At 44.9% G+C, this 72089-nt stretch overlaps 1 pseudogene; it reads left to right on the top strand.

Annotated features, from left to right (window-relative positions):
- The first annotated feature begins 51705 nt into the window (after positions 1–51705).
- Positions 51706–55901, top strand: LOC122739659 (annotated as a pseudogene).
- The last annotated feature ends 16188 nt before the right edge of the window (positions 55902–72089 follow it).

The following is a 72089-nucleotide window of genomic DNA, read 5'->3' as shown; positions in this document are numbered from 1 at the left end:
CTCCCATCATCTACCAGTTTGATGAGTCCATCAAAAATAAATGAGGTCAGTCTCCCATGACTCCTCGAGGACAGGGGCCATTATATATGTCTTTGTATCTCCAGCATCCAAAGTCCTCTATATGTCATCATAGGCCCTGAATAAGTATTATTGATCAATTGATGGATGGATGGATGGATGGATGGATGGATTGATGGATGGATGGATGGATGGATGGATGGATGGATGGATGGATGGCCTGTGCTTGAGCCAGCCCAGCTGCCTTTGTATAATTAACTGCTGTTTCCATTTCTACATGTTCACCAACCAAATTTGCAGTGATCTCTTCTGGAATTTTTTAAGGAATCCAAGTCAAGGGCCACAGTATGGCATGGTGGCCTTGGAGCCAGGAGCACCTGAGACCTCTGACCCATAATGATGATGATGATAAACAGCATTTATCTGGAGCCTTAAAGTTCACAACAACCCTAGTAAATAGATGCCATTCCCATTTTACAGGTGAGTATACTGAGACAGAAGTTAGTGACCTGTTGAGCATTACACAGTAAGGTGCCTGAGGCAGATTTTGAAGTCCTGGCGTGGAGTCTCATGCTCTATCCACTGTGCTACCGCTCACATGCTGGCTGTGTGTACCTGAGCAAGCCACCTGACTCCTCAGGGCTCTAAACCAGAGGCCTCAAAGCCACTGCTCAGGACCAGGTGCATGTAGCACTCAACCCTCCTGAGGTCCCCCTGCACCTGATTGAATGCCATTTCTATCTGACTTTAATGAATTAATATACTAATAAAATAGAAGACATAACGGTGTGGTTTTCTCAGCCTAGCTACGGCCCATGGGGCTTCCAACTCAGGGCTCAGTGCCCCCCATTTCTATTTGGGTTGGACAACCTTGCTCTATAAAAGTTCTTAGACCAGGAGTTGAAGAGAAAGTGGCCCACTCAATTGGGAGAAAGAATTTCTTCACCTGGGAGTTTTCTATAGCAGTGAAATCACTGGCCCGGCCCAGATCCTATCAGAGGAAAGCTCCCTGGCCAATAGTTGGCAGACTCCACTGAGTGCCACCATTCTTTCCCCATATGGTGGCACCACCATTCCTATTTGTCTAAGGAGACACTGTTGGCCATTGTCAGAGGCAGATCTGGAGCCTAAGCTCTCGACTCCTGATTCTGTATTGGTTTACAAAATGAATCTGAAACACTAAATCCTAATTAAACACATCCCTGGTTCCATCCCATTAAAGTGGCCTTGGACAATAATACATGCAAATACATGATTCAGGTCTTATTCTATATGCAAATGTGGGATCATGAGCCTTCTCCAGTTGCGATTAATAGTCTCGTAAACCAGGAGATTTATAAGGCTTCAGGACAAAGTGAGCTCATGTTTTTTAAATGAGGGATTAGAGCCTGTGGCCCAGATTCTGAAGACTAACACAGAGATAGGGCGGGTGCCAGGAACTGGCCCCTCCGGTCTGGCTCCTGTGGGCCTGGACGCTTTGGCTGGGAGCAGATAAATATGAGAGCAATAGTCTTCCCTGGAGAGGAACAGACTGGTCCCTTCCCCAAGACCTCTGTGCCTTTGAAATGGGGCAGAGAGCTTCCATGCCAGAGACTAATTATGATTGCTGGTTTTGTCCTACTCAGGGGCCCAGAGACAGAGGAATCTGTCAGGAGGTCAGGTGGGAAAGTCACTCTGCATTCCAGGGCTTCACATTCCTCCTCTCCAATGGAAGGGATTGACATGACATGGAAGGGAATCCTTCTGCATGGCGGGCCCATTGCCTAGAGTGCTCAGTGGAGGCTGCCGCAGGTGTAAGAGATCATTCTTAGGGACTACAGAGCCCAGAGGGAAAGCTGGGAGGGCTTTGGAGGCAGATTCTCATCCAGTCCTCTCAGGTCATAGATGAGGCCCAGAGAAGTGAAATGAATTGTCCAAGGCCACACAGTCAATCCTTTAGGATGACATAAACAGGTTTCTATATGTTTGAAAGGGTCCCAGATGAAGCAGAAGTGAGATTCTTCCATCTTCTCTTCCCAGGGTCTGCTTTCTCAGTAGGCTTAGATTCTGGGTTGATTGTCCCTTTCTTTAATTTTTTTTTTTATTAGTGAGGCAATTGGGGTTAAGTGACTTGCCCAGGGTCACAGAGCTAGTAAGTGTTAAGTGTCGGAGGCCGGATTTGAACTCAGGTACTCCTGATTCCAGGGTTGGTGCTTTATCCACTGCGCCACCTAGCCGCCCCAATTGTCCCTTTCTTTAAAACAATAACAACACATGGGCTGCTAACGGGTCTTGTACTTTCTTGGTATGGACTGAGTGCTATGTTGGTCTGGTACAATGCAAAGTGACTTGAGTTCAAATCCAAGGTCTTCTTCCTATCTTTACAATCTTAAACAATCACAGAGTTTCCCTGGGCCTCAGTTTCTCTCTCTGTAGAATAGAAGTGGGATGAATTCCGAGGCTCTCTCCAGCTTTAAATCTGTGACCCTATGGGGTGATAATTGGCATGTCAACAATGTTGATGTTCTTTCCCCAAGGACGATGGGCAAGAGTGGATTTCTCCTCACTGGGGTCTTCATACACTGCCTGGATAACCCACCATTGGGTACATGGTGGAAGGGACTCTAGCTTCACAGTGGGGTGGACTTGGTTCCCCTAGGTCCTTTCTACGTTGGAGATTGTGCAGCATCTAGGGGTTCGTGAGGCTGTACCATCACTCAGAGCCATCCCTGCGAGGTCGGACTTGGAACAACTCCTGGGAGGTTAGCAAGTGCTTTCCTTATTACAACCCATGCAAGTAGCATTATGGTCCCATTTTACCAAAGCAATCCCTGAGGCTTCAAGCTGGCCAAGAAGTAACTCTGAAGGACCCACTGTTTATAAATAAATGCCCAAGCTAAAGCCTGATGTCAAGGCCAAGTCTTGGCCTGTCACAATGTCCACAGTGTCACACCAGGCTAAGCCCTTCGCCTTGTACCCAAGAAAGCCAAAGTCCAAAGAGGAGAAAGGCTTAGCTCAGGCTTTTGTAGGGTTAGTAACAACTTCTGGGCTAGGGCTGCCTGGGCCTGGGCCCAAGGCATTAAGGGAGGGCTGATTTATGGGTGACGGCGGCAGAATTCACAACCATCTTTTAATGCTCCATTAACCTCATTCGAAAGCTCCAGCCTCATTTACTATGCACCCTAATATCCCTCCTGTGCCTGGAAGAGCTGGGTTTCTATGAAAACTGAATTTACAGGAGTCCCCTTCCATCCTCTTGGCTGCTTTGAGATGTGGCCAAAGAGGCAACTGGAAGTAGAAAGGCATGATATTGGACCTTAAGACACCAGTCTCTTCCTAGGCTGCTGACAGAGCACGCGTTCCTTCAGGTCGGCTTTTCTCGAAAGACACAATATATCGTATTGGAGAGATCTATGGGCTTGAATCTTGCTTCCCCCACTGGTGAGCTAAGTGACTTTGAATCAATCTAAAGCCTCCAGGCATACTGTTTCCTCATCTGTAAAATGAAGGGGCTGGAGTAGGTGAGGCTACCCAGCTTTGAGATCCTATGACACTCAAGGGCAGAGGGCAGATATACAGAGGGTCCAATGTGAGAATTCCCTGGGTCTAGCACATGAGAGTTTCAAGGAACTCAAGTTAGCATCTTGTTCAATGAAAAGTCTTTGGTAATATCATGGTCAATCGTTGATTCCTAGTTACCTTCCAACAATGGGACTTGGGGACGGAAGAGATAGTAACTCACCCCTCCCCAACTCAGCTCCAGGGAGGACAGGGGTGGTTCTCAAAGAGCCCTTTGATTGGCTTTTTCCAATGGACAAAGTGGGGCACTGACCTTGAGATGCCGTGGGATTTCTAATGTAAAATGGGTGGCACTGCTTCCAAATTGTGCCATCTTCCTCGATTTGTTCAAGTATTAGATGAGGATGATAACAATTCTTATCTTCCAGAGTTGTCCTGAGGATCAAATGAGAAAATATTTGTAAAGCACTTGGCACATGGTAGGTGTTTAACACATTCTGGTTTCCTTTATTCTGGGGTTGGGGGCAGAGGGACAATTTCTTTTCCTCTTTCCATCCCTCTCTCTCTAGTGAGATGACTTCTGAGTTTTCTGAACCTCAAAGAGTTTCTGACTAAAGATAGGAGATTGATCATGTTCATCAATAAAATCATGCCACTTGACTTGTGCCCTGGATACCTGATGAGAATTCTTTTCACCTGCTTCTGTGAAACATAGGTGGGAGGGGAAGTCCTGTGTATCCCCATTTAGTCACCTGGTGTGACAAGAAGGACATTTGGTAGTTGAGGGTCTTGGCCGCACTCTGTAGGACTTGTATCAGATCAAGAATCAAGGTTTTGTTCCCCTCCCACCCCCACCCCATCAGCCAGAGGAGACTTTGGGAAGTCTGAAGGACTTCTCACCTCCATCCTAGCAATGGCTTTGGGCATGGCGTTTACTGGTGATAGCAGCATTTGCAGACAGCCAAGGACTGACTAAGGGTGATGAAGGAAGGCAGATTAGAGGCTTCTAAGGAGCTCCTACCGTCCTTCAAGGGAACTTCAGGCATAGCTCACCAAAGGAAGAAAACAGGCTCTAAGTTGGAGCTCACTTCTCCCTCAACTCTGGCAGGAGAATGTGACAGAGACTTGGGGGGGGGGTATATTTTGTACCAGTTTTTACTAAAAGATAATGACATCTGGCAGACACATTGCTGTCGACCAGCAAACATGGGGGAAGCAAACCAGAGGGATACGTCCTCACCCTCCGGGGCTGCCACTAGACTCCTGAGGGGACATATAGCAACCATGTCCCTTGGGTCAGGGTGAGTCGGGATTGGGAGAGTAGCTTCCGAGCCTCAGAATGACACTAGTCATCATTGTGGGTGCAAGAATTATGATTCCTTCTCACTACACATTCTGTGGCCTTTGACTTAGCCCTTCCCCTTCTGGATCTTAATTTCCTCCTTTATAAAATCCGGAATTTGTGCAAGATAAGCTCTCAGGTCCCACCCAGGTCCTTCAGCATGTGACAGGGAGGCAGCTAGGCAGAACAGGGTAAGAGGATTGGAATGGGAGTCAAGAAGACCTGAGTTCAAATCCTGAAGACACTTTCTCTTCAAATATGATCGGAGTGTTGACTAGAGCCCTAAAAAGTTGAGGCATGTCCAGGAACCCCCAGCCAGTGTGTGATCAGGTAGCACAGTGGCTAGAACACTGTATTTGACACTGTTCAACAATGTGACACTGGGCAAGTCCCTTAACCCCTATCAGCCTCAGCTGCTTCTTCTGGAAAATGGGATCATAAAAGCTCCTGCCTCACAGGGTTGTTGTGAGGATCCAGTGACATGACATATATACGGAGCTTTGCAAACCTTAAAGCCCTCTATAAATGTGAGCTAGGATTGTTTTAAGCACCCCCCCCCACCCCTGCCCAGCTCTGGCATTCTTTGTTCCATGTTCTAAAGTCCATTCCTCCCTGATTGGACACTTGATGTCCTATGGTCTCAGGCCCATCTCAGCTCCGAAAGTCATTGTTTTATGTCTGAGTCACCTCGGAGCTGTGGAGTCTGTTCTGATACTCATGTATAACAAAGACAAGAGCGGGAGCTAAGGAGTGATGGGAGGGCAACGCCACACTGCAGCTCCTCTCAGACACACTTTCGTTCTTGCCTCCCCCCTTCCCTTCCATTTCCATGAGAGGCCCGAAGGATCTTGAGAGTTTGAGGAAAAAATGGGAATCTTCTTTTTCTTTGGTTTTTGACTTTGTTTTTCTTCTCTTTGTATCTCCAACACTTAGCACACTGCCTGGCATGTAGTGGGGGCTTAGCAAATGCTTGTTCACTGACTAAGGACACACCTCCTCTTATGGGGAAGAAGTAGCCACTAAGCTAAAGACTGGAGGAAACTCAGGGACCAGCTGAAGCATGTTCACAATTGAACAGCACCTAGAAGTGAGCGTGGAATTTGTGGGGGAATCACTTGGCAGAGACTTTCATAGGAGCAGTGGCCATGTTGCCAGAAGGTATCCACAGTCCTTCAGTGCTAAAGGGCTAAACTGCCCTTTTCCTGGGCACACATGTGCCCTGGTGTGCCCCTGGTTCCCCCCCAGAAAGACTCCTTACACTGCTGCTGCCTGTGTCTTTGTGTGTGTGTGGGGGGGTGCCCTAGGTTAAAGGGGGAAATGTTCCGCCCCTACTTTCATTCTATGCCCTTTCATCAGACTCTTTTGCTTTTAATTTTGGTTGAGTAGTAAAAAACAAAACATTTGGGGGCACCTGAAGAGAGACAGAGACAGAGATATGGAGATCTGGCTAGGTACAGATCTAGATCGATAGGTTTTAGTGGACGCAGACATTCAGAGTGTTTTGATCTCGGGTGGCTCTTCTTGGAGCCCCACCTGTGAAATGGGGTGCTCCAAGCCCTGCTCAGCTCTGCTATTCCACGGCCTCAGGTCTCTGGACTTCTCAGCTCTAGCATTCTGTGTTCTAAGGTTGTCACACCTAGGTCCTCTGTGAAGGAAGGGGCTGACCTATGTGATCTCTAAAGAACCTGCCACCTCCCATTTTCTTAGGGGGTTCTTGAATGTAAAGCCAGGCCATTTCTGCCGATGACACGGCGGCCACAGGCTTGTGTCTGGCTTTATCATGAGAAAGACAAGAGTCCCCGCCTGCAGACTGCTCATTAAAGAGAAACACGTTTCTGGGACAACCTCAGAATACATGTGAAGGCGGAAACTGCTCGGCTGTCTGGCCTCAGACTGTTTGAGGCTGACCCTCTCCTATCTCCACTGCAAGGCCTGAGCCCCAGAGTCCCAAGCAGGCTGCGGAAGCCTTCCTCGTGGCCCAACCTCATCCCACCGAGCCTCCTGGGGGAGAGCAGCCCCCGGCCTCCTTGTCATCCTCATTGCCCTCTCCCCTTCCCTTTTCAGCTCTGAATCATCCGGGCCTGTCTGTCTGTAAAGCTGGGGTTTAAATAATTCATAGTGATTTCTTTCCCATCACGCCTGAAGTCCAATTATGCTAATCACCAGCGGGTCTCCCACTCTGCCGTGCACAGACTTCCGTGGTCTCCCCCACATTCCCAGCCTCTCCAGGGAAGCCTAAGGCCTGCATGTGGGCCTGCCTGTGTCCCCAGTTATCGGCTCCCCTGACTTGTCTCTCTTACCCCAGAAATTCTTCTGGACAGTTCTGGGCCCTTTTCCCTTCAGATTTAGTGTGATTTTCACTCAGAGACACCCCCCCCACCCCCAAGCATGTAAATCCCATCAGGACACCTTGGCCAGCCAACCTGGGAGTCTCCTAAGATTTTAGTGGCCATTTTCTCTTCATCTCTTGGTGTAATGGGAGGAGCCCTGGACCCGGGGCTGTGGATCTGGTCCAAGTGCTGGCTCAGTTACTTAGAGATGGGGGATCATGGCTGAGTCCTTCCCCATCTCTGGGTCTCAGCTCTTCATCTGCAAAAGGGGTGGAGGGAGCAATGGAGTCAATGCCTGACATTTCTTTTGGCTATAAAACTTCTATTCCTGTGGCTGATCCAATCGCTGCTGGGAACCTTGGTTCCTTCCTTTCTTAAGTGGAAACCTTAACACTTCTTACATTGAGTTCACAGAGCTGTTCATTCTATCCAACAAACATCCCTGCATCTCTGGGTCAAGCTATTCTATGGGACAAAATTTCTCCCATTTCTTCCTTCCTTCCTTCCTCCCTCCCTCCTTTCCTTCCTTGCTTCTCTCCTTCCTTCCTTCCTTCTTTCCTCCTTTCCTTCCTCCCTTCCTCCCTCCTTTCCTTCTTTGCTTCTTCCTTCCTTCTTTCCTCCCATCCTTCCTCCTTTTCTCCTTCATTCCTTCTTCCCTCCCTCCCTCCTCCATTCCTTCCTTCCTTGCTTCCCTCCTTCCTCCCTTCTTCTTTCCTTCCTTCCTTTCCTTCCTTCCTTCCTTCCTTCCCTTCTCCCTCCCTGTCTTGCTTTCTTCCTCCCATCTGAAACAATGGTTTTATTAGCATTACAAATTTTCAGTGTGCAAATGCCCTCCACCAATGCAGAGAAGCAAGTCCTTGGCAATGAGCAGTCTTCCTTCTCTTCCACCTGTCACCTTAGACAGTTGTCTGGGTCACTGAGGAATTTCTTAACTTGCCCATTCTTGCACAGTCAGGATGTGACAGTTGAGATCCTCCCAATCTTTCTGACTCTGAGGCTGGTCTCCAACCCTCTCCCACTCCCAAGCACTGGAGATAGAGATGGAAACAGCACAGGCCCCTCCCTCAGTGGGCTTCTGCTTGTAATAGACATGAGGAAGGAGCCACCAGATCTGCACCCCTCCCCCCATGGAATGTGGCATACATGCTTTGGTTCTGTGGGGAGGGGCACATTCTCTAGTACCTGGGGATAGGACAGGCATGAAAAAAAATTCCTTGATTGGTCCTTGGGTATCCATATGACTGAGGACTGTGCCAAACAGAATCAGTGACCAAGTCAGAAATCCAGGGGAAAGACTGACTTCGATGTTGGGACATGATCAATACACATTCTTCCTTGGAAATCCAGGAAGGAAGAGTGGGAGGTGGAGTGGAATTTCATTACCCTACCCTCTTTTAAGCTATGAAGACTGCACACCCCTGGCAGAAAGAACGCGTTAGACTAGGCAAACATGAGACTGGACCCTAGGTCCCTGGATGCCTCTGCTGCTCCCCTCAGCCCAGGTGACCGAACAGTGATCCTGAGAGATGGACACTTCCACCCTCAGTGTTTGTCTTGTGAGGTCCAGAGTCAGGTTCTGATCCTTGATTTCCACAACAGCTTCTCACGGAAAGAGGGTGGCTCTGGCAGGATTCTGTAGCTGAAATCTGGATGGCCAGATGATCTAGACTTTGCAGGTTAATTGGACACCATCTATCTAATGTGAATCTGAAATGGTCATTCAATGTCCCAGGAGCCTCCCAGGAATGTTTACCGTCTCAAAAAGCATTCTAAAGGCTTAAGGTTACAGCATTGTATTTCAAGTCCCAATGCATACTTGTGAGTCTTTTGTGTTTTAAACATTTCTTTTGTGGTAAAAGAAATAAATAGCTGTCCTATGTCTGATATCTACTGTGCTGTGCAGTGACTGCCTTTCTAGAAGGAAATCTCTTTGTCCTCTTTGGAAAGACCTTAGATGTAAGCTTTGTTTTAAAAACCTTTTCTACTTCGAAGTAAATGGGGAGTAACTAAGTCAGAGAGGACATAAGGAAAGCCAGGTTCCCTCTTTTAGGGTCTGAACCTGATCCTTATGAATCTGAAGCAGGAGTCCCCTTGTGAGAAGGGACTTCTCTGGGACATCCCATCCGTGATGCATCCAATGCGCAGATTAAGCCAACAGATATTAAGCACCTTCTCTATTGGAGACACTGGGAAAACAACTGAGGGGCCGGACATAGATACAAATAAGGATGAAACAAGGCAGAAGGCAAGCCCAGAGACCACTGCACTGTCAATCAATGAGTCTGCAAGCAGCCAGCCCAGCACTTTGTCAACCATTAACAGACTGAAGCAAGGGCAGTTATTAGAACTACCCAACCCATTATATTTTCCCATCACTTCCACACCAATCATAGTTCACATCCTGGTAGTGCTTCATGGTAGGACTCTCCTTAAATTATTGTTGTTGTTTTGTGATGAGGACCATGACATTGGGAGGTGATGTCATAACTTCCAGTGAATTGGATTTAAGTGAGGGAGGGCTGTGCAAGATCACCAGTCTTACCCTCTCCTTCAGAGCCATCAGGGTCCAGTGGTAAGACAGACATCAGGATGATTGGAGATGGCCCTGGGTGTTTGAGGGAATCAGGGTTAAGTGACTTGCCCAGGGTCACACAGCTAGTAAATATCAAGTATCTGAGGATGGATTTGAACTCAGGTCCTCCTGACTCCAGGGCCAGTGCTCTATCCACTGTATCACCTTAAAATTAAAATGAGCAGTGAGAGTATGATTTTTTCTATTTTACAAGTGAGAAAACCAAGGGCAGTACAGAGAGAGGAATTAGTTATTTCCAGGTCAGCATGCTGGTAGTAAATAGGGCATCTAAGTGGGGTAGAGAATAGAGCACCCAGCTTGGGATCAGGAGAACTCATCTTCATGAGTTCAAAGCCAGCCTCAGATACTTCCTAGCTGTGTGACCTCATCTGTGAGCTGGAAAAGGAAATGCCAAACCACTCCAGTATCTTTGCCAAGTGTTTTGGGGTTTGGGACTATTAAAGTTTAAACTGGCCAGCTAAATAAAAGGATGGACACAGCTTGAGAAGCAAGACAGATAAGCCCATTAGATGTGGCTGCTGCCTGATTGGTATCAAGGGACAGAGATAACTCTGGAAGTCAAGACCACCTTGTCACTAGAGCCTTCCCTCACCCACCAAGGGACTTTCCATTGGAACGTGGTGATCACCCCATCTGTCATCTATAAAAGTTTGTGCCTTTCTCCTGTTTGAGGAAATAGGTATCTCAGAGAGATTCATCTCTGGAACTGTCTCCCCTCAAGACTCCTCTCAAGGTCTCCTTTCTCTAGCGCTTAAATAAAAGAGTATTTTATTCTAGTTGGAGTTATGTGCAGAAGGGTGTAATTCTGTAAAGAGGAATACCTAAGACCCCCCCCCCACCATCGCCAATTTCCCTGTTACACCAAGAAAACCCCAAATGGGGTTACAAAGAGTTAGACACGACTGAGTAACAACATGACAGTGAGTAGCAGCCCGGGACTGGGACCTAGCACTTTTGAGGAACAAGTCTGGGCCTCAGTCAACTACTTTTGAGAGGTGGGATGGCGTGGTAGGTACCAGGAGACTTGAATTTAAATCCTGCCTTCAACCCTCACTCCCCGTGTAACCTTGGACAAGTCATGAACTTCTTAGAGCTTCATAGTCCTCATCTGTAAAATGGGAATAACGATGTTTCTCTTTCTTCCCTCCCAGCGCTGGCAAGGAAAGCACTTTCGGAACTTTAGAATCCTATAGGAATGTGAGTTGTTGCTATCAGTACTGGGGATGGTACAGAATTGGCATCACATTCTCACTTAGTATCAGGGTATGAGCCCAGACTCTGCCCCAGACAAACCAGCAACACCCCTCACGGATCCTCAGTCTCTAAAGTGGGGAAGCTGGCCAGACTGACCGACAAGGACCTTTTACTTGGGGCTTTGATGGACAAAGTCTTCCCCTCCCAGTTCCAGGGCTTCCCCTGCACGCCTCCCCAACTTTGTCACTCTCCTAGACTTCCTTCGGCTCTGGTTCCTTCCTCTTTCCTTCCTGCAAAGGCAGAGAGAGCTGCAGGCACCACAGCAGGCACAAGGACATGTTTTGGCCCATCCACCGCCTTGTGTAACTTCCTTCCTGGTTCTCACAGTGACATTTTAGGGGCCATGACCCAGACAATCCATCATCTTCCCCTCTCCTCCTTCCCTTTTCTCCTGCAGCTGGTCTAGTGATCATAAGCATCACTTTCTTTTTTAACAGGATTTTGAAGTTTCGAAAGTAATTCCTTTCTTCAGAAATGGACAGTGGCCTTATGTTGTCTCCAGTGTAAGTGCCCCGCACAGTGCCTAGCATGCAGTGGTGCTTAATTGATGCTTGTTACCTGTCTAGATACCAATTCAAGGCCTGCCATAATCATTCATCACACTAATTTTGGTCTTCCACTATAAGGAGCCAAACCTCCAACTAATACAACTCCTCTCTGCCCTGAACACAAAACAGTTTCATCTGAGGTAACCAAGAAAGATAAGGGGCATGTCAGTTTAGTGTCCAGAACCTAGCAAGCTGCAGCCTTACTCTTCTTTGGCCCAGCCAGACCCAAGGAGGGTTGGGTTTGGTTCCATCCTGGGTGGTGAAATGGTGACACTGAGCAAGTCAAGAGAAGGGATGGGAAAAGGCCTCTGGGTTACATCCCTTGAGGGTCATGGAAGAAACTGAGGCTATTTAACCGGGAGGAGAGGCAGCTGGTGGGAGGAGATGGGGCAGTAGAAGTTTCTCCAAATAGCAAAGATCCATCACCTGGGCTTGGCCCAGGAGAGAACTAGGAGCAAGGCAGGGCAGGGGGGGAGAGTTGGAGAAGTCAGCTCCCTATCAGGACAAACTTCCATACATGGAGTGCTGCTTCAGAGGGGAATGGGCTACCAAGAGGAGCTGGGACATCCCTTTCATGGGAGGCCTTCAAATAAAGACCAGATGGCTGGTGGACAACAGTCTTGTTCAGGTTTGGTGCCTGATCCTTCCTTCAAGCCAGAGATCAGTGATTCATAAAACCAGGAAGGATTTGTCCTTACATTTGGCTCTGAGTTTTGTATTTGTCTAGCGTTTCATACAAATTACCTCATATGATTCCCCCAACAACATTCTTTGTTTTCTATTTTAAGAACTGTATTTTTTAAAGTTCTAATTAATATTTCTTCCCCAAATTCTCTGAATGGAAGTCTGACAGCCCCACAGGCTCAGAATGACCTCTGGCCCAGAAGAGAGTCCATTCCAGGACAACAGATGCCTACTAGGGGACCCAAACGGCTGCATCCTGAGATGAATACTCATTGGGACCTGCCCCTGCCTCAGACAGAAGCAGTGTTGGGGTCTGAGAAGGAAAGAAGGAAATGAACACTAGCCACTCTCACCTAGCAGACAATCCCTACCACCCACCCCAGGGTTATGCTAGATGGGGATCGATCAAAGTGGGAGGGGGGAGACAGAGAGACAGAGACAGAGACAGAGAGAGAAACAGACAGACAGACAGACAGAGACAGAGACAGAGAGACAGATGGAGACAGAAAAAGAGAAAGAGAGAGAGAGACAGAGAGAGGCAGAGACAGAGACACAGAGACAGAGACAGAGACAGAGACAGACAGAGAGACAAAGAGAAAGAAAGAGTTGGGAGAGAACACAGGCCCTAAGTCCCAATACAGATCCCTTGCTTTGATAGGCACAGTGATAGTAACCTCCTTGTGGGCAGGGACTATCTTTTGTTTCTTTTTGCATCCTGAGCACCTAGTGCAGTGCCTGGCACACAGTGGGTGCTTAATACATGTTTGCTGACTTGAACTGAATATACATATGTATATGTATCTGTAGTAGTGTAGTGGGTATTTAAAATACACTTTATATACTATATAATAATGTGCTATACTAGCTATAATATGAATACCACCCTATGATAATACTAATGCTAATACTAGTAATATACCTTATATAATAATGTACCATGCTGAGACCTAATTAGTGCAGCAACTCCCTTTGCCACACAGATTTGCCCATGCTTTGCTTTGGGAACTCTTGGAGGACTGGATTGCCTGGGGCCCAGGTAGATGAAATGATTTGTCCAGGATCAGAGGAGGAATTTGCAACCAGTTCTTCAGCACTTGGGAGAATGCCTGGTAATCCCTAGGATCTTGTGTGGTGGCACATAATGGCCACTTAATAAATGTGTTTTCATTCATTCATTCATTCATTCATTCATTCATTCATTCATTCATTCATTCATTCCTGTCTGCTGCTTTCTTCCTCCTCCTGTTCCTCCTCCTTCTCCTCTTTCTTCTCTCTCTGTCTCTGTCTCTGTTCCTCCTAATCTCTCTCTCTCTCTCTCTCTCTCTCTCTGTCTCTGTTTCTCTGTCTCTGTCTCTGTCTCTGTCTCTGTCTCTCTTTCTCTCTCTCCCTCTCCCTCTCCCTCTCCCTCTCCCTCTCCCTCTCCCTCTACCTCTACCTCTCTCCTAATCTGTCTCTGGATGACCAGTAAGGTCCCTACCAACTCTCTTTCTCTTCTCCAGTTGTTAAGTTCTGTGCATTCATGGACTGCTATGTGAGCTGGTGAGCTTCTCCTTCTTGAAGGAGAGGAAAAGGTTTCTCATCATGCATGGGTGATGTCTTAGAGGGAATTCTTGTTCGGGCGTGGGTTGTCACAACTGCTGTCTGAGGTCCTGATTCTGGATTCCATGATTCTGTGACTGAGTGAGTGAGTAAAGGAATCCAGTCCAACACTCTAGTTTACAGATGGGGAGTTTGCTGTGTTTCCCCCAGGCTAGAGAAGATGGGATGTGGTTCTGTGGACCCGTCCACGAAGGAAGGAGCTCACTTGCATCCAGGACAGGGCCCAGTGAAGAACTGAGCCATCAGAGTGAGTCGGGGACCACGGGGCCTGGCAGTTCATCTGGAGACTCTGCCAGTGAGCTTCCTCCTGGCTTCCAGGGCAGGTCTTCTTCTGGAACAGCTGCTTAACGGGCTTATGTCAAATCCAGTTGTTTTCATTCAGCAGGGCCTGGAGGTTCTATTTGCATTATCTGTGCCCTATAGGCTGGGGCCATGTTGGTGTCTCCCAACAGCTGCTCTGGCTTCTCTCCATCTCCTCCTCGGCTGCCACAGTTCGGTCCTTGCTCTTCCCTCCTTGACCCCATGGCTGGGAAAGACCACTCTCTCTAGGTCCTCCATGGGCCGCCCCTGCCTGCTGGGAGCTTCGCAGTCTAGATCCCCAGCCTTGCCCTTTCCCCCAGTCTCTGCGCCCAGATTTCTGGCTGCCCACAGGGCATTTCCACTTCTGGCCTTGAATTTCGATCCCATTTGGGCCTTTCTCCTGACCCTCCCCTCAACATCCTCACAGGCTAGAACCCTTGGCATGGTCTCTTCAACTTCCCCCTCCCCCCTGCCCCGCCGGGGCCCAGTCATTCAGTCTTTCCCCTTGAGTTGTAGGTGGCATTCATCATATTGCCGGCAGTGCTGGCGACGGTCCAGGCGCTCACCACCCCACACCTCGGCTGACTTAACGACCTGTTTGCCTTTACTTTTGATTTCATGATTGATGCTCAGTTGTCTTTCCTGAGGGAATGGATATGCCTCAAACCTAGAGACCCTTTACCTTCTGTCTTTGCATCCCCATCACTTGGCACATAAAACAGTAGGTGCTTAATGATCAATCAAGAACCATCTATTAAGCACCTTCTGTGTGCTAGGTGCAGTGGATACAATTCAAAGAATCAAACATCCTCACTCACCAGCCGCCCGATCTCAAGAAATACCAGTGGCTCACGATTGCCTTAGTCTTCCTCTGTAACAAATACAGTGGCATCAGCCTCCTTTCTGTTCCTCACACAAGACCCTCCATCTCCTGCCTCTAGGCACTGACCCTGGCTGTGCCCCATGCCTGGAGCACACCCCTCCTCCCTTCTGCCCGACTTCCTCAAGGTCTTAGCTAAAATCTGACCTTCTGTAAGAAGCCCTTCACAGGGCCCCTCACTGCTCCTGTCTTCTCTACAACTAGCTCTCCTTGGTCCTGTCTTTATCTTTCTTGTATACAGTTGATTCTGTGGCCTCTCCCTCATTAGACTGTGAGCTTCTCAGAGCAGAGGCTGTTTTGTCCATGACTTTGTTTCCCTGGCAGGTCATTTCCATCCCTGCCCTCTAGGAGGGACTTAATAAGTGCTGACCTGCTTCTAGTGTTACCCAGCCTGCTAGTCAGTGGATTACATGAATGAACTACTGGAGCTGGAACAGACAGTTACCTTAGTTAAAGATAGTCTCAGGTGGCTGACGTTCCACGTTCTACATTCTTAGATTTCCCTCCCCCTTGCTGCCCCTCAGGCCCTGGAAGAACTTGGTCCTCATCACAGCCTCAAGGTCTCCTGATTCTCCTGCAAGACTCAGAACACAAGCCCCCTCCATGCTCTCGTGTCTGTCTTGTGCAGACCATCTAGAGAGGGGAAGGGGCCATTACTTCGCACACTTGACTGCCGGCGCATAGTGGGTGATTCACGATGAGGTGCCCATTAATTGCTCTCCCAGCTCTGACATTCTGCATCCTGAGACCTTTACCTGTTCTTGCCAAGTCTCTCTTCAAAGGAGCCTCCAGCTTGACCATCCCCAGTTCTGTGATCTAAAATCCTTTCCTGCTCAGACATTCTATGCCCAAAGGGCCCCTCCATTTCTGAGTCCACTTTTTTCACCTAACTCCCCTTGCCAGCCTAAACAGGGGCACTAGGAACAACAGCTGACATTGAAATGGCAGTTAAGTTTGCAGAGGGTGGGGCAGCTAGGTGGTTCAGTGGATAAAACACCAGCCCTGGATTCAGAAGGACATGAGTTCAAATCTGGCCTCAGACACTTGACATGTACTAGCTGTGTGACCCTGGGCAAGTCACTTAACCTTCATTGTCCCGCCCAAACAAACAAATACAAAAAAAAAGATTGCAGAAGGTGTTTCATACATTAGCTACCTGTCTCCCCTCCCTCTCCAAAAGTCCCCTCTTATCTCTCTCCTCTGCCTTTCTGCCACCCTCCCTGACTGAAAGCTGTCACCTTCCTTGGCTTAGCTCTGTCTGGAAGTGCTCACCACTTCTGAATGACCACCACCCCTTTATCTGTCTTCCTCAGTCAATGGATTTCCAGTTGACAACTCCTGAGCACCTCCCATGAGCCTGTTTCCATGCGAGCCTATCCTATTCTGTCCCATCTGACAGTTAACCAGCCCTGATGGCTTACCCCTGACTAGTGACAGTGATGGGGGTACTTTGCCCAAGGCCTCATACCCAGCAGACATCACTACACATTTGTTGAATGAATAAATGAAGAATTCAGGGACTGCCTTCCCAGGCCACAGGTTGATGTTCTCTCAGAATCTCTGGGACTCTCCAGGGATGGGAAAATGCATTCTCAAAGCTTCAAGAGACTGGCAGCTCCCATTGCATTTTTGTGAGAAGGAGGGGCAGAGGATGCCTCCCTATCTGCTCACACTCACTTTGATGGGACATGGACCTCAGGAAGGATGGAGGGAAGTTCTTGCTGCCTCCACGGGGTCATCCTTCTCACTGCTTGTGCATGAGGCAGACCTAGCTAGCTCTGCCAATTGTGTAGGGTCTGACACAAAGAAAGCATCATAGGCGGGTTGGCTCTTCCTGGCTGTGAGACTCTAGGAAAGTCACTTCTGCCTCAGTGTTCTCCTCTGGAAAATGGGCATCACAAGACTCCCAGCACCCACCTCTCAAGACGATGAATCTTCAGTAAGACCTTGTATGTGAAGTGCTTTGCAAATGTTGAAAAGTGCAATGTCAAGTTCAAACAATAATAGTAATAATAACAACGGCTCACATTTATATGGCACAGCTCACATTTATATGGCACGTTGACTTGTAAGGTGCTTTACGAAGATTATCTCGTTTCATCCTCACATCAACCCCAGGAGGTGGGTGCTTTTATTATCCCCATTAGACAGATGAAGAAGCTGAGACAGGCATGGATTAAGAGACTTTCCCAGGGTCACACAGCTAGTAAGGCTCAGAGGACAGATTTGAAGTCAGGACTTCCTGACTCCGGGTGTGTATTCTTTACCTCACCTGAAATCACCTCCCCTTGCCTTGTCTTTCCTACAATTCTTTCCCATCCTTCAAGATCTAGTTCAATCCCATCTCCTCCTTGAAGTCCTCCCTGCTGACACTGATTGAATAGCTCATGCTCTGAATTTCTTTGTCACATAATCTCAAGTCCATTCTTCGTATCTAGCTAAAAATGGGTTGTATATTTTCCCCTGTTCCACAGACTTTGAGAGCTCGGAAGGCCTTAGCATTGAGAGCAATGTAGGGGCAACCTCAGATATCATCTGGTCCTGCTCCCTTAAATTGTAGGGAAGGAAACTGAAGCTCAAAGGGGAGAAGAGAAGAGACTTGGCCAAGTTCAAACAGTGACTTAGTGGCAGATTCAGGAATAGATCCAAGCCTCCCACCCTCCTAATTCACACCTCACCATGATACCCCATTGAAAGAAATAATAAGAATTAATGGGAATTTGGGATGAGAGGGATAGGAATTTTTTAGCTTTAAAATATATTTAATATTTCTTTATCCCCTATTATATGTATAAACAACTACTAACATTCATTTTTTTAAAATTTTGAGTTCTAAATTTTCTTCCTCCCTTCCTCCCCTTGCCCCTACTTGAGAAGATAAGCAATTTGATATAGGCTATACATGTGCAGTCATGCAAATATTAGTCATTATAAAAGAAAATATAGACCAAAAAGAAGAAGAAAATGAAGTTAAAAAAAAGTTTTTAAAAAAGTATGCTATGATCTGCATTCAGAGGAGGGATAAGAATTAGTAGAATAAAGAAAATGGTCATTTCCCAAATGTGTGTAGTGTGTTGAAGAAAAGTGCATCCTCTGCAGCCTGCAAGGTTTTATCCCCATTTCATGAAAGGGTAAACTGAGTCCATGTGCCTTTCCAAGGTCACCTAGCTAACCAGCTTCAGACAGGATTTGGTCCCGGGTAGGTGTCCCACTCTTCCAATGGTCCCAGGAGGTTTGGCATTAGAGGGGATAGGGGCTACCCAAGAGAAGAAACATGTCAGGGGGAGGGATGGGAAGTCTACTCTGAGAAGTGGAAGCCCTCCGAGGGGTGCTAGTAGAGGAGTCAAGGCCCCCACAGGCCTGCAGGGCCTTCCTTCCAACCCTGAAGCTACAGATGTTGCTTCCTGCTATTTGGTCAGATCGTGATTAATGCCCTTGCCCAATGCTGTGGGCTGAGGCTGGTTCCACCCATGTTGCTGGAATTACAGAGAGGTGGCCGACACCCTTGTTTCTAGAGTGTCCTCATCTGTGTCCACCCTGAATGACGGGCTCATTAAAAGCCCAAGCTTTTCAGAGCTGTCCCTGGGGCTTGGCCACTAAGTCAGTGTTTAGGAGAGGACTTGGTATAAATAAGGAGCTGAGGTCATTGACTCAGAGCCCGAAGGCGCTGCACGGGGCATCTCATTACAGACGCAGAGGCTTCCATCTGAACCAGCCTCAGAGGCCAGAGTGACCAAGCCCCTCATTTAACAGGGAGGATTCCAAGGATCGGAGAAAGCCTGGATCTGCCCAGAGTTACCGGCTGGTCAGTGTGTGAGGCAGGTCTGACTCACTGCAGACTCTCTGCCAGGGCAGGAGGCCCTTCTGTTGTGCCCTAGAAGGACAGTTGACTGGCCATTGCCTTTCTCCAAGATGATGCTGACTTCCAGCGTTGGAGGGGTGCTAGGGATGATACAGGAAATCCCAAGGGCTGAAGGACCAGTGGAAGGAGAGAAGACTCCCAGTGATCAGTGGGTCCCTGACCAAGAACTAGAGGCAATATGTGATGATTCGATAACCACAGTAGAAGTGACTATTGTCTACCATGGCAGATATCCAAGACAGAGTAGGGACGTCCCCACTTCTTGCTAAGACAGAAGTAGTGAGTCCCCCCCTCCCCAGGAGATATTCAAGCTAGGTGAATGAACACATGTTGAGGCAGAATTATAAGTGGTAGTTCAGGTACCTGAAGGGAATCCACTTGGGCGAGTTGGAGGTGGAGAACAATGGACAGTGTAGACAAGACTTAGGGGTAGTCGTCATGACAGGTGAGCTGGTCTACCCAATCCCTCCAGGAGAGTCCAACACAGGTCCAGTGGCAGCACCAGAGATCCCTGATGACAGACTCCCAGTTCCCCAGGCATCTGCAGGTGGGCAGCACCCTATTTTGCAGCTGAGGGAAGACTGTGGGCTATAGTGGGGACAGCAAGCTAGGAGACTACTCCTGGGAGGAAGGTGACGCCATGCAAGGATACAGCCCCTACATCAAAGTCTTGCCCATCTAGAACTACTTATGGCCCTGGTTTTCCCCTCTCTACCATGAATAGGATTGGATGACCTACCAACTCTTTAATTCTGGTCCCATTTTGGGGGGAGCTACTCAGATAATATGAGTGGCCTGCCCACAGTGCCACAGCTAGTGAGAAGATCAGGATGTGAAGCCAAGTCCCATCTGGTTCTACCCTACTGCTCTCTCCACATCACCGGTGGATCTGACCTGAGACCCACATGTGCACCTTATCACATGACCTCTGACACCCAGCCATGAAGCAGGGGGTGGTTCCAGACAGTGAAGGACGAGATGGGGCAGGGGCTTGGGAAGCATAGGGACCTGGACTTTAGAACAGGAGAGGAGTTAGAGAAGTCTCAGACCACAGGACTAGTAACTCCAGTGGAAAGCATTTTGGCCAATAGTAGAGAGGAAGACAGAGATATTCCCTGTTCGTGGAGCAAGGAGAAAGGCAGAGATCAATCCCCTCTGAAGAGATGGGTTTCCCTGAATAGGAGGCTCACCCCTAAACTGACACTTTTTACACTCCTTAAAACAGGTTCCCACCCCAGGTGAGCTGCTTGCCTTTCAAAGGTCACCACTGGGCTGGGAAGAAAGCCAAAGGGTTGGGGGTCTCCTCACCAGCCAGGTCCTGAGTCCAGTATTGATCTGTTCATGTTGTGCTCCCCACCCCCCACACTCCTCCATCCCATAACTCTTGTGGTAGGAGACTGTTTCTGTTTTGCCTATAGCCCCAGCATCTCCCACAATGCTTTGCACTTAGCTCTTTCAAATGACTTAATTTGGTAGAGAGAGGAAAAGCTGATTCTTTGTGCATGTTTCTGGGGCCTGTGGATAGAGTCAGGAAGCCCCATATTCAAATCCTTTCCCAGAAACTTTAACTGCATGACCCTGGGAGAGTTTCTTGACCTCTCTGTGCCTCAGTTTCTCCATCTTCAAAATGAGGATGTTGGATTTCATGGTTTTACAGCTATGATGATCTTCTGGTCTGATATCAGAGAAGACAAGAGGCCACCCTTCCTTTCCATGAGAGAAAAAGCTGTTGTCCCGCACCTAGAGCTCTACAGTTTCAATGGGGAGCTTGGCCATACCTTCATTGCATTTCCTAATGGGGTGATGAGGAGCCTCTGCTTGGAGCCCTAATTCTGGTCCTGGGCACGAGGAGTTTGAATGAGCTGCCCCCAAGGTCCTTCCAACTTGAGTTCCTTGGAAGTCTGGTTTTTAATTATCAAGACATTAATTAATTAGCTAATTAATTAATTAGCGACAAGGGCCTGTGCAAAGCATTAAGGTAGGGAAGAACATTGGAAGCAGCAACCAGGCTCAGTGTGGTCCTCTAGGGATAAATGATTTAGCAAAGATGCAAAGGGCTGCATGTGTTTACAGGACCATGGAATCAATCACTGAGGTCTAAGATCCCTTAGAAGCCATAATACCTCTCCCTTGTTTTACAGTAGGGCATCCATTCACCCATTCATTTCTTCATTGACGCAGTGATTCATTCATTCATTCATTCATTCATTCATTCATTCATTCTTTCATTCATTCAATAAAAATTGCCCACAAATTTCAACTAAGTGCTTGCTGAGTGAGGCATCCTCAGAGGGGAGAAGCCCCTGTGTTTGTGTGTTGGGGTTTTAATACTCCACTCCATCGTCTGGCTCTGAGTTCTGGGGGGCAATTCCTGCACTAACATATTTTTTGCAGGGCAATGAGGGTTAAGTGACTGGCCCAGGGTCACACAGCTAGTTAAGTGTCAAGTGTCTGAGGTCAGATTTGAACTCAGGTACTCCTGAATCCAGGGCCAGTGCTTTATCCACTGCACCACCTAGCTGCCCCCTGCACTAACATTTTTTGCTGCTGTGGAATTTTCCACTTGTAATGTCCTTTGAGAAAGGATCTGTGAAAGCCCGGCCATCCCCAGCCTGCCTGGCTGGTGTTTCTGGCACTCCTCACAGGTCACCCAGGGAAGATGCTGCTTATGGAGCGGGGAGCCGAGAGCTTTTCAGGACTGTCTCCCCAACTCCCCCAGTTCCCCAACCTAGGAGGGAGAGCCCTGACATCCTGGAAACGCTTTCCAAAAGTCTCTTGCCATGTGGCAGACGGAGTCTCTTTCTGCATCTTGTACTTTCCCAAATTGGCATCTTAGACTGTACCAGAGAGCCTGCCCCCACCCCCTGCGCTCCCCCAAGCTGCATCTTTTCAGAAAGCGGGCGTCTGGAAGCCGGCTGGGCCCTGGAAGCCGCCCGTCATTTCTGACAAGCTGACACACAACCAAAGCTGTTTGGTTCCGATGGCAGCAGGCGACTGTGCACAGCCCCAGGGATCACAGTCTGGACTGGAAACAGAGAGCAGAGCGGGGGAGGGGAACCCTCTTAGCAAGTTCATTTACCTTGCCATGCGAAGGACCCAGACCTTGGAGAGCTGACACAAACAGGAAAGTTATGTGGGAAACACTGTTTGCATGATGAAGCCTGAAAAAAAAAATAAATCCATCTTTAACCCACAAGAAATCTTTGAAATAGAGATGAGACTGTCTGAGCTGGGTAAGACTTTGGGAGCATAAAAGGGAGGATGGGTGAGCCGGGAGAGCCAGGAAGCCTGGTAGCTAGTAGGTGCTTAATAAATGCAGATTGATCAGTGGCTTAATGAATTTGGGAGACTGATAGAGGGGTGTTGTGGGTATCCAGGGGGACCCCAAGAAAACTAAAGATCCCAACCCCCCAAAGCCAAGGGGAAAACAGCTCTCTCTCCCACCTCAAGTGAGAGGTGTGGCTGAAGTAATACTAAGGTATGCAAGAGGATATGCAGGGTATGAACAGATGCTGCAAATGCTACTCATACCCTATTATCAAAGAGCTCTCTAAGTTATCCAGACCCAGTGTTTGCATTTCCCTTTGCCTTGTAACTCCCTTCCCTTCCTTTGTTTATAAAGATATCAAAGATCACTCTCCTCTTACTTCACTTGGACAGTCACCAAGGTGATCTGTTCCCTGGCCATAGATCCCTCTTTTTATTTTACAGGATTCATGATAAGCTTCCAATTCTTTGGGTGAGCTAGCCCCCCCAAACAGGTTGCAAGTTCCCCCCCCCAAATATTTCTGGTGTCAAAACCTGGGAGATGTCATCAGAGAGGTAAAAAGGGGGATGCTCAGTTGACTCTTGGATTCCCTGAGTGGGGTGTACACTGTGCTTTTCTCCTCTCTCAGGAGCCTCAGTCATGTTGGGTAAGCCCCCAAGGTCTGAGGTCGGAGTAGCCAGGCTACTTCCGGATTCTTGTTTTTCTACATTTGGGAGACATCAGGGTTTTTGTCAGTACCCACTTGGATGCAAGTGCAGTAGTCTTTTGTGGTGTGGTCTAGCCCAACCCACCATGAAAGGACAAGGAAAGAGCATTCCATGTAACTTCCACCCTTCAGGTGTATCCTTAAAAAAATTGGGGAAAAAATTGAACTTAGGCAAAAAGAAACCAATGATTTTCTATTGTAACACCAAATGGCCATTATTTGCAGGAAAGAAGAGAATTAAGGCAGACAGACCTCTGGAATAGCCCCTACCACACCCCAGACAGGAAGAAGTAACATCTCACAATTATTGGTCTCTTTGTGTCTTATGTGTCAGGTGCATTTGTGTGTCTGTCAAACATTGTAATTGTGTGTACAATCTATGGATGTTTTGGGTTATAGCTCCAAAAAAGCTGATTCTAAACCCCTGTTGCTTTCCCGAGCTGTGGCCAGGCTCCAAAGGTGGGGAAAGGGCAGATATTGTGAACTACTCAGTTTGAATTTGGCATTGGCATTGTAAAAGCTTCCAGTCCTACAAGGTTGAGCTGCAAGCCCACAAGAAGGGTGAGTATGATGGATTTTTAAAAATTTCCAAAATAGTGACAGGGGACTAGAATCAGAATGGAGTGCACCACACATCCTAAAGCCCCTCTCTTCTCTCATGGTGATTTCTGCTATGGGGAAAGGGAACAATCTGATAGTAACTAGTGTCTAAAGGATTTAGTATGGTTGAAATCTGTTATATACTGCCACTTTTGAACTCTTCTGTCATTGAATAGTTTAAAATCATAAATTATTTATAATTTGTAAAAATTGAAAAGAAAAAGATTTTTTTTAAGTCTCTAACCATTGAACCACACTGCTCTTAAGAACAGCTTTGATTTAACTCTGGTAAATGGGCCATACCCTGTCACATCTGCTAAATTTCTGCTGGCTGCAAAAAACCTTTACAAAAAAGCCACTGGGGATAAAAAGTGGCTAACTCATTATCTGATAAGTTTCTAAGGTATGGGCAGATGTCTCAGCTCTTTAAAGAAAAGGAATAAAGAAATTTTAAACATAGCTGGAAAACTCACCACATTATAAAATGTACTATGTGAATTTATGGATAATAGTCTTTCTTTTAACGTGCTCAAAGTATTAGACCTTAGAAAGTTAAAATGTACCATTTACTGTTTCATGAGGCCTAATGATAGATTTTCTCTGTAAAGTATAAAGTGCTTGCAACTATGAACAGCTGATTGGTAATTAATTGGTTTTATTTCAAGTTTTAAAAATTCCTTATGGGTTTTTTTTGTGTGTGTGAGGCAATTGGGGTTAAGTGACTTGTCCAGGGTCACACAGTTAGTAATTATTAAGTGTCTGAGGCCAGATTTGAACTCACGTACTCCTGACTCCAGGGCCGGTGCTCTATCTACCATGCCACCTAGCTGCCACCCCCCCACCATGTTGTTTTAAGGTACTATTTTTCCAAGTTTTCTTATAATGTATAATTAGGTTACTGTTAAAGGGAAGGAATGGGTTAGGAAGCTGTTGATCTGCAGACCATGTGTTCTGAAGTACTATGGTCAAGAACTTATACTATTACCTAAGGTATTTGGAGTGACATAGATATGCATTGTTGTTTTTTAAAAAGGGGAAACAAGCAGAGTCTTTTTCTCTCCTTCTTTCCTTCCCTGATGCTGACTGCAGTGGTATCAGGGGAGTGGGTGAGAGAGAATGTCCAGAGAATTTTATATAATTGGTAAAAGCAAGTAGAAAGAAAGTTGTTCCCTGTTTGTACTGATAGTGAAAACAGTTTGGAAATTTGAGGGGGCTAAAAAGAGTGTGCTGTCACTTTAAATGCTTACCTGCAATTATCCAGGAAGAACCAAAAGGAAAAAAAAAAAGGAATTGAGTTTGATTGGAAGATCTAGTTGAATATTTACAGTCTTGAAAAATAAAATACTGGTCAATTTTAAAGTGACTTTTAAATTCATGTATGGGTGGTAAAATTGAAAACAATTGTAAATTATGAGACTCCTATCCATTTTTGTTATAGACTATGTTAACTGTTTCCTTTCCTCTAAGACAAAGATTAAAGCATAGGAAGAATTTTGGAACTAAGGCTAAATTACTATTATTAAGTTGGTAAATTGTTGTATGGGAAAAGACACAGAAAAAAACCTTCTAGACTCCCCTTAATTTTTTTTTTTTAGTGAGGCAATTGGAGTTAAGTGACTTGCCCAGGGTCACACAGCTAGTAAGTGTTAAGTGTCTGAGGCCAGATTTGAACTCAGGTCCTCCTGACTCCAGGGCCGGTGCTCTATCCACTGTGCCACCTAGCTGCCCCTCCCCTTAATTTTTAAACTTGCCAGAAAAGAGCTTCTAATGATTTATCTTTACACCAGGATAAATTTAAATTGGAGAAGAAGGAAAAGAAAAAGCAAGTGAAAGATGTTATGTGAAACCTCTTACATGTAATTTACCACTTGAGAGAAAGCCACAAGTTACTCAAAAGGAAGGAATGTACTTCTTTTTTTTTGAGGGCAATGAGGGTTCAGTGACTTGCCCAGGGTCACACAGCTAGTATGTGTCAAATGTTTGAGGCTGGATTTGAACTCATGTCCTCCTGAATCCAGGGCTAGTGCTTTATCCACTGCACCACCTAGCTACCCCCATGAATGTACTTCTACAGATGGCCATATCTGGGAAAAAGTAGAAAAGACTATCTTGGTCTGATCTAAGGTAGGATCCTTCTGACTCAGCTTCCCCATTGTGTTCCTGTTGAACGGAAAATGTTTCTTACCTGCATATTCCTGAATCTATCTGGCTCCTGGTCGTTGCTTGTGACTCTTACCCGAAATCAATCAGAGTTAAAGATGTTTATTCCTGGTTGTTATAATCATGTCCCTGCTTTTTCTTTTATAGCAGATTTCTATAATCAGAGTAAGTAGTCAGTAGAAGAAATAAGCACAATGCAAGATCTCACTGTTTTTAGTCTAAATGTGTGGTCACTCGATATGCCAAACAACTGGTCACATTAATACTCAGGTTTGCCATCTGCCTGCTAATGCTTACCTGGTATTCTGATAAAGCTGAATTTACTGAGTATCTTCATTTTTGTTTAGAAAAAAAAACACTGAAATTCTTCCCCGTTGCAAACACATTTTGTTGAGGAGGATGGTAACTAAGAGGATTTATTTATGCTATAAAGATAGTTCTGCATTTCATGTTTTCCATTTGGAAATAAAGAGGACTATTGACCTCAAAGAATTCTCCTGGAAAGGAGATTCTGGACCTACTTGAGGCCATAACCCTGCCCAGTGAGGTCTCTGTTATGCACTGACAAGGGCACCAAGCTATCAACTCCTCCATAGCCTCAGGGAATCACAGGGCAGACCTTGCAGCTAGATCAGCTGCCAGGTCCATTCACCAGTCTCCCCTAGCCCTGCCCCCCTTGCCCTCTCCTGTGCCCCAAGGTGTCTCCCTTCCTACACCAAGGAGGAGATTAAAACAGGATACAATTCAAGGTTTTGTTCTTGAGGGTACAGGATGCTGGCACTCTCCTGGTTCGCTGCTTCACCCCAGGAATATGATGTGGAGAATTGCAGTGGGCCTCCACAATTCCATTCACCTGGGCAGGGAAGCCTAACCACTTTAGCCTTAACAGGCAAAGGCATCTCTAAGATCATCCAGAATGTCTGCCAGTCCTTTGCCCTTGGTGCCCAAGCTAATACCTCTGGGGCCCTCAAACCCTCTCCTATCCTTAAACTAATCCAAAGACAGGGGAAGATTGCCAGATAGATTTTACTCTCTTACCACTTTATAAAAGTTATAGGGTACTTTTAGTCTGTAGATCTTTACTGGATGGCTAGAAGCCTTTCCCAGCAAAACTCAAAAAGGACAGGATATAACAAAATCCCTTCTCAAGTAATAACTCCTGGTTCATCTCTAAACAATTTGGGGCCATTCACCAAGCCTTCAGGGATTATGCAAATCAAACCCTTCCTAACCTTTTACAGGAAGATCAGCGGGAACCTCTACACCCCAGCCAGGGGACCTAGTGTTTCTGAAAACTTGGAAAACTAGTGCCTCGGTGGGAGGGTCCCCATCAAGTCATCCTATCAGCACTCACAGATGTAAAGCTTAAGGGAAAGAATACATACATGCACTCATGTTTCTCTCATTAAACCCCTTGTCCCCTCAGAATCAAACAGTGGGGAAAAGGACATTCCTCTCAACTGGTGGAGGATCTCAAAGCTTCTCTTCGGCCGACAGACCCTCTGGAATGAGTCTTCCTTCTCCTTTGTACCCTCATTTTGTCCTTTGACCCTTCTGCTCCTTGGGCCTCTCTCTTCTACCCAGCATGCTGCCTTAGGGACTGAACCGTCCCACCTAAGAGATACAGTAACTAAGGCAGGCCATTTTGACTGCTTTGTATGTAAGAAACATCCACAGTGAAGAGAAGTCTTGGGCCCTAGCTCTTGGCCTTAATGCCTTCAGGCCACTTCCCTGTAATTTCAAAGAAGCACCTATGGAAGGCAGGCCTCAGACCTTGTATACTTGTCTCCTGTCACAATTCTTCTGAAAAAGGGACTAATGTTATTCCAATGTTAAGGTCAACCAAGCAATCTATCTGTGCTCCTCCAGGATACAGGTTTATCTGTGTTATTCAGCATCCATCTGTGTCCTGCATATCCTCTTGCAGACCTTAGTATTACTTCAGCCACACCTCTCACTTGAACTGTTTTCCCCTTGGCTGTGGGGTTAGGATCTGTAAGTTTCTTGGGGTCCCCCTGTATACCCACACCATTTCCCCCTCCCCTTATTTCTGGGGAGAAAGAAGGAAAGGTCCATTTTCTGTAGCTTCTTCAAGGCTGAAAAATGGGGCATAGAGATGTCTCTGTCAATTAAGGAGAGAGGGGGAACAACACCCCTGGCAGCTCAGGCAGAGACACCATTCTTTGCACCAGGATGGTCTCCTGAGGAAGCTTTGTGTCCATGGTCCTACCCTCTTCTTGCCTCAGCCCCTACATCACTTATCATCAATGCACCTTGGCTTTTATAGATCTCCAAGTATCCCTATATCAGAACCCTCTGAGCCCTCTCCCTCCTGAGGAAAGAAATAGGGCAAAAAGGGGTTCTTAAGACAATTTCCTGTGGTGGATCCATAAAACTTGGGTGATTGCCATTCCTTTGCTGGGATACCTAGAACGTGAAGGGATCCTGAACAAATGGGATATGCGAGGTTCCGAATGCTTTGTGCTGCATGTATATCATGGCACACACTCTCAGCCAGTTCTCCAGCTCTCCACCCTGGACTTCGTGGCTGTTTTCACTACTTGCTCCTCTCATACCTATAATTGTGCTCATCGCAGGCATCTTGCAGGATGGACTTTGTAACACTGTCACTTCTTCAGTCACTTTTAGGATTAAAGCTTTCCCTGAAGCTACAGTGATGCCCCTGTGACCCTTGGACTGTGGCCATAAGACCTCTCACTGTCTCCTTAATCGACAGAGACATCTCTGTGCTCCATTTTTCAGCATTGAAGAAGCTACAGAAGATGGACCTTTAACGCTTTCTCCCCAGAAATAAGGAGAGGGGGAAGTGTTGTGGGTATCCAGGGGTACCCCAAGAAAACTAAAGATACCAACCCCCACAAAGCCAAGGAGAAAACAGCTCTCTCCCACCTCAGGTAAGAGGTGTGGCAGGATGACTCCAGGGTGCTGAAGTAATACTAAGGTCTACAAGAGGATATGCAAGATATGGATGGATGCGGCATATCCTCCTCATTCCCCTTGGTCAAAGATCCCCTCTCAGTTATTGGGCCCCAGTTTTTGCCTCCCCCTTGCTTTGTTTTGTAAATATATACAAGGCTAGGTCTTCTCTTACTCTAGGGGCCAGTCACCAAGGGGATCTGTTCCCTGGCCATATATCCCTCTCCTAATAAATCTTTTTATTTTACAAGATTCATGACGAGCTTCCAATTCTTTGGGTGAGCTAGCCCCCCGAAACAGGTTACAAGTGCCCCCAAACAGGGATGAAATGGATAGAGTAATATATTTACTATTGGAGAACACAGATTTAAGTCTAAGCTCCACTGTAATCCTCCTGAAGGCTTTGGGACAAGCCACGCAATCTCATTGGGACTGGAACAGGAAGGGGTTGGATTGGATATTCTCTGAGGCCCCTTCCAGGGGCCTAAATCTTATGTCACCATGGTCTTTGAACATCAGAGGGGAGGGGCCCTGAGAGATATCTAGTCTAATCCACTCGTTTTGAAGATGGGGACAGTGGTCTTCAGCACAGACATATGTGAGGTACCCAGGTCCATATAGTGAGTTTGTATAAGAAACAAGATTCAAACTCAGGTCCCAGGCCAGGATGATTTCCACCACCTTCCATAACTGTACTAAACTTTCTTTAAAATTCTAAAGGTGAAAAAACCAGACAAAATAAAAGTCTGCCTCATTCCCCTCAGAAGCCACCTTCAAGAGGTGTGTTTTCATAATAAATGAAGGGCAGTGTGACTGGGAACACTCCCATCACCTGTGGATGTTAACAAACAGCAGATGCCCCAGGGCCTGTGGATGCTTCCCTCCCCTGAGCTTTGGAATCTTGCTGTGATTCCTGAGAGCTTTCCCTGGTCCCGACCAGCAGGCTCAGGGCCTCTGGAACAGTAATTAGAGTTGCCTGTCTTCCTTATGGGGTAATGTGTAAGCTCTTAGCTCTATCACTTAAAGCACTCTGGGATATGGCTCCATCACCCCTTTCCCAAATATCCACATACCCCGTGTGCTTCTCCCCACCTCAACTGAATTCTGCATGCTGTATGCTGCCCCCCTCCCTCATCTCCATTCCCTGCCCAGGTCATCCTAATGCCTGGAACTTACTGACCCAACCCCATCTTTATCTATCAAAATCTCTTTTCTCTGGTCAAATGCAGCAAGGCTGTTGTCTTTTCCATATAGCATTCCCTGCTCTTCCTTCAACCCCACCCTATGCTCCCCTTATAAGACACACAGGAAAGCGAACTTTTCTTTCACAATTCCCCAGAGGATGGCTGCAGGGTCCTGGCCTTTGCATTTATCTCTTACCTCATTCCTTCTGAATCAGAGTTATGTGTGTCTTAGACTCTTTCTTCCCATCGAGTTATAATCCTGAAGAGCATTAGATAGATAGATAGATAGATAGATAGATAGATAGATAGATAGATAGATAGATAGATAGATAGACAGACAGACAGACAGAAAGAAAGAAAGAAAGAAAGAAAGAAAGAAAGAAAGAAAGAAAGAAAGAAAGAAAGATGGATGAAGGGTGGATGGATGGATGATAGATGAGTGGATAGATAGATACATACATGATAGATAGTTAGATGGATGATACTAGATAGAAAGATGGATGGACAGCTGGATGGATTATGAATAGATAGGTAGGTAGGTAGGTGGGTGGGTTGGTGGATGAATGGATGGATAGATATCTCATAATTTCATCAGAGTCAGAATGCCCAGAAACTTCCTCCAGTAATTCAGGTAAGCAATTCATCTATAGCATATGGTCTCAAGGAATATGTTTATTTTCCCAGGGTCACAGAGCCAGTTGGTGTCAGAGGCCAAATTTGACCCTATGTCTCCCTGAGTCCAAGGCTAGGCCTCTACCCACATTATGGATGGTCATTATCAGTGTTTTCTCTTCCAATGAGACTTATATTTGGACAGAAAAGGATAGAAGAAAAATTGTTAGGAATTTGAAAAGATGCTCAGGCAGTTTGGGTCCCTGGTCCAAGAACAATTCTATCTTCCAGCACTGAAAGAATGAGAGCCATAATTGATACAACACTTTACGTGAATTCTCTTATTTAATCCCCACAATAACCCTGGGAGTCATAGATGCTTGACCCCAAAGGGTCTGTGAATCGATTTCAGAGGGTCCATAAACTTCAGTTGAAAAAACGATACCTTTATCTCCATGTAATTGGTTCCCTTTGTCATCCTATATATCAAATTTATGCATTTAAATGCTTTTCAGGACACACACACACACACACACAAGATGTATGGCACCCAAAGAGTGGCTTGTGACCCTGGGCAAGTAAATGAATTTTGAAATGGCCTGGGAAACTCCCTAAGACTATCTGTTACAAATTAGTTTCTCACCTGAATTACTGGAGAAAATCTCAAGAAAAGGTCCCCACCCTTCTGAAATCATGGAGTATCTATCTATCTGTATATATGTCTGTTTCTGTCAAAAATGTGAAGAATTTATGCCATTAGAAAAGTGCTTGTATGGTCCCCATTTTGCAGAAGAGGAAACTGAGGCACAAAATTATAAAGGTACTTTAAGAGTCACACAACTAGAAAAATGCCTTTGAAAGGATCAGAACTTCAGTCTTCCTGACTCCAAGTCCTACACTCTCCATTACACCACATTGTATTTCTTGAACCAACAGTCAAGATGTATAAGCCACCATCAGTTATATTTGAAATATGAAGGGGAAGAAATAGCCCAAGACTGGAGTGCAGCAAAGGTTGTTGGTTTCCCAAAGGAGGAAGTTATTGGAGCCTACAGATTATAGGCTGGTGAATATGATTTAAATCCATGGTAGAATTCTTAAACATATTGGCAGGGGGGTGGTTTGAGAGTAGGAAGAAAGAAAAGCAGTGATGACAAAGAGCTGGTCTGGCTTCATCAAGAGTAAATCACTCCAAGCTAACCTCATTTCCTTTTTTGACTGTTACTGGTCTGATAGTTTAAGGGAATTTTATAGCTAGTGTTTTCCTAGGTTTTAGCAAAATGTTTGATAAGCAGTTTGTGTGATTCTTGTGGAAAAGATGAAGTGCTGTGGAATAGCCTGAGGTGCATTCCAAACCCACTGACTGTTCAGACATAAAGGATGTTCATTAATAGTCTAATGCCAAATATTAAGGTTAAAATCCCTCCATAAGCATTCCATCCCCAGACCACATTTGGAGTCCTGTGTTCTCTTCTGGGCAATCCATTTCAGTGAGGAGGTTGAGAACCAGGAGAGCATCCAGAAGAGTTCATTGAGGATAGCCAGAGGGCTAGACCACATCATGCTTCAACATTAGTCGACGGAACTCAGAATATTTAGCTTGCAGACAAGAAAAACCAGGGGCAACAAAATCACTTTCTCCTTTCAAAATAATTTTTCTTTCAAATATATGAAAGACTATCCAACAAGATGGAGGGCTGGGCATTTTGTCTCACCTACACAGGCTTTCAACCTCTCCAAAACACAAATTATATGCTGAAGATAAAGTCACTTTGTTTCTTTTAGTAGTCTAGAACACCCAGGATACAAAAGAGAATAAAATAAAAAAGTAAAACCTATGAACTCAGATGCTCACTGACCCTGAGCTCACTCCATCCCCCTTCTCCATCTCCCACAATAGTGACAGCAAGATTGCACTAATAGACCCAAGAACCTGACACAAGGGTTTACAACAAAACCCACCCTCACACCCTGATCCCCCTCCCTCTTTTTAGTGCCATGGAGATCCTTGCTCTAGGAAGACAGCCAGGGCAGCCACAGCCTGCTAGGAGCAAGTGCCTGAGAGTCCCACAACCTCATAGCACCAGTACTGCAAAGCTCTGAACAGTCAGTGCCATGCCAGAAAACTAAAGAACAGAAAGAAATAGACAGGACACCAGGCCAGAATGCCATCCATGGTGGGTGGGAATGGTGGGGAGCATGCTGTGAAGTACTACACTAAGGCAGAGGAAAAGAGCACAGCATCCAGCTGGAGCAGGTCTGACCACCCAAAGGTCACTTAGGGCAGAGACTTAGGCTGGTGACTGCTCAGCATGGGAAGAGACTGAGAAGAAGAAGAAGAAGAAGAAGAAGAAGAAGAAGAAGAAGAAGAAGAAGAAGAAGAAGAAGAAGAAGAAGAAGAAGAAGAAGAAGAAGAAGAAGAAGAAGAAGAAAGGAAACCAGTGGGTCATCAAGTGAATCAGGGAAGTCACAGGGAAAGAAGATGAAAATTAACAAAGCTCTAAGGGAAAAGAAAATTCAAAGACTTTGACATAAATCAACAGGGAAAACATGAATCCCAGAAGAAAATATGGGCTCCACATTTAGTGAGTTTAGGTATCTATGAATAAATATTGAAAACCAAAGGAAAACAATCCAACTATTGATGAGACAAAGGACCCTGTGGAATGTGAGGAGAATATGGGACCACAAGGTGCCTTGATGGTTCAAAAGATAACAGAGATAGGGACATTTTCCTGGCTGTGACCTGAGGTATTTGGTACTTGAAAAGTTTATTCATCCTAACATGGGAGAGTTTGAACTTCTGAAGACAACTGGAACCTGGGGAAGTGAGAGAACATGAACCCAAGGAGGAAATTTTAAGGCAAATGTGGGGGGAGGCAGGGTAAGGTAGCTAGAGTAAAATTTGGGTGAACAGTGGGAGGCACAATCCAAGACATAGTAGGGAAGGGCCCTACAATGGAACAGTGTCCTCTATGACACCTACAATGATTGGAATTGTGCTCAGAGTAAAGCACAGTGGAAAATGAGAATCCATAAAGCAATCCCTATGAGACATGGCACAAAGGAGAATTGGCCTAAGTCGCCTAGAGGGGAGAGCCTAGAATGAAAACATGGAAGCTTTGATTCCATGAGAAATACTGAGGAAAGAGAGAGAACAGATTTTATAGGAATAATAAATCAGCAAGTGAGGGTCTAGAGCAGACAGGAAGAGGATGGGTAATGAAGAGAGAGAAATCATTTTGGAAAGGAATGAGAAAAATGAAATTAAAAAAAACTAATGAACAGCGCTAGTTGAATGAGATGGGAGGGAGGGAAAACCTACTTGATTAATTGAGAGAAAAAAATGGGAGAAGAGTTAATATAACCAGACAAAGGCCAGAGGAAAGAAAAAAAAAAGAATTAATAAGCAAAACCCCAAAGGGAAAGGGTTCATAAATGAGAAGAAGGGATTAGAGGCAAGGGAAAGAGAGCCAGTGGGAACAGGGAAACCCTAAAAGAGATTAAAGTAAAGTAACTGAGAGAAGATAGTACTACTGTGTTTATAGAAGAAGAGAGGGAAACCATATAATAAATATAAAACCTATTTTAAAGATGTATGGAGGGAAATGTAAATGTGATTCCTAACTTAATCTCATAGACATGTTGATTGACTCAGTTTTTGACACTCAACACCTTCTCAACTCCTTCAGATAAAATACCTCTGGCAGCTATGGACAAGAAATTTATTCTTAACCAAATAAGAGATAGAGGTGATTACAAAAGATAAAATTAGATAACTGATTCTTGAAACTGAAAAGTGTCTGTACACACAAAATTAGAACAAGAATTTAAAACTATAATAAGAAGAGAAGGGGTCAAAAAAGGACAAAAAATCTTTGTATCCCATTTCTTTGTTAAGGGCTTAAAATTCAAGATATAAAAGCAGTATGGGTGTGTATATATACATATGCATGTATTGATAAATGTCTGTGTATGTATATAATATATGTATAATGTAATATGTGTATAATATATTACATAATTTATTGTATTGTGTAATGTAATATGTGTATAATATAGTATAGTAATATTGTATATAATTCCATGTATATAACTTTATATACACATGTGACTAATAGTGATTCCCCAATAGATAAGTGGTCAAAGTATATGAACAGTTTTCAAAAGAAGACTAGAAAAATATTCCTAACCAAATGAAAGAATGATCCACGACACTACTAACAAGAGAAATATAAATCAAAACAACCTTGAGGTTTCATCTCGCATCCTGCAAACTGGGAAATATGACAAAAATTGTAATGGTAAATGTTGAAGGGGTTGTAAAATGGTAGGTACACTAATACATTGCTGGTGTAGCTGTGAAAGGGTGCAACCATTCTGAAAAACAATTTGGAATTATGCAAATAAAGTGATTAAATGTCCATACCCTTTGAACCAGACTCCATTACTAAGCTTGTACACTGAGGAAGACACTGATAAGAAGAAAGTCTCCATGTACTCCAAAATATTTATAACAATTTGTTATAGAGAAGAAATCAGTAAGCTCTTGGGATAAATGACATGATCTCTCCAAAAATCCTTCAAAGAATGCCATAGGACAGTTCCTGGATCAAGAAAAACCACAAAAGAATGGGCTGAGATAATTTTCCAGCCAAAGACAGGTTAGAAGGTCAACAGGAGGGGCTGCTGTGCCAAGGAGGGAGTGGAGTTCAACCCCACAGTCACACTGACACAGATCCAGTCCCAGGAAGGCTGATCCAGAGAAAGAGACCCCTAGGGCCTCTGAATCAGCTGTAGCACCAGTGTCATTTGGAACTAAGCTCACAGTCTGGTGAGAGAGCTGAGCCCTTGGCAAGGGGGAGATTAGAGGGTTCTCTGCTGGTGCTGAGGTAGAATTTAAGTTTTTCACCCCTGCTGGGGACCAGGAAGTAGGCTTGAGTAGCAGTAGCCCAGGTCGGGGAGGGACACAGACTCCTCAGAGCTAACAACCACAGCACACAAAGTTTTTCTGTCTGGTTAACTAGCAAGTTGGCCTGGGGTTATCTATGGTCCAGGAAACAGGCCAGGTGAGTAAAGAAACTGCTCCTCCTTAAATAATACCACATGAGACCCCTGATGATTGGGACAGTGCAGCCTAGAAACAGTGCCCCACTTTAAGGAGTTAAAAGTCAAGTAAAAGACAGACAAGATGAGCAGCAAGAGAAAGATGAGGACCATAGAAAGTTTCTTTAGTTACAGGGAAGATCAAGGTGCACCCTCAGAAGAGGATAGCATCAGGGCTCCTTCATCCAAAGCTTCCAAGAAAAATATGAATTGGTCTCAGACCATAGAGGCACTCAAAAAGGATTTGAAGATAAAGTAAGAGAGGGGCAGCTAGGGGGTGCAGTAGACAAAGCACCGGCCCTGGATTCAGGAGGACCTGAGTTCAAATCCGGCATCAGACACTTGACACTTACTAGCTGTGTGAACTTGAGCAAGTCACTTAACCCTCATTGCCCCACAAAAAAAAAAAAAAAAGATAAAGTAAGAGAGGTGGAGGAAAAAATGGAAACAGAAATGAGAGTGATGCAGGAGGGTCATGAAAAAAGGTCAACAGCTTGAAAAACCAAATTGACCAAATGGTAAAGGAAGTACAAAAGCTCTCTGAAGAAAATCATTGCTTAAAAATTAGGATTGACCAAATAGAAGCTAATGACTTTATGAGAAATCAAAACAGAATAAATCAAATCCAAATGAATAAAAAATAGAGGGCAATGTGAAATATCTCCTTGGGAAAACAGCTGACCTGGGAAATATATTCAGGAGAGAGAATTTGAAAATTATTGGAATACCTGAAAACTATGATCAAGGAAAGAGTTTAGACATCATCTTCCAGGAAATTGTATGAGAAAATTGTCCTGATATTCCAGAAGCAGAAGGTAAAATAGAAATTGAAAGAATCCACCAATCACCTACTGAAAGAGATCCCCAAATGAAAACTCCCAGGAATATTATAGCCAAATCCAGAGCTCCCAGGTCAAGTAGAGAATATTGCAAGCTGCCAAAAAAAAAACAATTCAAGTACTGTGGAGCCACAGTCAGGATAGCACAAGATCTAGCAGCTTCTACATTAAAGGATCAGAGGGCATATATTCCAGAACGTGAAGGAATTGGGATTACAACCAAGAATCAACTATCCAGCAAAACTGAGTATAATCTTTCAGGAGAAAAATGGCACTTCAATGAAAAAGAGTATTTTCAGGTATTCATGATGCAAAGACCTGAACTGAATAGAAAAATTTGACTTTCAAATACAAGACCCTAGAGAAGCATAAAGAAACAACAATTTGTTATAGAAAAAAATAGAAAGAAAGTAAATGCCCGTCAACTGGGGAATGGCTAAACAAATTATGGTACATTATTGTAATGAAATATGACTGTCCTATAAGAAATTATGTATGTGACGAATATAGAGAAATATGAACTGTTGCAGAATAAAGTAAACAGAGTTTTCTCACCATATATACTACTAAAACAATATAAATGGAATGAAAAACAAAAAAATTAATTGCATGATAATGTTCAGTCATGTCCAACTCTTTGTAACTCCATTTTGAGTTTTCTTAGCAAAGATACTGGGGTGGTTTGCAATTTCCTTCTAGCATATTTTACAGATGAGGAAAATAAGGCAAACAGGGTTAAGTGACTTGCCCAGGGTCAGACAGCTAATAAGTGTCTGAGGTCAGATTTGAGCTCAGGGAGATGCATTTTTCTGATTCTAAGCCTAGCTATCTCATGTGCCACCAAACTTCCGAAAGTGACTGCAACAAAATTATAAATATCAATCAGGGCTGAAATGAAGACACATGAGAGGACACCCTCAACTGAACCCATCATGGAGGTCGGGGGGGGGGATGTCCACAGATGTCACACATTGCACAATTTTTGGATTTTGTAAATATATTGATCAGTTTTGTTTGTTTTTTTCCTCTCAACTCCCCCCCCCACTTTATTATATAGGATGTCTCTTTGTGGGTAGGTGAGAGGATACATTGGAGAACTGTGATAATGTAAGAAATAAAATAGCAATTAAAAATGTTAGAGTATCACATCTAAATGAGATTCAACTTGTTCTTTTTAACACAGCAAAGAACAGCTTGAAGCAATAACCCACCAATTACCCAGCATTTAATAAACCCTGACTATCTGGCAGGCACTTTGCTAGGTTCTGAGGACCCAGAGACAAAAATGAGACAGTCCCTGCCCTTCAGGAAGCTTACATTCCATGACAGAAAACAACATATACCTGTAGAAAGAGATTTAAAAGAGATAAAAGGTAACTTCAGGGAGAGGCAGTAGGAACCAGAGGAATTAGAAGGGTCTCGTGTGGAGGTGGAAAGAAACTCAGGATTCTGTGAGGCAGATCCCTGGTTGGATCACAAAGAGACACATTTAGGCTTCACACAATGGAGAGCTGTCCTGACCTGGCAAGGGCTTCCTTCAGAGGCAGTGAGCAGGCTCCTCCGCACCAGAGGTCTTCAGGCAGAGCAATCAGACAGGAGATTCCTACTCAGGTACTGGTCAGACCACACACCCTCAGAGGTGCCTTCTAATGCTGGAGATTCTGTGGCCTGTCAGTGGGTGGTGGTCATCCATTCAATACCACAAGCACTTATTGGTCACTCGCAGTCTACAAAACCCCATCCTTCAAAGTGACACAAATCTGTCAGCCAGAGTAGCCACTTCTTTCATCTGCTGTCTCATTGCCTACCTCACTTCTCCCTCTAAGCTCCTACCACTGAAAACATGTCTTTAACCTAGTCTAATTGTGGATAAATCATCTTACAACACTCACCTCTGCTCCTGGGGACACCTTCCATTTCTCCCCAGGTCAGACTGTGTTAGAGGGTGAGGGAGGAGAGATGTGACTATGTCCCAGATGAGGATCAAAATGTTTAGGCATAATGGTGGTGACTTGAGAGTTAGTGTTAGGCACACAACTAGGAGCCAGGTCATCTTATTCCCAGTTCTGTGCTCTTTCATCATTAATGAGATTATAACAAAGGTTTAGAGCCAAAGATGCCTTGTAAGCATTTAAGTCCAACCCCCAAACTTCATAAAGGAGGAAACTTGGGACCAAAGAGGGAAGTGACTCAGCCAGGTTCACATAACTAGTAAGTGCCAAAGGTAGGATTTGAACTGAGGTCTTCCTGACTCTAAGCCTAACTCTTTATTCAATGGGACACATAGGTGCCATAGAGCCATCATGTATGGCAGGTCCACTCTTCCTTCCATATCTCCACTCTTTCCTCATGTATTGACAATGTGGATGGGTCCTACAGTTGACTAGATGAATTCTTAGACTAGCTCTAAGGTCAAGACATGAGCAAGAAGAATATTGGAAGAGAAGCAGAGACCTAGATTGCTCATCAGTCAGGGAACCCAGAAGTAGGATTATGGAGAACTGGGATTAAACTCTGGCCACTTAGTGAGTATCTGATCCAACAATCCAATCTATCAAACATTTCCAAAGTTCCACCATGGCCCAGGCACTGGATTCTGGCTATACAAGATTCTGAGTACACACACACACACACACACACACACACACATGTGTGTGTATATATGCAAATGCATATATGTATATATATGTGTGTGTGTTTATGTATATGTTTACACATTATATATAATAGAGTAATAGACATAAAAGTTTAAAAGATTATGGTTCTACAAGGACAATCCAAACCAAACAATGGTCCTTACCCTATAAGTCTAAGGGCTGATGTACCAAAAAACCATAGGTTTAAGTCTGGAAGAGACCTTAGAGATCATAACTCCCAAACCTTAATTTTACAGATGAGGGAGCTGAGGCTCAGAAAATTGAGCAACTTGCCTAAGACTCTACAGGTAGGGCATATCAAAGGCGTGATTTGAACTCAAGTCCTCTGAAATTCTAATCCTGCATTCTTTCCACACACCAGAATGCTCATGGACAACCGAATCCAGATGTGATCAATGGAGGAGGAAGGAAGCATTAACAATTAAGAGTTATTAACAATTAAGTTCTGATCCAATGGGTCATATGAACCAAACCTTAAAGGAGACCAGGAACTTTAAGAAGTGGAAATGAGGTCAGTCAGTACCCCAAGAAGGGGGATGCAAAAGCATAAAGATGAGAGAGAGAGGATTGAATTCAGACAACATCCTTTGGGTCAATGAGCCATTTTATATGGCACATCTAGTGTATGAAGCTTGTAAAGGTAGGCTGGGACCTGAGCTGAAGCTACTCCTAGAGTCAGGACCTAGGGCCAAATCTCACCTCTGGTGCTTCCTACCTGTGTGAACTTGGACAAGTCACTTAATCTCCATGGGCATCATTTTCCTTATTCATAACATGAGGGGATTGGACTGGGGAGGCCCTTTAAATCTAAGTGGGTGTGTTCCCCAAAGGGAGCCACTGGAGTGTATTGAGTGCAGCAGGGATTGGTCAGCTCTATCATTATAGAAAATCATTGTGACCATCGAGTAGGGGATGGTTTGAAAGGGGGCCAGACATGAGGCAGGGAGATCACTTAGGGGTCATTGCAATAGTCCAGGTGAGATACGATAAGAAACTATACCTGGATGGCAGCTGTGTGAGGGGAGAGAAGGGAATGGAAGAGAAAGATTTGGGGGAGGCAGAAATGAAAGACTTGACATTGGATTGAACATAAGGATTATGAGAAAGTGAGGAGTCAAGGATGACCATGAGGTGCCTCTAAGGAATGTAATGGCCTTAGCAAACAAGAGGGGAATTTTAGAATAGGGGTGCACTTAGGAGTAAAGAGTTTTATGACTTAGACATTTTAGACACTGAACTTTAAGTCAAGAGATCCTGGGTTCTAATTCTACCTTAGAGAAACACTACCTATGAGACTTTGCTCAAATCATTTAATCTCTCCCAGACTCATCTTCCTATTTTGTAAAATGGAGGTGGTAACAATATTCAGTATTATGAGGAGGTTATGAGACAATGTCTCTGAAAGATTTTGCAAACATTACAACACTCAGGTATTTTTAAAATTCAAATAATGTCTATTAATGTTTAGTTTTACAAATCATAAACATTCCAAATACAAAGAATAACAAGAAAGTGGAGGTCCTTTTTTTTCATGAGGATCCCTGTAAGCCAAGGTCCTTTGCCCTGTGTCACACTGTGTCTCCCTGAGACACGAGCTTCTCAGTGTGAGAGTACCCTCCACGGGGAAAGATCATGACACTGTACCTTTTCCCTCTGAGAGACTTATGTCCTTGTTTGGAGGTAATATTAGCCCTTCAGAGAAGATTTCAAGGCTCTACCTCCTCCACCTCCAAATGCTGGAAGCCTGGCCTTTTTCTTCCAATATCACAGTAATTCTTACAGCATGACAGCAATTAAAGTCCCCCTTATTCTGAATTATTGGGGGTGGGGTTGGTTGGATACTCTGCCAGAGAAGGGGCTTGGGGCCATGTTTTGTGGAAGAAGATCAGTGTCTGAGGCTGTCGGGTGGAGGGAGTGAGGAGTTTCCCAATGGATACTGACTTGGTCCTTTTGGGATTGTGCACAAACAGGACCAGGGATGGGGAGATAGGGGGCCGCCCCTCCCGGTTTACTGTGCCTTCATAAAACACGCTATCCTCGGACAGCACAGAGTATTGATTGAGAGCCAGGGCAAGGAGTCTCACTGACCCTGGCCCACTGACCCCCCTCCCCCAAGACAATGGAGCCTTTATTCCTAAATGGGATCATGCCTTTCTGGCCCTGCCCCCCAAGCTACTTCCCCCAACCCCCACTCGCACAGCAAGATCCATCTGCAAGAGATTTTAACAGGCCTGATGAGATCTCCTGGCTGCCAAACACAGTGCCAGCCTTCCATTGCTGGGTAAGTACCAGCCCAGGTTGCCAAGGTAACCACATTGGGAAGCCCCCAGAGATGTCTTAACCAGTACCATGGAGAGCAGTAAGCGAGGCTCAGCATCGCTTAGAAGGAAGCCGTTATTACCTTCTTGTACTGTGGAAATGCTGGCAAGTTTCTGCCTCAAAGACAAGCAATGAATAAACCCCATGCAATTGAGAATGACAAAAAAGAGATATTGGGACAATAAATGCAATCTCAGTTACCATCAGGAGAAGCAGAGGTATTTAGAGGAATCATGTGATGACAGTTAGCAGCAGAAAGCCTCAGTGTGTTTTCAGTGTTCTGGGAAAGGGGTAGCCAGCAGAAGGAAAGAAGAGTATCATTGTGGCCCTTGGCTTGTGGGATGTCTCTTCACTAACTTGCTCTGCGACCTTGGCCACATCACTTCTACCTGTGCCTTGGTTTCCTCCTCAGGAAAATTAGGTGATTGGTGGTAGGGTAGGAAGCTGGATTGGGGGGTTGCGAAGGCAGGATCCTAAACCGAGCTAAGTTAATATTTGATGTGCAATATTTCTATCTGTCCTTTAGGGGTTGGAGTAGATGCTCTGTCAATTTTATCTCAGCTCTGACTTTCTTTGTTCTAATATCCCTTTCAGCACTGACATGCTCATGTTCTGTGTTCTGATGCCCTCTCGGTTCTGCAGCCTCAGGTTCTACGTTCCAAGGTCCTTCCAGCTCTGACCTTCTCTTTCCTATGTTCTAACACCCTCCTAATCCTGGAATTACATACTTTATAGTCTAAGCTGTCAGTGCTGATGTTCCCTCCTATGAATCCCCTTCCAGACTGGGCATCGCATGACATGCTCCAGGGAAGCTCTCAGATCTAAGAATCTGTGTTCTAATTATGAGTCAGAGAAAAAGCAGATCAGAGATTGGGACAACTGGAAAGGACTTGAGTGCCTGTCTTTTCCAACCCGTGCACCAAAAGGACACTTGAATGGACTGTTTAACCTTGGACAGACCTTCTGCAGCCTCCCTGGGCAGCACACAATTCAGAGCCTGTGTTTTAATCTTGCTTGGTGATCTTGAAAGCCTTCTGCTCCACCTCTCTTTTCCCCATTTAAAAGCCAATGCTGCCAAACAGCCAAGTTTTCTACCAACTGTCCAGATGCCACTCGCATGGTGGCTTTGCAGCCTATGGCTGATGCAGGTTCCCACTTTCAGTTCTAAGTGTGGTTTTCCATAAGATTCTGAATAAGGTCTGCTCTTCTTTCCTCACTGTTTCCCCTGCTGACTTCCTCAGCTTTCCTGGGCTCAATGATCATCTCTAGGCTGATGATTTCCAGGTCTATATGAATTCCTAGGCTCCCTCCTGAGTTCCTGTGCCAAAACATCAGTGGCTTACTGACCATTTCAAACTGGACTTCTCAGACGCATCTCAAACTCCCCATGTCCAAAATAGAGCTTATTGTCTCTCCCACAAAATTCATCTCTCAACTGTGGGGGCCAAATTTAATATACGGAGAGTTAATTGGGTGACTCGCTGAAATATTGGAATCCCAGAAATAATGAGGGACCTCTAGGTTCAAAGCTCCCTCCCCTCCAAACTGCATTTTTAGGTATTTCCCCCAGGCCAATAAGAAAGGAGCCTTACAGCTTCTTTTTCACAAAAGGATCAGATTTTATTACTTGGGAATTAATCAAACAAAGGTGAAACTAATAAAAATCAAAGATAAGGAAATAGGGGAAAAGAAATACAGATAAATTCTCCTAGCTCTAACCTAAGTCTATACAATCCCCAGCTCCTTTCCAATTAAGCTAATTCAAAGGAATGCAGGGCTTTTGTGTTCACTCGCCACACCTGGGAAGTCTGCTAGTTGCTGGAGCCACAAGAAAGATCAGAGGAGAGAGAAAAGAGCCAGCGTTCTGGAAGCCACTCAGCTTCCCCTCAGTGAGCATTCAGTCTTCCTGCCCCCAAAGGGGAGGTCCTTCAAAAGCTGCCTATGGAGAGGTTTTTCCTTCTGACTTCAGTAGCATACATAACTTCAGGGCGGGCCAGGTGTGGCCACTCCAAAATGAGTCAGCTAAACTCCAATAATTTTTACCACACAGGCATCCCCACCTTTCCAGTCACCTAGGTTTCCAACGTTGGTGTCATCCTTGACTCATCATTGTTTCCCACCCAACATTTCCAATAGCTTACAAACCCTTATCAATTATACCCCCACAACATCTTTCTCCCCTTTTTCTCTACTCACATGGACCCTACCCTCATTCAGACCCCCTTCACCTCTCCCCTGGACTGTTGTGATTGATCCCCATACCTAGAGGTAGCCAGGTGGCATGGTAGAGAGAGAGAGGTAGGATTGGAGTCAAGAACAATGAAGTTAAAATACCATCTCAGACATTTATAACTGTGTGCCCAAGGGCTATTTGTCTAATTTCTGTCTACTTCAGTTACCTCATCTGTGAAATGGGGAGAATACTAGCCCCTACATCTCAGATTTTTGTGAGGATAAAATGAGTTAATATAAAATAAGCTAACATTTATAAAGTACTTTGCCAACCTTAAAGTTCTATATAAATACTACTTTTATTATTATCATCATTTATTATCATCAACAACAATAACAAATGTCTATGATGTGATTTGAACTCAAAACCTTTACTTCCTATGTCCAAGCCCAACCCTGCCCAGCAAAGGACATTGCCTATGACAAAACCAATACTTGGTTTAGAGTCAGGAGGTCTGGCCTCAAATACCAACTTTACTTGCTCCCTGTTGCTTTTGTCACTGGACCTCTGGTCCTCAGTATGTTTATCTGCATCATGAACTAGATGACCCCAGAGTCCAATTCTACCTAAAACTGAAGTTCTGATGACTTCTGAAGAGAGTAAAAAAGAGATCAGTGAGAACCAGAACAAGCAGCTGAAGAACAGGAATGCTGTTCTTGCCATTCTCTCTATGCAATTATTACTCAGGCTCTGCAGGGGGGGGGGGTATGTAGTGAGCAGGTTATTGAAATGGTGGGAAGATCCGGATCCAGACCTCAGCACCAAATCCCTGCCCTTGGCTGACCTCATTTTCCACCTTGGTACACTCTGTGTAAGGATCTCAAAGGTCCCTTCCAGTTCTCAACACCTGGTTTCATGTCTCTTGGGGAAAATCATCCTCAATTCCTTTAGGATATATATGGAGAGGTCTGATGCTGGCCCTCAGATGGACATGAGATTCAGTCCTGGTGAATTCCCTCATCTGATGCCAGGCTATCACTGGGACTTCATTTGCATTAAATGAAAAGGGTAAGTTTTTAGGGAACCAAAAATACGCTGTTGCTACGGTTACATCTTGCTCAATGCAAATTACAATGTGTCTGTGCAGACCGGGTAAAAATAACCCGGACCCGACTCTCTCACTCACTCTCGCTCGCTCACTTGCTCACTCACGCATCTCTCGATGGGCACAGAGGGCATTCAATCACATCCTGGCTCCATGGACTCAATAACCAGCTTTCTCAGCATCTACCTGAATCAACCTCAGACCTGAGGATACTTACTTCCAGACAGTGTTTTCAGGCCATGGACAGATGGTTTTACCTTGTGAATTTCTTCCTAATGTTATTTAAACCAATGATTAAATTCAATGAGCATTTATTAAGTGCCTACTGGGTACCAAACATTCTTCTATGCTAAGGATACAAAAACAGTGTTGTCCCTCAATCAATCAACAAGCCTACTATGTGCCAGGCTCTATGCTTGGCGCCAGGGATACAAATGCAATGAATTAAACCATCCTTACTCTCATGGACCTTTCATTCTACAGGGGAGACAACATGTACACAAGTCACCAAAGCAGATCACAGACCTGAGGATGGAAAGAACCTACAAGGACATCTCATCTAACTGCCTCCTTTGACAGAGGAGAAATCTAATGCCTAAAGAGGTCAGGTGACTGGCCCAATGTCACCCTGTAGGATGTGGTCCTTCTCCAATTCAACCCGAGGTCTTCAGTACAAATCTTGGGTTCTTGCCACCGTTACTCTGTCTCTGGTATTCAAGCCAAATTGACATGGCTTGAGCATCAATTGTGTGCTAGGCTCTTCCTGAACATGGGGGAGGGTGGGGGGGGAGGATGGAATTCTCTAATTGCACACTGTCTCGTACAGGGGCAAGACATGAACACAAATAACTCCAATGTGAAAGAGAGTGTCAGAAAAATGGAGATTCAAACCACATGGGTGAAATTGTAAATTCCTTGGGTGGGGGGAGGAGAGAAAAACAGAGTCAGCGCTTGGACCATAATTACTGAGCTCTGCACATAGTAGGTGCTCAACAAATGTCCTAGCAAATAAATATGGAACATTTGGAAAAATGAAGACAAAGTTGAGGGATGTGAAGGGGAATGACTGAAGGGCAACATACAGGAAAGCAGAGGTAGTGGTGTGGATCTGCTCTGACTCTAATGGGAGAGAGTCCTTGGTTTGGGGAGGGGCTTTTTTGAGGCAATTGGGGTTAAGTGACTTGCCCGGAGGGGGGCATCTAGTTGGCACAGTGGGTAAAGCACCAGGAGGAATTGAGTTCAAATCCAGTCTCAGACACTTGATACTTACTAGCTGTGTGATTCTGGGCAAGTCACTTAACCCTCATTGCCCCACAAAAAAAAAAAAGGGACTTGCCCAGCGTCACACAGCTAGTAAGTGTCAAGTGTCCAAAGCTGGATTTGAACTCAGGTCCATCTGACTCCAGGGCTGATGCTCTATCTACTGTACTACTTAGCTGCCCAGAAGGTCCTTGTTTTTAGCTCATGGCACCCTATTCTGGTCCATTGAAAGTCACTCTGAAGGGGTGGCTAGGTGGCACAGTGGATAAAGCACCAGCCCTGGATTCAGGAGGACCTGAGTTCAAATGCAGCCACAGACACTTGACACTTACTAGCTGTGTGACCCAGGGCAAGTCACTTAACCCTCATTGAACTGCCAAAAAACAAAAACAAAACAAAAGTCACTCTGGATGAAGGTGGGAAGAAGATTGGATCTGGAATCAGAGCAAGCACTCAAATCCTATCTCTTACTTGGCCTTTCTTGGCCTCAGTTTTCAGGATCTGTAGAAGGGGTTTTCCTAGAAAATGTTACCCTTCCCACCCCCTGGCTCTGACATTCCCTACTCACTGTTCTAAGATTCTCTCATCTCTGATGTTCTTAGTTCTCCAGTCCTCCCCAGCTCTGCCATAGCATGTTCCATATTCTCTCCTAGCTATGATATTCTCTCTGTTCTGTATTCTGAAGCACCTCTTGCCCTCCTAGTTTGGGGCTGATGCTCAGATGGCCAAGATCCAGCATCTGAGAATGACAAAAGCTGCTCCCCAAATACAAACCCCATGATACTGGAGAGGAAGATGCGGGGAAAAAATAAAGCTCACGGGGATTTTCAAAGCTCTTACACAACTCCTGCCAAACATGCCTCAGCTCTTTTTAGTGTGAACATGAGCACCGTGGATGCATCATCCGCCCCCATTCGCCCTAGAAAGCTCTCAGCTCCCAGCTCCTTTCCCTGCAGTCATAGGGATCTCCAGGTACCCACACTGCCCTGGCCCCTGGCTCCAGGAGAATCATGGGACCTAAGAGGTCAGCTACTCTGACTTGGGGTAGGGAGAAGGAGATTTACCTACATAGAGGGATTGGGACTTGCCCTTGGCCATGCACACAGTAAGAGGCAGTATCAGGTGAGTCCGGCTCCTGACACTCAGTGCAATGTTTCCCCCTTCATCAGTCTTCTGACTAGTGGTCCAGTACACTACACTTCTTCTGGAGGGCCCTCATGAGCTCCAAGCCCCCCAAAGGGACCTGAGGTCCCAGCTGTGGGATGGGGCTTTCCAGGTTTGTCTCTTCTGAGCCGAGGCCAGCCATGGCTCAGTGGACGGCCAGAGAGCAGGACAGGCACATTCTAGGGCCCCTGTGGTAGTTCTCAGAGAACACTGGAGAGGGACGTGGAGAGGAGCTGATGGTGGGGGCCACAGCTTGTGAATAGTTATCCCATTTTCTAACTTATATGACCTTTTCCCTCTCTTAGCCTCAGTTTCTTTATTGGTCAAATGAGAGTAATAACACTTTCAGTACCTGCCCCAACAGGGTGGTTGGGAGAATCAGATGATGCAGGTTACATGGAGAGAACTTTGCAAACCACAAAGCACTCTGTGAATGACAGTCACCATCAGAGCCATAACTAAGGTGTGGCCATTGGGCCTTTGTCCTCAGGTGCTAATGGGAGCAGGAACCCAGAGGCTGTGCCTCTTCCCTTTGGTGGTTCTTTGGCTTATGGTTCCTTTACAATCCACTAGCCCTGTGCCAAATGGAGCTGCTATCTCCACTTCCTTACCTACCCCTAGGCTTCTATTTCCCTAAGGGTTCTATTGCCTAAGGCAGGCTGCTACACCCCAGAGGACTCTCCAACTGCCAGAGGAGGAGAGGATCTGGGTACTGGACTTGACTACGAAGACAACTCCCCCTCAACTGAATCTTTCCTGAATGCCAGAAATCCTAGTTATGTTTATGAGCCTCCCCACTTTTTATCCTCTTCCTTCCCCCTTCCCTTCATTCCCCCTTTGGAACCATAGACCAATGTGGTACTGGGTGGAGGAAACCTTTTGTTTTACAATGCTCTGAGTGGTAGACCATTATTTTCTAATAATATTCAATTAACTAATAAACAAGTCTTTATTAAGCACCTACTGTATGCTAGGTGCTTGGCATACAAATACAAAACACAAAGCAATCTCTGTGCACAGACAGAAAACACTGTTGATAACTCATGGACACGCTTATCCTGCTCTGTTTTCAAGATCGTTATTTATATATGTACATTTCCACCTCCTCTCTCTCATCTTTACTGTCATATCTGAGGGAGAAGAATTTCATAACTTCATCTTTTCATCTCTTCCAGACCCTGAACTCAATGATGTGCTCCTAGTTGGCAAGCAATAAATGTTGAAATGAATTGAACTGAAATGAGAATTGGATTGGAGGGGGGTGGGGTGCTTTGGATTCAGGGACTCTGGATTTTGTTCCTACTTTGGTCACTTGCTAACTCACTGTATGGCCTTGGCCAAGTCACTTCACTTTCCAGAGCCTCAGTTTTCTCAGCTGTAAAATGACAGAGTAAGACTAGATGGATTCTGAGCTCCTTTCATGCTCTGGGTGTAGGAACCCATGAATTGACCTTCAATCAAATCAGATATCAAAAATAAATGAGTGATTTTATGGATATGGTTTTCCCTCCCTCACTAAAAATTCCAATAGACCCATTCCATGACTCCCATCCAGGTACTTGCATTGGGCCCCAGTGTGGCATCATCCTCATGTCCCAGAGTGTTTTCTGGCTCTTCTCAACACTGCAAGACAAGCACCTAAGGGGTATGTGGGCAGTGGAGCAGACAGGTTGATGAGCCCACTTTCTTTTTCAATTGTCCATTTCTTTGGGGACATCCATCATTCCAGTTCTTCTTCCTGCTCCTTACTTTGCTGTATGTGGCAGGGGCTCACCCCAATCAGGCACCTCTCCATTGCACCTTGTGTGATTCTTATCTTGAACTCTCCAGGGACTGTTGTGGTCTGTGACTAACCTCTCTCCTCTGCCATTGGAATTTCTGTCCCTTCAATCATTTTGCTTTAATTGTTTTTAAGATGGCCCTATTCTTACTGGTTCTTTTTTCCTCTCCCCAATCTCTTCTCATTCATAAGGCTTTTTCCATTAAGGATTTGTTCCTTTCTTGCTTTTATCTATTTATATATTTCTTTCCCCTTTTCCCCTCCCAGTTAGACAAGTAGATTCTCTCTCCCTATCGTCCCCTTCAGCCAGTCCTATTCATTCATTTTTAAATTTCATCTTTGTGCCCCTTTTCCTCTTACTCTCTTCATTATCCATCTCTCCTTTCTGTTTAGTCCAGACTCTTATTTTCTGATCTATGGCACCTATAATCACCTGGTCTCTATCTTTTCTCTGTGTCTTTTACATAACTTAAGCTTCCAAGGTCCATGTTCTAGGCTGTCCCCTGAAGGCACTTTTTGCCATTGCCTTGGAAGGCTTACTTGCCCCTTGGGTGACCCTTTTCCATTGTACCTCTTAGAACAGTGACAATCATGGCAAGTGTCTAAGAGGACACAGCCCCATAGTAGGGCACCTCAATGATTTGTATCCCCTCTTGTTGACCTTTGCTAGAAATCTACTCTTTATATCCATGCTCTCCCACTCCTCCATGTGCAAGTTGCCCACAGGGTTCCACCTCCCAGGAAAAGTAGACTTTTCAGGTACCAAATTCCCCTATCTCCCAAATCAAACATTGTGAGGTCCTGATCTCCCTGGATCTCACTCACTTCTTCACTCCTTCCCCTCTGATGGTGGTTTTCTTGGGGGCTGGATCTCTTCCTATGAAGAGCATTTCATGGTTCACCAGCCTAGGTCTCTGCCTCAGTTGACTTTTGAGTGGTCAGAACTGGCCCCAGGTGGATGCTGTGCTCTTTCCATCAGGATTGGTGACACTCACACAGTGTCCTGTCCTGGTAACCTAGCTCACTCTTTCTATTCCTCAGTTCTCTGACTCACAACTGACAGCCCAGAGCCTGTGCCTCAAGCACCAGTAGATCAGTTTTGCAGAACTGGTGCTCTGGGTTGCAGCTCCCAGCCCCTTGTGCTCCTGCAGGGCTGTTGTCAAGTTCACTGTTGAGGCCTGAGTAAACTTCCACGTACAGGAGCCAGGGTCCCTCCAGTACTGGAAAGAGGAAGAGGGGGGAATGCAGTATAGGGGTGGGTTGTAATGTGAGCCTATGTTGTACCCTTAGGTCTGCTAGAGCAGCCTCTATGTAGACATCATGGGAGGTGGGGGACAGGTGCTGAGTGAGCTCAGGGTTAGGGTCTTTTGGATTTTGGATGTCCTAGATCATGAAAAAAGCTGATATTGGCAAGAATTGGTGCATAATTTCTGTTTTGGAGAAGTTCAAGAAGTCACTGGGATCAAGGAAAATGTCTCCTTTGCTATATTCTATCTATTTTATTATTATTGTTACTGTTATCATATTTCTGTCTTGTCTACCATATAGCATTCCAGTCTCACAGCTGTCTGGGTATCTGCTTTTGACAATGCTCATCTCCCTAACTTTTAACCCGATTCTCAACTAGCCACATAGAAATGGGGACAGCCAAAGGTTACAGGGAGAAATCAGATAAACACATTCTTTAGATTTGCTACCTGAATCAGCCACATAATATCCAGTCTATATGTCTGGCCCAAGGGCTGAAGAGAGACTTCACCCTTTTCAGTCTAGCAGAAACTGCATGGACTTTGTGACCGCTGTTTGTTGTTGTTGTTGTTGTTTCTGAAGAAGCCAGAAGTCTATTTCACTTATGTCTGCATTCCCAGCTGTGCCCAAGATGGTTGAGAAAACTGGATGTCTGACTGTTGAACAAATAGGGCCTTTCAATACTTGGAGATGCCCTGGGGTGTTGCCAATCCAGGCTTGGGAATCGCTGCCCAGTCTAACAGACTCTCTGACCTTCTTTTGCTGGAAGTTTTCCATAGCCTAGGGTCAGTGTCAGATGGTAGAAGGAGGGAAATCTTGTACCAGCAGCAGGAGGTTCATTGTAGCAAGGGAACCCGCTCCTTCCTGGAAAACACATCCCAGAGACAGTGATGATGTAAGAATATGCACAAGAACTCACATGAATTTAGCATTCCACTTCCTCACTGCAGCTCTGTGATAAAAGCTGGAGCTGGGTTATAATCCCCATTTTCCAGATTAGTCACTGAGACCCAGAGAGGATAAGTCACTTGGATAGAGTCAGAGACCAGGAACTTGAACTGAACAATGTTCTTTTAGCTACACCGGGTTATTCATTTGGTTAGCCCTAATTCACTCACGAGAAGGGAATTGTTAGTATTCTCGTTAATGATCAGAGTTTACCTGGAGTTGGGAGCGGGTGGTGGGTGAGCAGAGAGAAAATTTTCTATTTTCTTTTGCCCTCTTTTATTCCTACAGATTCAGAGGAAATACCAGAGATGCGCTATTTGCTCCTATTTCAGAACACACGTTGGGGCTTTTAATAAGACTTAAGGCGTGTGTAGCCCTTGTTTCCCACAGTGCCCCGCACCAAAACCTCACCTTATTCCATGTTCCCCCTCCTCCATGTACTTCTCCAGGGAACCCTTTATAAAGGTATCATGTCTACCTGGGCTTCCAGTGCCATGGAGCAGTGGGTCTGCCTGCCAGCTGCTCTGAAGCTGCCTCCTGCCCCCAGATGAGTCCCCAGGCACCAAGCAGCTTCTGACACTTTGAGGCACCTTCCGCATGTCAGGGATACAAAATACCCAAGCCTGTGCTGTGCATGGTGCCTATAGCTGCCACGCATCAGTAGTCCCCTAGACTATCAGAGCTCAAGGGGCCTTCCAAGCATAGGATGCTTGAAAAGCTGATCCGATCCAATGTATGAAGTGGCTCTTATGTGAGCACTTCTGTGCTCAGCTCTGGAGAGAGAAAGAACAAAAATGAAACAGTCCCTATGCTCTAGGAGCTTACATTCTGTTCAAAAGTTACAGCAGATAGACACAGAGAAAGGAATTCCAAAAAGTAAAGAACATTAATAAGCAGGGATATCAAGAAAGGGTTCCCCGGAAGGTGCTAATGGCTGAACTGAACTTTGAAAACCAGAGGATGTTAAGGAATGGGAGGGAACAGAAGAAGGAATGGGAATGCTACAAGGCATGTTGGAATATAGGTCAGAGCAGGAAGAAACCTTAGAAGAGAGAATAGAGAAGGTCAGAGGTGGGAGGGACCTTAGAACACAGAACAGAGCTAGACAAAGGTCAGAGCTAGAAGGGACCTTAGAACAGAGAACAGAGAAGGTCAGAGCTGGAGAGACCTTAGAACATAGAAAAGAGCTAGACAAATGTCAGAGCTAGAAGGGGCCTTAGAACAAAGAAAGTAAGAGCTGGGACAGACCTTAGAACACAGAACAGAGCTAGACAAAGGTCAGAGCTAGAAGGGACCTTAGAACACAGAACTGAGAAGGTCAGAGCTGGAGGGATCTTAGAACACAGAACAGAGCTTGACAAAGGTTAGAGCGGGAAGGCACTTCAGACACCATGCTCTAGATGGTGCATATTCACACTCAGAGTCAAAGGAATTCACAAAATGGCGCCACTTTGAACTTCACTCAGATTCAAAGGCTAATAAGATCAGAGTTGTTAATGACCACCAAGGCTGAGCAGCCCACCCCACTCAGTGGCTCAGACCCAGGTCCTCTTCCCAATGTAGTTGTCTGCTTCCCAGGAATGAGAATAACTCCCATTTCTCTTGAGCTTTAAGTTTTGCAAAGGCTGCTGGACTGATAGTCAAGAAGAGTGGGTTCAAATCCTGCTGCAGAAACTTACTGGCTGTTTGATCCGGGGAAAGTGACTTAACTTCTCTGTGCCTCAGTTTTCTCAGCTGTGAAATGGAGGAGATAGACTCAGTGATCTCTGGAATCCGCATCAGCTTTGGATCCATAATCCTAGTATCCTCCACATCAGCAGGGCAGGTGGTATTATCCACATTTTACAGATAAGATAACTGAGGCCCTCAGTGTTTGCCTGATTACCCAGGGATTACATAGCCAAAAAATGCCTGAGAATGATTGGGATCAAGGTTTTCTGACTATGTGCCCGGCTCTATCCACTATGCCATGCTGCCAATTGATCAATCAGCCAACAGGAAATTAAGTATTCACTCTGTTCCAGGCACTGTGATAAGCTATGAGAATACAAAAAAGGGCCAAAAAAGAAAAGAAAAGTGTGGCCCCTGAGGCACCTACTTTCTCCCAAAGTGCTCTGGGCTGGGATCTGTTCTACAGTCTCTAAGACAGATTTGATGCCTAGGCTGGGGAAAGACACACATCTGACATGACCCAGTCCTCCCATGTCCCCTGCTGAGCTCATGTGCAGAGAATGCCAGAAGCCAAGCCTACAGCTGGAGGCAAAGATAGAGGAGGGATTCCATTCAGGAAACATTGATTAAGCACCACATATGTACAAAGTTCTGGTTCTGAGCAGCACTTACCAAAAGAGAATTGCCTCACCTGCTAACCTAAAGGAGTTTACCATGGAGGGACTGGGGGGAGGAGGAAGGACAAGTACCCAGCCAGCTCTGGAACAAGGGACCCAGTGATCCTGGCAAAGGAGAATTCTAAGCCATGTGTCATGAAAATCACTGGGCTCCTTCCTCTGTTTCCTCCAGGAGAAGGCAGAGGAGCTGTCCAATGAAGGAGAAGGCCTTAGACCTCTCTAAAGTCCCTGTGAGCCCTGCATCTGACCGCAAGTCACACTTCCAGGACATTGCAGACACAGAACACTGCTGTGCCTATTCTTTGACTGGATCCTCATGACAGAGGCAGAGCAGAGGTCATGGATCATGTTTTCCAAATGATGTGGGCTCAGAGTAAGGGGAAGTGACTTGGCCAAGGTACCCCTAGATCTTCTGACTCCCAGTCAATCACTTCTTTCCAATGCCCTCCACCTCCTAAATCTGATTATTCTTGAAAAGGACATTTGCACCTTCACTTGCTGCTGCCAATCTGCACTATACACTTGTTTGCTTACCCCTGCAGAAATGCTTTGCTTGTCCACAGTCCTTCATCAGGTAAGGCCAGCACTTGACACATGCTTTTGCCAAAGATCCCAAATTTGGAGCAGACGCCTGAGTCTTAACACTCCAAGGCATAGATCTTTTAGCTGTTGCTACTGTTACTATTGAGCCAAAGGGGATGACTGTGATCATTGAACAGAGATGGGGAAGTCACAAGGTAACAAAAGATGGTGTGACTGTTGCAAAAGCACTTGACTTGAAGGACAAATATCAAAACTTTGGTTCCAGCTTAGTTCAGGATGTTGCCAACACAACACAAATGAAGAGGCTTGGGATGGCACTATCACTGCCCCAGTCCCTCATGATCCATTGCAAAGGAAGGCTTTGAAAAGATTAGCAAAAGAGCAAACCCAGTGGAGATCAGGGGAGGTAGGATACTGTCTGTTGATGCTGTCATTACTGAGCTTAAGAATCAGTCTAAACCTGTCACAACCCCTGAAGAAATTACTCAGGCTGCTACAATTTTGGCAAATGCATACTGAGAAATTGGCAACCTAGCATCTGATGGAATGAAAATGATTGGACAAAAGGCCATCATCACAGCAGAGGAATGAAAAAACACTGGCTGATGAATCAGAAATTATTGAAAGCATGAAGCTTGCCAGAAGTTATATCTCTCCATATTTTATTAATACAACTAAAGGTTAGAAATGCTAATTACAGGTTGACTATGTTCGCTTAAGTGAAAAGAATCTCATGTCCAATCTATTGTACCTGCACTTGAAATTGCAAATTCACACCATATGCCTTTAGTCACAATTGCTGAAGATGTCAGGGGAGAAGTATTAAGTACACTGATTTTTACCAGGTTAAAAGTTGGGCTCCAAGTTGTTGCAGTAAAAGTTCCAGGTTTTGGTGACAACAGGAAAAACCAGCTTAAGGATATGACTATTACTACTGATGGTACAGTGAGAAAAGAGGGATTGGCTCTGAATATTGAAGATATTCAACCTCATGACTTTGGAAAAGTTGTAGAGGTTATTGTGACAAAAGATGATGTCATGCTTTGCAAAGGAAAGGGTGAAAAATCCCAAGGTGAAAATGTGATCAAGAAATCATTGAACAATTAGAGATCACTGCTACTGACTATGAAAAGGAAAAGTTAAATGAACATATGGCCAAACTTCCTGATGGGGTAGCTGGAATAAAGGTTAGTGAAACAAGTGATGTAGAAGTGAATGAAAAGAAAGACCAGTTTGCTAGTGCACTAGATGCTATTTATACTGCTGTTGAAGAAGGCATAGTTCTGGGAGGAGACTATGCATTGCCTTTATGCATTCCTGCCTTAGAAGCATTAACTCCAATTAATGAAGATTTTGTTTTTTTGTTTTTTGGGGGTTTTTTTGGCAGGGCAATGAGAGTTAAGTGACTTACCCAGGGTCACACAGCTAGTAAGTGTCAAGTGTCAGGCCAGATTTGAGCTCGGGTCCTTTTGAATCCAGAGCCGGTGCTTTATCCACTGTACCATCTAGCTGCCCCTAATGAAGATTTAAAAAAATAAAATAGAAATAATTAAGAAAAAGGGCAAAGTGTATACATCACCATCCCTGGAGTCAGGAGGACCTGAATTCAAATCCGGCCTCAGACACTTGACACTTACTAGCTGTGTGACCCTGGGCAAGTCACTTAACCCCAATTGCCCCACAAAACAAAGACATTGAATATCCTGCAATGAACACCGCTAAGAATGTGGGTGTTGAAGGCTCGTTGATAGTTCAAATTTTACAAAGCTCCTCAGAGATGGGTTATGATGCCATATTTGGAGACTTTATGAATATGGTTGAAAAAAGGAATACTTGACCCTACTAAGGTTGTAAGAACTGCTTTATTGGATGCTGCTGTCATAGCTTCTCTGTTAACTACAACAGAAGTTGTTGTTACTGACATTCCTAAAGAAGAGGAAGAACCTTGCATGGAAAGGATGGGTGGCATGGGTAGAGACATAGGAGGTAGCATGTTCCAATTCCCTAGAATAATACTCTATCTTTATGATCGGTGATGCAAGCAAAACTCAAGGCAGTGCTCTTTGCTAACTTCTGGGAAGTCATTTGGAGAAGGGACTGAAGTAAAAGCATTGATGTTCAAGAAAAACACTATAACCAGAAAAAACACCATCAAGGTGTTCACATTCTAATAAAGGTGGCAGTGTAAAATTACCTACATATATCTAAGAGATACAGTGTAAATGGGAAGCAATTTCAAAGAAGGTGTTGTCAGTGAGGGAGGGACCAGGAGGAGATAAGGAAAGACCTCTAGAAAATGGTGGGAAGTTGAAAAAGGTTTTTTTGTTGTTGTTGTTATTGTTTTTTAATGAATGTTAAAGTAGATAAGTTTGTGAGGAAAAAAAAAAACTATTATTATTCATGTCCAAGTAGGAGGAGAGGAAGGCCCACACCAGTGTGGAGGCTGAGGGTGGTGAGAAGGAGACATAGATGAGATGTACTATTCCAACCCCCTGAGGAAGAAACAGACTCTCAGGGAATAGAAAGAACTTGTCCCCACAAAGAGCAGCTAAGAAGTGTCAAAGCCAAGAAGCCTGTCTGTCACAAACAAGGCTGTGAGCTTGGTAGGAAGGAGGTGGTGGGTGGATGCAAGGCCAGAGGTCTAGAAGGATAGGAAGGGATGGGAGCCCGGGGCAGCCGGGCTTGACCTGAGGAGAAGGTCAGCAGCAGGGGGAGTGGAGGAGGGAATCTGAGCAGCAAAATCCAGAGCGAGCATCTGTCAAGTGTGAAATTGTCTCGGTTAGGACGCCCTGAGCTCGCAGGAGCTGATCCCTGAGATTTACGGTGCCATCTCCCAGCAGCTCCTCTCCAGCTTTGGGGGTGGAGCATTTCCCTCCCCACAGCTGTGCTCCCAGGACACAGGCCCATTGGCCATTGCCTTGGGCAGGACAGCTGTGATGACCATCACCTGTTGCTGTCAGCTCTGCTCATTTCTGGATCCAGGAGCAGATGGGAGGCCCTTTACAAGCCTGGGACATGGGTGTCCTTCTGAGGATGGCCCCAGGTAGAGCACTGAGCCTGTAGCCCTTGGCGTTAGGAGCACCTGGCAAGGCTTCTCTGGTTTGTCTGATGGGAAGAGAGGCTGCAAGGAATGTCAAAGAGAAAGCTCACTGGATTTTCTAGATGCTCACCAATCATCTCTGTAATGATCCACTCCAAAACTGTGTTAACAACAAAAGTCAAGACCATTGGTCTATGGGGTGTAGACTCTATAATGCTCCTTCCCCCATGCCCAAAAGCAGAACAGCACGTTCTCTTCTATAGGTCTGCACTTCTCCTCCTGCTGAGCATTATTCAAAGGTCCTGGAATCCCACCTGCCAATTCTCTCCACAGTCCTACCTTGGGCCTGCTGAGTCACATTTATTAAGGGCAGTGGTGGGCTCTTCTACCATCTCTTTATTCATCTTGGCTACCAGATGCCTATTGGTCAATTTGGGTTTGTCTATTCTGCTTCAAAGGTCATTTTTCATGCCGCAGAAATCAGAAGCAAGATGAGAGTTAAGCAACTTTACCATTTAGAAAGCCTGCTATTTGACCTTTCATTTGCTGCTTCCTGTTTTCATTGCCTTTAAAGACTCTCTCCTCAATCCTCTAATCACAGTACGTCTGCCCCTTGGCAGCTGATATTTTCTACTTCAAAATGAAGGCTTGCTCTTCATCCCCAAGTCCTTCTCTTCCCACCCTTATGGATAAGAGTCCAGATGTTGGATGGAAGAGAAGAGAGAACATAGAGGAAAGAAGCATACTTGACAAAGGAACCTTTGGACCCCCTGAATCATTTGGCATTGCAGACTGAAGGAGAAAGGGAACAAGAAAACAGAATCATAAAGGAACTGAAGATGTTCCATCTGGGGCTCAGATTGGCATCCTGGGCCATGTGACAGACTCACCTCTCAGCCGAGGGCAGGAGCTCCACAACTGAAATGATGAAATCCCCCAGAGTATGGTCTCTGGTACAGAACAGGCAGCAGCAGGACAGACAGCAAGAAGACCAGATGGAGATGAGAACAAAGAATGGCCCAGTTTGGGTGGAGTATTGGGTATGTGGAGGAAAGAGGGAAGGGAGCTGAAGGGCAGGATGGCACTAGATCATGGAGGGCAGCTTAGGAGAGCCACTAAAGGCTCTGGGCCAAGGGAAAGCTAAGACCAGCCCTGTGTGTAAAAGGCTGGCATGGATTTCAGACCTCTCTTTTAAGAGGCCATTCGGAGAGGCCCATTGGTTATCAAAAGGTCAAGACCTTTTCTGTGCCTGCTCAAGAACCCAGACAGAGAGTTTAAAAGCTAAGAAGATAATCCTGATCAGAGGCTTTGGGGTCAAATCATGAGAATTGGCAGGAGGAGTTGTGTCTGGTCTTGGGAACAGCTCCCATTCAGGAGAGGGTAGGCCTGGAGCTGAGGCTCCCACTGGTCCGAGGGTGGGAGTGCTGCTTCTTTCTAAAGGAGCATCACAAAACCCTGAGCCCAAACTGAACCTAACTTGGAATCTGGAGATTGTGGACTTTGGCCAATCTCCTGGTCCCACTTTCACCCAAAGTCAGAAACTCAGCTGAATGCAAAGATGAAGGCAGCGGAGAACATGCCCTGCCCAGGAGAAAGTCCTGAGGGCCCTGCAGAGTGACTGGCCCAATAAGGATCTCACACCCCAGGAGGAATAGTTTGAGATCAAGGCAATAACAGGAGGCTGTTGGGTGGCTCAGTGGTTAGAGCACTGGGCCCAGAGTCAAGAAGAGTTCAAACCTGACCTCAGACACTCAGCAGCTGTTCATCCCCTTTGCCTTAATCCACTGGAGAAGGAAGTGTCAAACCACTCAGGAATCTTTGCCAAGAAAATCCCATAGACAGCATGGCCCATGGAGTCCCAAAAAGTCAGATATGAGTAAAACACAGAACAACATGACAGGACTAGATAAGGGAGGCCTGGTGGTGCTAGAGATAAGAGCTTCTTAGATGTGCCGTGTGCCCTACAAATAAACACAAAAGTGGGATAGCCCTTGTCCTTTAGAGAACTGTATTCTGCTAGGGCAACAGAAAAAGATGGGATAGTTGGCCAGGGAGGGATGTGTTGATCTGGGAAGTCACAGGGATTGCACAAACAGTATGGATTTGGTTATCCTTCTAGTCCTAGAAAGCTGAGAGGGTGGGAATAGGATCAAAAATCAATTCCAGAGCAGATCTGTGCTCACTTACCTGTGAACTCTGTACCTCTGCTGTTTCCCACTGGAACAGCGGATGTTTGGGGAGAGTGTCGCCCACTTCAGGGAGGATGTTTTGCTATTTCTCTTACTGTTGTCGTTCTATCAAGTGTCCTCAGACAAAGAAACAAGGTAAATACACCAGTGGGGGCTCTGGCTTCATGGTTTTAGAGGTATGGACCAAAAGAGTACCTAGAATCGGGGGCGATTGTGAAGATGTGGAGACGGAGACAGTGGAGGGGGGTGCATGAAGAATGGCCGGGCTGTCTCCTGTATGCAGAAGGGAATCTAAGAGGTGCCAGCAGCAGCAAACATTTAGGAAGTGCCTACTGAGTGTTAAGTAGCCTGTGAAAGGAACAAGTAAGAGGAGTCCCTGCCCTCAAGAATCAGACTCTCTGCTCACAAGAAGACCTGCTAGCACACTGTAAGCCTGGGGTTCCTTTAACTGGGTCCTCGCCTCCATCACTTCCTTGTTCACTTGTTTGCACATTCTATATTTGATGCTTTGTTTAAAAGACCTTTCCTTCCTAAGGGAGAGTCTCCCTGAGTACCTCTGGCAGCTTCTGGTCATCAAAGAATCGCCAAATTTCTTAAAGCTCCGGTTTCCTATTGCCTGCCCTGACCCAACTCCTCTTATTCAAATTGGGTTTTCCTCTTGCCCTTTGTCTCCAATTCTGTAGCAGCCCCCTTCAGTCGGCAAGCTTCAGCGGGCACAGATAATGAGCAATGAAAGGAGAAACCAGGGGAAATTGGAGCCCCCGGCTTGCAGGAGACACTGGAATCAGATAAGAATGGAAACACAGAAGTAACTAGAATTGTTTCTTTTTAGGTGACAAAGAAAGGCCCTTGTTTAAGGGAAGTAGATGTGGCCAGCTCAGCTTCCAGCTCTAAGGCCTCACCTGGTAACCCTGTAAAGCTTGGATCCTTCAATAGATCTAAGGTTTTATCAGCACGAGCAGAAGTCATGAAATCATCCATGCTCTCTCCTTTCTCCTCTATATTTTCCATAGATATCCCACCCTAAGTGTGTGATGCCTTTCTGAATGGTTGTTCATTGTAGTTTTAGGATTACTTACTGAACTCATTCTGTCAGCTGCTTCTCCCTGAATACCACCTCCCTTTTGGACCACACATCTACCGAGTACCCTATGCCACTTCTTGTATGAAGGTGGCCTACATGCAAAATGGGGCTTATCTCTGCCCTTGACTCATCAGAGATTGTGGAGCCCCATGATTTACAGCCACACAGTGTCCCAAGAAGAATATTGTGATTAAAAGACGAACCTTTAAAAAAAGATGAACCTTTGATTCAGAGAGAAACTTGGGGTCCCTGAAAACATAGTGCAATCTCCCAAATGTAGTTCAGCCTGCTTGACTTCTTACTAGTGAATTCTGGGCCTGGCTCCTGGAAATATCTGGACTGGAAAGACCTTTAAAGCAAAGAATGAGAGCTTCGAGGGGCCTTAGAACATAGATCTGAGTTGGGAGAGGCCTTAGAACATGGAAGGTCAGAGCTGGGAGAGCCCTTAGAACCTAGAATATTGGAGATGGAAAAGGGACTTTGGAAGCTGCAAAGTGGAAGGGGGAAGATCTCAAGCTGCAGAGATGTCGGATTTGGCTGGACCTCAGGCAGCTCATTGAATAAATGAGGAAATCAAGGCCAGAAGTGGGGATTCTCTTGCCACAGCCCTGGCCGCCGGCATCATGGTGACTTTCTCCCAGTTCTTAGCCTGCATTACCTTTCAGCTTTCTCTGTCCTGTGGCCAAGGCCAAGTCCCCATTCCCAGATACCATTATGTCTTTAGGGGTCTGCATGCTTCTCCAGGGTCTTTGAAAGAATGAAATGACGGATTGTATTGAAGGATTCCCAGGAAAGACAGGATCTTAAACATGTTACAAAGGAGACTAAACAGCTGTGTTCATCCTGTACCTGGTGCCTCCCCCAGTGCCTGGAACAGAGTCTCTGTTTAATAAATTCACTTTCACTCAGTCACCGATTTTCAGGGGTCACAATAGAGGAAAACCATCCTGGGTTTGCCTCCAAACTCAGCTTGATCTGGCAGCCAGTCTTGTCTCCCGGGTAGAGAGGGGCCCCATCCAGATGTGGGAAGAGGCAGACTTCACCAGGTGAGGTCAATGGGCCAGTTCCTCAGGAAGAAATAAGGTTAATCCAGGAAGAGAGAGTTCCAGGGTATTAGGAAATACCAATGATTTAAGAAGAATTTTTAAAATAAGTGAATGAGAATCATAATACAATGTGGACTTTTTATTTCTTGTATAAAAGCAAGGCCTTGGTATTTCTGGGTGTCTGTAATAGAGATTCTCTTGTGCCAAAACAGGTGTTGTAAGGTGTCTAACCAGTGTGTCAGCCAATTCAAAGGGATTTATTGAGGTTCTAATTAATACTGTGTGGCATATAGAAGAATAAAAAAGACTTTATCTCTGATCTTAATGACATCATACAAGAAATAATAATAGTTGTGGCATAGATAACGTGTTATTATTTATATTTTTATTATAACACCTTACATACTTTGGATGCTGGTCTCACTGGGGCCATGTTGAGGCTGGTAATTCAAGGAAAATCACACCCATTCTACAGATAAACAAACTGAGGCCTGGAGATGTGGAGTGATTTCCATGAGCCACCCAGCTCTTCTCAGGCTGAGGAGGGCTCTTCCCATTCATTCTTCACTTCAGTCACTGAAGGACCTGTGATTTCTCTGCTGGGTCCAGGTCAGAAAAGAGTGGTCTCCTCCAACCATCTGATTTTATGAATCTCTGATTCCCTCAACTAGTGAAGACTATGATGCCTCCAGGGCTTGGTGTGGGGTCAAAAAACCTCATCATCTTGTGGATAATTGGGGGTGAACCTCCCCAGATTTAGCTAGGCTGCTGCCCTGACTACAGACAGATGCTTTTACATAATGCCAACAATAGTGCTAAGAATTAGGAATATTAAGAGACAGTGCGTGTGTGTGTGATGGGAAGAACACCATCCACTGAGGAGGGATTCAGAACCTTCCCCAGATGCTTCCCAGCTGTGCATTCCTGTGCCTAGTGCTTAGCGGAGTGTTAGACACATGTTGCTGTTGTTCAGTCATTTCAGTCCTGTCTGACTCTTCCTGACCCCACTTAGGCTTTTCTTGGCAGAGACCAGAGTGGTTTGCCATGCCCTTCTCCAGCTCCTTTTACAGATGAACAAAGTGAGGCAAACAGGGTGAGGTGACACAGCTAGTAAGTGTCTGCAGCAGATTTGAACTCAGCTCTTCTAGGATCCAGGCCCAGAGCTCTGTTGACCATAGTAGGTGTTTAATACATGCTTAGTTACTGACTGCCCAAGTAGCTTGGGGGTCGTCCTTGACTCCTCACTTTCACACAGGCCTCATAGCCAGTGGGTTGCCAAATCTTTCATTTTTGCAGTCACATTATTTCTTGCCTGTATCCCCTTTTTTGCTCCATTCACACAACTACCACATTTATTCAGACCTTTATTACCTCTTGCCTGGAAGACTGAAGTAGCCATATAACTGGTCTACCTGCTTGATCTCTTCCCACTCTGATCAGTCCTCTACTCCTCTGACAAAGGGGTTTTTCCTAAAGCAGAGACCTCTACATGTCACAGCCCATACTCTATGATACAGTGACACTGTCCTCCCTGCTGTTCCATGGACAAAACACTCCAGCTCCCAACTCTCAATATTCACTGGCTGTCTGACATGCCTGGAACTCGCTCCCCCTCATCTTCCGTTCCTGACCCCCCGGCTTCCTCCAGGCTCATGTCCCACCTACTGCAGGAAGTCTTTCCCAGGCCTCCTGAATCTTAGGGCCTCCCTCTCATAGTACCCCCAATTTATCCTGGAGAAAAAAAGAGAGAGATTGAGATTGGGAGGGAGGAGAGGAGGAGCAGGAGAAGGAGAAAAAGGAGGGGAAGAAGGAGGAGGAGAAAGAGAAAGCAGAGAAAGAAGAGGAGAAGGAGAAGAAGAAATTGTGATGTTTAAAATCTAAATTGTGGTCGCCTTAAATCAGAAGCTTCAGCTCCAGTCTAGTCTAGTCTAGAGTTCCAGCCTGGTTGGGTTCTTCCTGAAGTCCTCCTCCACGAACCTGCTTTAATCAGGAACTCCCTAGCAAGCTGTTTGTGGAAGCTTTTTTATAGATCTGGAACAGAGGCGGTCCTTACACACTGCTTCAAGGTGATTGGTTGGCGTCATCCAAATCCATTGTCTTTGAAGGTGTTCTCAAGTTGAGTTCACAGTCTAGTTTCTGAGAACAATACCTTCTTAAGGGATAGCCAGGTGTGATTACAATCCAATTAACTTGAAGTAGGCTTATTCAGCAGTCAATCACTCTCACTTGATTCAATCAGTATAGATTAATCTCCAGGTGGGTCTTTGAGTATCTGCTAAATCCCATTATTTCATCACATTCCCCCCTTTGTTTCTTCTAGGAACAGGTGTTCCTAGATGAAACAGTAAAAAAATAATTAAGTCTTTGTAAGTCTTTTCTCAGTTCTCTTGTCTTCTTGGAGTGGTAAGATGTCATCAGGAGGAAGCTGGATTCTGGTCTGGAAAGCTGGATTCTTCTTCTTTAACTGAATTGCTGGAATTTTTACTAAACCTTAGCATATCATTGTCAATGATCAAATTTAATACATTCCATTACATTCCCTCCTTTATATAATAGAGGGTTGAGGTAGTTATGCAATCTATAACACTTCTTACCACCATGTGTCTGGATCAAAGCCAAATTTAGTAACGTGTTCATGACACCTGAAAATGTTGAGACATCCAGTAATTGTGCTAGGCCACAGGTGGATGGATTCTGACCATGCCATCAGACTTAGTGAAAGAAAAAGAAAACTTTTAGAAGGGGGAGAGGAAGAAACTGGACTGTGTCCAGCAGTTATGGTCTATATAGTTGCCATCATAAGCAAACCATAGACTTACATGTACCTGTCTCTCCTCCTGTTGTACATATATTCTCTACAGGGCCTATATCAAACTCATTGTAAGAGCAGTTAGTCTCTGAGCTGATAAGTTTCCATAATTCATAAATCTCATATTAATTTCACCAAAGACAGTATGATGGTAAAAATACATGTTATGCTGCATAACTGATGATGTACTTTCTAGCTGGTCTGCTAAGGCCCTAAAAAGGCAATTTCCATCTCCTGATACTTTACGAAGACTGAGTCCCAAAGCATTTAACTGATCAGTGGGACTATCAAATGGGAACTGCCTATTGCTATTGGGCTCTCTTTGCTCTTTAACAGTTGCTATTGTTAGGGTTTTTTGCTCTTTAGTGTCTACTTGAGTTTTATCTGAAATCTCTTTACCTATGAATGGTGCAGGCTCCTTCATCACTTCCCTCTCTTAATAGAGTCTACAATGCCTTGTGTACCAAAATGGCCTTTTATACCTGAAAAGGTCCCTCCAAAGCAGGCTGTGTTCCACTGGTTCTCTGAAAATTCTTTACATTTCCCTTTCTTGAAAAGGCAAACAATTTAATACAGATCTACATATGTGGCCATGCTAACCCCCCACACCCATTATATATATTAACCATGTGCTTTTTTCATTGCCTAACAGGGTTAGTTCATACTTAGCCAGCCTTTGATCTGAAAAGGCTGTAATATATACAATAATTCCAAACCATACCCACAATATACATAGTCACAATGACATGTAAATGATATATGAATGTAAATGACTGATAATATTAGACATTATTACATAATCTTCATCCAGAAAAGCATTATAACTCCCTTCACAACCTTACTTGTGAGATCTAGCTTATCTGAATGCCAAATAATCAAAGTTAATGTTATAACAGAAGGATGAGGGGCCACATGAACTCTAGTTTCATAAGGAGATATATGAAGTTCTCCTCTTGGTCTACTGTGTAGATAGAATAATGCCAATGGTATAACATCAGGCCATAAGGTTAAAGAATTTAAGCAGTCAGAATTTGGGGTATGCCACATTGTTTCAACTGGTTCCCCAATTCTCTGCATGTCAAAGTGGCAGGGGTTTCCGAATTTTAAGGGATAGCCAGGTGTGATTACAATCCAATTAACTTGAAATAGGCTTAATCAGCAGTCAATCACTCTCACTTGATTCAATCAGTATAGATTAATCTCCAGGTAGGTCTTTGAGTATCTGCTAAATCCCATTATTTCATCACAAAATGAAAGGAGAAAGGAGAAGTTGGGGGTATTATCAAAGGGAACACCATAGATATATGATAAATAGATGACAGATAGCTAAATAGCTAGATAGCTAGATAGCTAGATAGCTAGATAGCTAGATAGCTAGATAGCTAGATAGCTAGATAGCTAGATAGCTAGCTAGCTAGCTAGATAGATAGATAGATAGATAGATAGATAGATAGATAGATAGATAGATAGATAGGAATAGTTGCTTGCCTTCCATCTTCTGCATTAGACTGTGAGCTCCTTGAGGGAAGGACTGGTTTTCCCTTTCCTTTCAGAGTATACATTACAAGCACTTAATAAATGTTGATGTCTGACTGATTGACCTGACCTATCAAATTATTGATGTCTTTTTCATTACGTGTAAAATAAGGGGGTTGCATTGATGACCTCCAGGGTCCCTTCCAGCTTTAAATATATAATTGAGTGGGAACAATCATATAAAACCCTTCCCTCTTACATTTGGCAGGGGCACTCACTCAATCCACTCAGAATTTGCTTAACATTCCTCTCTGGTGGTCACTGTTCTAAGCAGAGAGAGTCTGGAGAAAGACAACCAGCCCACTAAGCCATTCCCCCTGCATTGCCCATGTCTCTGTTCTTGCCACAGTCTCCACAGCAGATCTGCCCACCTTAGGGGTCTGCCTCTGGAGCTCATGCCTGACTGATGATGTTCTAGGAGGCTTCTGGTTCACTTGTTTTAGTGAGGGATGCCAGGAGCCCCTTTCTGCTCATCAGGCATTTCCCCACCAGCCGCTGGGGCCTCTTCAGTTTGGATTCTTCCAAGCTGAAGGTACCATAGGATTTATAGTCATTCAGTGTCACCAGAAGGGTGTTGTGGCTGGGAAGGTATTTATAATTAAATTTTATTTTATTTTCATTTCTCAATTCCATCTCCCCTCCCCCTCCCCAACTTAATGGGTCCCTCTCTTCTTCTTCTTCTTCTTCTTCTTCTTCTTCTTCTTCTTCTTCTTCTTCTTCTTCTTCTTCTTCTTCTTCTTCTTCTTCTTCTCCTTCTTCTTCTTCTTTTTTGTGGGGCAATGGGGGCTTAAGTGACTTGCCCAGGGTCACATAGCTAGTAAGTGTCAAGTGTCTGAGGCCGGATTTGGACTAATTTGAACTCCTAAATCCAGGGCTGGTGTTTTATCCACTGTTCCACCTAGCTGTCCCTCTCAGCTTCTTCTTAATGGAAGGGAAAAAAATCCTGTTACAGATATGTATAATGAAGCAAGAAAAAAAATCCTGTATTAACCATGTGCAAATTTTTTTGAAAGAAAATATGGTTCAATCTGCCCTCTGCTCTGAATCCCTCTGCTCTCTCTCTGGACTCGGCCTCGTCACATGTCTGGATTCATGGTGGGTCATCACGTTGCTCAGAGTTTCCAAGTCCTTCCAATATTTGTTTTCACAACAAGCACAATAGCATCCATTCGGATGGTTCCCTTTGTAGTGTAGTAAAATATGAAAGTTTTTAACAGTCGGTTAGGATAACTGAAGGACGCCAGTTTTTCAAGGACCACCCTTTTGGGGAGGAGATGAACAGTCCGCCTGCTGCGCATGTCAGACTGCCTGCCGGGGTTTTTTTTTTGACTTCCGGGGTGGAGAGAACGGGAGAGGCCTTTTTGCCTGCTTGGCGGGACTCCTGGCGGCGCAGCACAGACGGTCTCCCTCACTCCAAAGGTGGCCTTTTTTGGTTTGGTGAGTTTTTATAAGAAATATAGACTAAGCCTAGATTTAAGACGATTTCTACTGTATTTCTACTTTCCTATCCTTCTAATCAACAACACCTTATATACAATAAAGGCTCTATCTAGAAAACCAGAAGCTTCCATTTACTAGTCTGGGAGATAAATTAAGGGAAAAGTTAAGTAGGGGAGATTTATGATCTAATATCCAATTTTAAATTTCACAGTTTGGCGACCCCGAAGGGACCTTAAGGACCCTCCCACCCTCCCTAGTTTGGCCATAAGCCGGCTAATTCGGTGGATTTTCCGAATACCCCCCCCCCCCCCGCCACGGACTTTCCCTTTGTCTAATCTCCCTTAAAGACTTTAAACCTCTAAAAGTCTTGCTTTAAACAGAAAAGCCAGCCCAGTTTAAAGGGCAAGATGCTCGAATATTCTACTATCCCTTTGATTTTTCTCATCGGAATGTATTGGGACAGCATAACGTCCCGACTTAGAGGAATAGTTTACTCAATGGTCCTTCAAAACATTATTGGTTTTTTCCTCATTCAGGCAGCAAAAAGTTTTTTGTATAATAGTATAAGTGAGAATCTTTGGGAAAATACGTTTAATATAAGTAGAAATTTTATGCCTGCAATTGAAATACCTTTTAATACCACATCCATAGTTCATACGACTAAGGATTTTATTTTTTTGGGGTTTTTTTTGTCTTGTTTTGTTTTTGTTATTATCATTGTTATGATATGGGGGAAATTCTCACATATGGAGAGAGTCCTCAAAATGAAATACTCACATATGGAGAGAGACCTCAAAATGAAATTCTCACATATGGAGAGAGACCTCGAAATGAAATTCTCACATATGGAGAGAGACCTCAAAATGGCTGTTTCTACTAGAGATGATCCAAGTTTAGAATCAGATCAACAGAAACTACTCCCTCTGCAGGAAGCTATAGAACATAGTAAAAAGGGAGTGCCAATTCAAGTCAGAAAATATAGCCCCTTTAGACCAAGTGACTTGAGCGCATGGAAATCTTTCATCCCTAGTTTTGAGAAAAATCCAAACACTGTAATTTCACAGTTAAGGACTATATTTAATGCATATCAACCCAGTTGGGCTGATGTTACTTGCCTTTTGGAAACTTTACTGTCCCCAACTGAGATTACAGATATTATCTCAGCAGGAAATGCCCTTGTTGCGAAAGGTAAGGCCAATGTGGAATGGCCTCTAAAGGATCCAGAGTGGAATTATAATGATGATAGGGATTTCCAAAGATTAAAAGATGCTAGAGAAACACTTCTGAAGGGAATGGAATCTTGCTCTAGAAAACCGGAAAACTGGCAGAAATTTTTAAGCCTACCTCAGGAGGCTAATGAAAGACCAAACAGATTTTATGATAGACTTTGTGAGGCCGCTAGACAGTACACCAGATTGGATCCAGTAGATTTAAGAGATTCCTATATCGTTCTCAACACATTTGTTTATAATTCACTGCCAGAAATACGCAGATACTTTCTGAAACAATGTCCAGACTGGAGAAATCTCACAGTAGATAGAATTAAGGAACTTGCAAATTATGTCTTTGACTCACGTGAGGAAGATCCAGATCACCCTAAACAGAGCATTCTGGCACCAGCGATTCCTAGTCAGCCATGTGAACACCGGAGCAAGGACACTAAGGTGTGTTGTTACTGTCGTAAGGAGGGGCATGAATTGAGAGAATGTAGGACTTGGAGAAGAAATTCTAATTCTAATTACAGGCGAAATCAAAATAGAAATAGATCTTTTCGGAGGAATACAGAAAGGCAGTACCAGAATAATGGTAACCAAGGTCCCCCTCAGAAGAGGACACAGGAATGACGGTGTCTTGGGGAGGAATGGAACATAGATAATGAAAGCCATATATTCCCAGATCCGGATTTTTTGAATGCACTTGTGCCAGTCCATTCACCTCCCCAGAGTAATGAACCACATGTCACCTTAAAAGTGGGGGAGACTTATTATGATTGTCTGCTAGACACAGGAGCCTCTAAATCAGTATTAGTAAGCAAACCAGATGCTGGGTGTAGACCTGTAGGATATTTAAATGTAGTGGGAGTCTCAGGAAAGAGCCAGAGAGTGGCAAAATTGAATCCTCGCATGGTATCTATGGGGCCCTTAACAGTAGAACATTCATTTTTACTCATGCCTGATGCCCCTGTAAATTTATTAGGTCGTGATCTCCTTTGCAAGCTTAGAGCAACCATATCTTGTGCTCCAGATGGGGCTGTCTCCTTACAATTGCCAGAGGATACTGTTCATTTATTACCAATTTTACTTACAGAAGCTCAAGGAACAGCAGGGGAGGTATCCAAAATCCCCTCTGACATTCCTGAGTCTTTATGGGCCTCATCCCCTAATGAGGTGGGGCTCCTTAAGTCTGCCATGCCTGTTACCTTTAAAGTTAAGGGGGGACCACCCCCCTCCATTCCACAGTATCCATTGTCTAGGGAAGCAATAGAAGGGATCACCCCTATAATTGAGGCTTTGAAAAGCCAGGGTATTATTATTCCATGTCATCACTCTCCATGCAATACTCCCATTTTGCCAGTTAAAAAACCCAAGCCTGGGCCAGATGGTAAACCTGTTTATCGCTTTGTGCAAGATCTTAGAGCGATTAATAATTATGTTATTCCTAGACATTCTATAGTCGCAAATCCGGCTATGATAATTTCCTCAATTCCCTATGAATCTACATGTTTCACAGTGGTAGACCTTTGCTCTGCCTTTTTCTCCATACCAGTACATGAGGACTTCCAATATTTATTTGCTTTTACCTGGAAAAATAGACAGTGGACCTGGACTAGACTCCCACAGGGATTTGTAGACAGTCCCACATTATTTTCCCAAATTTTACAGCAGGATCTGGCCTCTATTACCTTTAAAGCCTCCACACTAGTACAATATGTTGATGACTTACTTTTGGCCTCTCCTAATGCTGAAATTTGTCAGGAAGATAGCCGTCACTTACTGCTGGAGCTGCACAAGAGAGGACACAAGGTTTCCAAGACAAAGGTACAATGGTGTTTGCCCCAGGTAGAATATTTAGGATTTATTTTGGCTGCTGGAACTCGCTCTGTCTCTTCTAAGCGAGTCCAGGCCATTCAACAACTCTCTGCCCCCACTACTAAGAGGCAGTTGAGAGCCATTCTAGGAGCAGCCGGGTACTGTAGACAATGGATACCCTCTTTTGGTGAAATTACTAAACCCCTCATAGCTCTTACAAAAAGTTCTGTTCCAGACAGTTTACAGTTGGATCCCCAGCATCTCTCAGCCATAAAAGAATTAAAACGGGCCTTGTTATCAGCACCTGCCCTAGGACTGCCAGATTATAGTAAGCCTTTCACTCTCTTTGTGCATGAACAAAGGGGGGTGGCTTCTGGAGTCCTGACTCAGTCACTGGGGCCTAACCAGCGTCCTATAGCCTACTATTCAATTCAGCTGGACCCTGTAGCGGCTGGAGTGCCACCTTGCCTTAGAGCAGTGGCGGCCACAGCGCTTTTGGTAGAAAAAGCCTCTGATTTGGTCCTAGGTAACCCTCTAACTGTGCAATGCCCTCATGAAGTGGAGGCTCTCTTACTACGTCACAGGACACAAGCCTTTTCAGATCAAAGGCTGGCTAAGTATGAAATAACCCTGTTAGGTAATGAGAATATCACTTTAAAACGCTGCACAGTTCTTAATCCAGCAACACTACTCCCTAATTTACCATTCTCGGGGGAACCGTTGCATGACTGTGCTTCTTTAGTTGATATGGCTGAAAAACCCCGTGATGATCTTTTTGATACACCTTTAGAAAATCCTGATCTTGTCCTCTATACAGATGGTTCCTCATTTATGAGAGAGGGAACCCGTTTTACTGGAGCTGCTGTAGTTTCTGATTATGACACCCTCTGGGCAGCTTCTCTGCCTTGCCATTTTAGTGCACAGGCTGCTGAACTTGTGGCTCTTACACAGGCCTGTAATATAGCCAAAGGTAAGAGTGCCACTATTTTTACTGACTCGAAATATGGCTTTGGCATATGCCACTTTATTGGTATGATTTGGCGTCAACGAGGCTTTCTAACATCCTCGGGCAAGGCTATTGCCAATGGGGACCTTATCAAGGACCTCTTAGATGCCCTGAAACTGCCTTCTTCCCTAGCTGTTGTACATTGCCCTGCCCACACAGGGAATAGTGATCCTGTTTCAAAGGGAAATGCACGAGCCGATTCTGCAGCCAAGCTTGCTGCATTAGAAGCTCCTGAACATGTATTTAACCTTTCACCTTCTGAGGATATTCCTTCCAACCTAACCTATGACGATTCTGAAGTAGAAAAGTGGAAAAAGAAATTTAAGGCGAAACAGATCAATGGCATCTGGGTGTCTCCGGAAGGTAAGCCATTTCTTCCCCGGAAATTCTACCACCAGGTATGCCTCTCTGTTCACAGAAAAGGCCATTTTGGTACACAAGGCATTGTAGACTCTATTAAGAGAACCTGGATAGCACCAGGTGTGACTAATACAGCATCTCGAATCTGCTCGGGCTGCTCCACATGTCAGTCTTATAATCAGTATGCTTTTAAGGCCAAAGCTTATGGAGGGCGTCCTCTAGCATATACACCTTTTGAGCACTTACAAATTGATTATATTACTATGCCAAAAGCAGGACATTATAAATTTTGCCTTGTTATAGTTGATCAGCTCACTCGGTGGGTGGAGGCCTTTCCCAGCCCCCGAGCCACAGCTGCCTTTGTTGCCAAAATTCTCCTTAAAGAGATAGTACCTCGTTTTGGCCCACCAGCCCGCATCGATTCTGACAAAGGCACACATTTCACTGATTCGATTTTATCCCAAATCTACTCTTTCTTGGGAGTGACTCCAAAATTCCACACGCCCTACCATCCACAAAGTTCAGGCCAAGTTGAACGTATGAATAAAGAGCTTAAGAGTATGATTGGCAAATTATGTACTGAAACCCATTTGAAATGGCCTGATGTTCTACCATTGGCATTATTCTATCTACGAAGTAGACCAAGAGGAGAACTTCATATATCTCCTTATGAAATGCTTTTTGG

Source organism: Dromiciops gliroides, chromosome 2 (genome assembly GCF_019393635.1).
Source record: "Dromiciops gliroides isolate mDroGli1 chromosome 2, mDroGli1.pri, whole genome shotgun sequence".
Taxonomy (NCBI): domain Eukaryota; kingdom Metazoa; phylum Chordata; class Mammalia; order Microbiotheria; family Microbiotheriidae; genus Dromiciops; species Dromiciops gliroides.
The sequence above is the reverse complement of the archived record's forward strand: the minus strand, read 5'-3'. Positions and strand labels throughout refer to the sequence as shown.